We start from the raw sequence: 60,677 nt of genomic DNA, 5'->3' as shown, positions 1-60,677 counted from the left end.
GAATATCATTGCACTCGATCAAATCAGGTAGCTGCAAAGCACAAGAACCATCGATCGATTCCACCACATACCCAGAAGCTCTGCGTCCAGATGTGTTGAATCTACCAGCGCAAGAGGACAAGACATATTCCATCTCACTTCCACATTCTCCGAAGGCGTTGAAGAACTGTGAGACTGCCAGAGATCGGTTACTCTGTTCGTCTATCATGCAATAGAGTTCTCTAGACAAGTTTTTTCTTCATTGAGGGTACACTCTCACTAGTATTATTTTGGCACATGATTTTGATGTGTTTCCACGAGTGTTGCAAATTTTAGTACATTTGCTCATCACATTCACTGCTTGAGTAGAGTTCTCCCCCTCGTGAGCTTTCACAGGTGGAGACATCCTTGAGTCCTGGTGAAGTGCTGATGGGTGCTTTGTAGAGTTACAAATGTCACATTTCACAGTCACTTTACAGTTCGCTTGTATATGTTTCCTTGGTCCGCAGCACTTGAAACAGAGGCCATTTTCTCTGATGAAATCCTTCCTTTCTTGTAGCGGCCTTGTGCGAAATTGCCGACACGCATTGAGTGTGTGGTTGGTGCCATGGACTGGACAGCTCTCTGTGGTCACATCTGTTTTCCTAGATGATATCTGTGTTTTGGTAAAACCTGTCCCTCTGATGCGCTTAAGTCCATCACCCTGCTGTGCACTATTGGTAGTGTCATAAATGAAACTGGGATCATTGCGGATCTTTGCAATATTGTTCACAAACGTAGCAAAGACAGAAAATGGTGGATAAACTACACTGTGTTTCTGTTTATACTTGTTTGCTTCATTCGTCCACTTTTCCTGAATGTTTACAGGTAACTTTTTGACAATCGGGTTTATGCCTACTGACGAATCATAATATGCGAAGAGTTTCGTGTACTTCTCGTCTTGCATAATGGATTCTATCTCCATGATAATATCTGCCAGTTCAAACAGTTCACCCCTGTCTGTATTCTTTAAGGTAGGAAAAGCTGCAACTCTGTTCTTCAGGGAAGATTCAATACTCTCTGGGCTTCCATATCTCGAATCAAGCCGCTCCCATATCAGACCCAATGCTCTAGAGGGATCACGAGGGTTTGCTGAACGAATGTTGAGGGCCTGCTGCTTCGATTTCACTCCAAGATTCTGAATCAAGAGGTCAAGTTTTTCCATTGTGGAAGCACCAAGTTCATCAGTCACATTTTCAAATGTAGACTTCCAGACAAAGTAGTGTCCTGGAACATCATCAAAGGTAGAAAGTCTTGTGGGTATAAGCTGCTTTTTTGCTAACAACTTAGCCAGTTCATTGGTTTCACTTAAAACGTTTCTATCTTGATTAACAGCAACAAACTCTGGAGCGTTTGGGTTCAACAGTGTTTGCGTTTTCTCTGTTGGCGTAGGTAGAGTATGTTCAATATGCTTAGTGCGTGGCTGCGGCAATTCCATCGATGAACGCGGAATATATTCAATATGGTCAGGGCATACACTGGTGTTAAGGTTAACCGGTTCACTTGGTCTGTCTGTAGATTCAAAGTGATTGTGATGTTGAACTGTTCTAGTGTTCAGAAGTTCTCTTGGATTTTCTGTATATTGACCAGTAGTTTCATCATGATCCTGAGGATTGGGCTGCTCAATTGCGCACGCATTGTCTTCCTTCTCACCCAGGTCATCTTCACCTGTGTTCTCTTCACATGGTGGTATGTAGCTTTCTCCAAGAGAGTCATAATCAAGAACCATCTTAATAGCACTTAGACTTGATTTTGCCGCATCAAATTCTTTCTTGACCGAAAGTAAGCACTGGGCTGCCTTTATCTCTGCTTCTTTTCTCATCAACTCTGCTTCTTCCTTAGCGTATTTAAGCTTTGCGCGGGCTTCTTCAACTTTCGCTGTGTGTTGGAGTATCACAGATGTGAGATGTGACGATGCGGAGATGTGGCTGTGTCCGGACATCTGTGATTTCGCCCTAGGAACTGGAAGTATGGAGTTCAACTGTTTCAATAAAGTTGAAACTTTTTCTTGCAGTACATTTGCAATAAGTGCCCTCGAGGTTTCCTCTCTCTTAGCAGCTTCATGCCGCTGACCCTGTAAGTAAGCCGCATATTCTCCCGAAGCTCTTTCATATTGTTTCATAAATTTGGTGAGCGAGGTTTTGTACATCTTGGCCCGTTCGAGGTTCATGACAGGATTTTCAGCAATGTCCATAAAAATGGAATCAATGTCTCTCTTAATGTTTCCCAATTTAGAAACGTGTCTGTTAACTTTCTCATCGAATTCTTCCATCCCTACTGAAGTGATGGTCCTAGATTGTCTTAATGCCGGAGCATCCACCATACTGTCGACGAGTCTGTGTCCGGGTAATGGATTTTTTACTGTACTGTTTAATGTTTTATTTGGGCACAAACCTCTCGGAAGAGGGTAAAAAACTACAAATAAGACAACACACATTTAGACACAATCAATACACAATTTCACAACAAAAATATTGACAAATGACAATGTTGACTAGACTTATTAAAGCTGTAATTAGGACTTGTTGTTAACAGACTTTTAGGATAAAAACAATGAAAAATTACTCTAAACCATTACTGTGTTAATATATAAAAATGACCTAAATTGTCCGCCATATTTACGACGACCCAGTTACAAAGACAGATGATAGAAATGCAGAAATATGCAAATTATACAGAATGTTTACAAACTACACACAGCGTACATAATATTTAAAGAGTATTCGATCATTTAATACACAAAAAGAAGACATGGCAACAGAACTTACTCCATGAGGGGACAAAACACGCAAACAGTGTAAACCACGTTGTGTAAACAAAGACTGGGCGGAAACAAACAATAAAAACTAAAATTAAAACCGGGGACGGATATTTCCGGACACTACAGCGTGCTTTGGCCATGAATTGGCGGTCCTGTAATGGTAGGAAGGTACACTTGCTGAGAAAATGATTATCAGGCCGACCGGCTGTTTTACAAAGGGGACAGGATCTAGAACGATAGGCTGTAGTGTGTTGTTTATTGGTAGGCTTAGACTTATTTACAGCAGTTCTCATGGCCTTAGCATCTTCAGATGTCCTGAGCTCCTCCAACAATGAATCAAGTGCCTGTGAAATCTCTGGCTTGATAGATGCCAGCGTCCTTGCTCGAAGTTCTGTACCGTATCTCTGTTTGACGAGTTTTGGAAGCTCAGGGTGGAGCAATCGTAACCACGTTAATACCACGAAATTTTCCATTGACGGGCTCAGTTCCTCATCGTCCTCAGGTGTTTGGCCATGGTGAGTTATACCAATATCCTTACGCAATAGATTGTCCTCAACAAAAGCTGTTAAACGCTGGAAGAGGTCCTCAGGGCGCTCGCTCGGGTCGTATCGTATGGAGTCAAAATCGATGAAGTGGGTGCCAGTGGTTTGAAAACCATAATGGAGTCGAATTGTCTGCCAAATTTGATCAACTGACGTAGAATTTTTAACGATTGTGTTCCTAGAAATAACAGGGCAGTAGTTTGCAGTCTGGCCCAACATAAGCTCAAGCATTTAACTTTCTGCATGCGAGTGAGGCGGCTGCCTTCGGGTATCGATTCGTCGTCGTCGGCGAATCCACGGAATGGAGTATTTTTGGTCTTTTTCTCCCACCATGTTCCGGTAATGAGGAATGGTGCGAAGTTTTTATCAAGGGACAGTGTATATAACAAGTTCTGTCTCCAATTTTCGAACGTGTTGACAGTCTCAATCTTTGTAAGGCACCAACGTTTTGGCGCGAGAGACGTACTAGCCATGATTTGTAGTAAAGCCAACACAATATCCAATACACACACGTGTCCACGGTAATAGATAATTACGGTGTGATTAAAGTACCTTATGTTCACTGAACGTCACGAAATTTCAACTCCGCACTGAATGCTTTAATACATAAACTTTTTAAAACAATAATTATAAATTTATTTCATTGACAAACTAAGATCAGAGACACTAAAGAAACCAAAAAACTATGTTGTTTGTTATCGTCATTTTACTTAACATATGTTTTAAAAAAAGTTTATGTATTAGAGCATTCAGTGCGGAGTTGAAATTTCGTGACGTCAGCTGATGGCTATCGAGCCTCGGGACGAAACTCAAAGTCTGCATGAATTTTAGTTGATAGCATTATCAATGCGTTATATTTAACCTTTAGGACGAAATGTATAGTGAGAAATATCACATTTGAACTCAATGTTACACGCAAACCGGTAGGCATATCTGATTTATGTGGCAAATTGACGCCGGGATCGACAAGGGGGTCAAAATGGCGTTACACACCTTGTGTATTTATATATAGTAGGGATATAATTTTTCAATATATGACTTATTAAGCGACTGATTGATAAAAATTCAGGTGCCTGTGGACTAATAATATTTATTTTAGTTGACGATTTCCAAAACTTTCTAAAATATGGCGTGTAAAATGTATGCAAGGATTAAGAAATGTGCCCTTTTTTATGATTATTTATTTACTATCTTAACAAGTTTTCAATAGATACCTTTTCTGGTTTTTAGAAACTTCCGGAATAATGGCCTTGACGTCACCTGTCGCATACAGAATCATTTCGTCTGTCATTGGTCGTTTGGCCCACAAATCACCTGGCACTGTCATCCACTCAGTTTTATACATGATTAAATGCAGTTTAAAAATAATTTTGTAATTTATTAATTTAAATTTAATAATTTTTTCTTTCAAACTAACATCTAAAAAAAATATCCATCAATAATCTAATCAGCTTATCTACGTCCTTGGTGCTCTTGAATGACTAAATTGGCCACCTGAAAAACGAATAAGAAATAAGATAATTATACATATAGATTACAACTCTGATATACTTTAATAACTGCATTCACTCAAGAACCTGTATAATGTTCGGCGATTTGGGATTATTTTCTACATCATTACAAATGCTTGGTAGCCAAGTAAAAAGTATGACATACTTGCGAAAAAAATATTCAAGAGTCAAAAAACATGAATTTGTTCAAAGCACCCAATTTCATAGTGTAATTGTAACTTGCTAACGCTACACTTTGGTTTGATTTGTTCTTCTGACACCAGGTACTTTTACTGGCAAGTACCAAACCCAAATATAAGTAAATAAAATAAAGAGTCTGCTGTAAAGTCTCACAATTTATTGATACACTCAAAACAAACATTAATTAAATTCCTGCCCTTTTTATTCACTGAAATACCCTCATAAATTCACAACAACTTTAATGTTTAAATAGTCTGATTCAGACAAATTCTGAATGTGACTTAGGCCTAACTTAAATTACCTATATGATTTAAATATAAACACTGATAAAAATTCCCAAGAAGTTTATAAGATCTGATTCAGATATTAATCTGAAAATATGACCTTAATTAATTATAATTCACTAATTAACTTTAAATTAATTGATCCGATTTCCAAATTATGGAAATATGTGATCAAAACCTAATCTCTTAAACCCAATTAAATTTCCAATAGAATAAATTACTTACATCTTTAAAACCCCTAAAATTGCAGACTAGCGAAAATTTACGGATTCGCGCTATATATACCCCGTTCATATCCGTTAAACCCTATCACTTCTAAAAATCGTCTACTAAAGACAGATTTTGTTAACAGTAAACGGAATACATCCCAAATAACATAGTTCTATGAATAAAAATCACAAACAATTAAAGTTAAATTTTTAAAACACTACTTTTCATTCAACATATCAAGTATCAATATAAAAATATAATTTTGTTTACTTCGATGTCAATTTCAATGAAATTCACCGGGTATGAATATTTATAAGGGTGAACTCTAAAAAAGGAAGTTTGACCCGGAAGTAGAGGTCAACTTCGGAACAGCAAAACAGAAATGCATACATGTGCAAGAAAAACAAGTGAAATACTCAATAAAGAGGAACTACAGAAACAAGAGGATAAAGATACAAATAGATAATGATATTACAACCCCGTAAGTACACAAATAGCCTTTTAAAAACAAACACATAGGCTGTAAACGTATAACATAATATGATTTCGAATTTCCTCTGTTCTGTAAATACGGTTACAATTTATAACAATATGAATAATGCATAAATAACAAGTGATTTTCTACCAACCCTAAATATAGGATTCAACTCTTCCAGATCACATATATGTAATCTAATTATAATCATTTTATAAACATTATTCACATAAATTCACATGGCAAAAGATACAGGGGAAGGGGAAGTGTCAAAACACATATTTTGACCTATTTAAAGATAAGAACCAAAACTCTACATTTATCCCCCTCTTAATTATAAGTTTGCAGTGTCCTCACGGAAACTTAAGAAAATTCATATACACAAAAATCAAAATTTAAATACAACTATAAGTAAATAATTCATTCGAATATATAGTCTTTCACTTTCTCCAACTTCTCCGTCTAGGAGGTGTCCATCTCCTGGGTGGTGTCCTTGGCCTGTTTGGTACTGGTTCCCTTGGTCTTGGTGATCTTGACCTTCTCTTGTTGACAGGTTCTTCTCTGTCCAGTTGTCTAGTATCCTTCATTTCTTGTAGTATTGCTGTCTGGCGTTTCATTTCCCCCATCATGTGGTGCAATACATCATGTATCATAAATAGGTGATTGTTCATGGTATCTACCTTCGATATCAGGATTTCCTTTTACTGTGACTGTTGTGAACCTTTCTTTTCTTTCACTCGGTCTTCCTCCTCCTCACTCTCGCTGTCACTTGTGCCACTGTCAGAGCTGCTGCTACTGCTGGAATCTCGCCTCTTTCTCTTCTTCTGGTCTCTTTTCCCACCTTCCTTTTCTTCAATAATGTTTGCCTCACCTCCTTTCTCTACATTTTTCTCTTTCCTCTCTTGTCTCTTTCCCTTTCCCCTTTCCAGCACCTATTCCTCCTTGGATGCGCAAGTGCCCTGCAGACTTCTGGGAGGAATCATACCCTAAAATCTTGTCAAGAAAATCAAGATTTGGTTCACAGCTGAGGAAGTCATCTATTATAGGAATGGCAGCTGCTCCTATAGACTCAGTAGCTAACAGTGGCTCTGGTGTATTCAGGACATCCTTAGCTGGCTCGACATCGACCACAGGGTATGATGGAGCGGTATTTCTTGGTGGGGATGCTAAGTCAGGGACGACAGTTGTCCGTCTTAACCGGCTGGCCCACAGATCATGTGACTCCTTCCTTCCCATCTTTGCAAAGTGGTTTCCCTCCACCAATAGTATGGGGTCTTTATTTTCATGTAAGTAGCTCCTCCCATTATCTGCCAGACCTTTTGCTGCCTCAGCATGCTTCGCATAGTGTGTAACATGATCTACTAGTTTCTTCTTCTCTGTTGCTATAAAATGGCAGAGGCTACAATAAAAGGGCACACTGTCAAGGGGGATGTGGTACTTGTAGATGTGCGGAATCACATGTCTCTTCTCTCCCTGGTACTGGTCACACAGAAGACATTGGTAGGCCCTTCCTCGTCTAAGGATTTCTTTCTCTAGATCTGCCATCTGTTTGTAAAGTATACACACAAATAATAAGAAACTTAATAAATTCTAAAGAGCCACCCCCCCCCCCCCCCAACCATATAAAACCCTCAAATCTGCCCTGACATCTATCTTAATAAAACTTCTGTTTTTAGGAGACTGTACACCATTCTGGTTTGTCTTCTCCTTCATACTTCTTCAGCTTGTTATGATGAACAACGCGAGACTCGTTCGGACCCAAGTGAATGTTGAATATCAAATCGTTAAATTTCCGCGTAATTACACACGGACCGAGATAAGTTGGTTGTAGTTTCTGACAGACTCCTATCCTTCTGCCAGTAATGACGGATAGTAGGACTTAATTTGCTTACTTCTGAATCCTCTGATTCTGTGTTACCCACTGGTAAATTTTTTTTATATCAGTATCATTTTGCTACAGCTCAGTCACATTGATTTTACCTGACAGTGGAGCAGGGTTATTTCCCCTTGATCTAGTTGTGATCATTCTAATAATGTCAGTTGATACTCCAGGAGTTGACTTCTTACATTCTGTGATTTCTTGTTCAGGCTGGTCCTTTAACAACTGGCTCATCATCTCCTTAGTCTTTTTCCTGCATTTACTGCATGGTCCACACTTTAAAGGGAGTGTCTCCAGATTGTAAATCTCATAATTTTCACAAGTACATTGCTTAGGATTTATACACATTCGAGACAGGGAATCAGCATTCCCATGCTTTTTACCTGGCCGGTACTGGATACTAAAATTGTACTGGGATAATATCTCTATCCAACGTGCAATACGCCTCTTCGGTTCTTTGAGACTAAATAGCCAAACCAAAGCCTGGTGGTCGGTCCTAACAATAAACTCTCTTCCTAGTAAATATTGTTTATAGTACTCAATGAAATATCTCACAGCCAACAACTCTTTATCTGTAACACAATAATTCCGCTCTGATTTTCCTAAAGTGTGGCTTCCATAAGCTACAACCTTTTCCTGTCCATCTTGTTCTTGGCTGAGTACTGCCCCGATGGCATAATCACTGGCGTCAGTATCCAATATGAATCTCCCGTGGTCTTTTGGGTAAGCCATTATATCAGCTCCAGTCAATGCACGTTTTAATTGATTAAAGGACTGCTCACACTCTTCCGTCCAATCAAATTTGGCGTTTTTGCGGGTCAAGTCAACTAGGGATTTTGCTATTTGAGAATAACCTGCAATAAATTTCCTGTAGTAATTATCCAACCCCAAGAATCCCCTTACTTCCCGTACATTCCTAGGAACTTTCATCTGTACCAGTTTTTCAACATTTTCAGGATTAGGTGAAATTCCCAATTCATTTATTACATGACCAAGAAAAGTAACTTCCTTTTGTAACAACTGGCATTTTTCTGGCTTAAGTTTTAATTTTGCTTGCCTGATACATTCAAAGACTTGTGATACTCTTTCCATGTGCTCTTCTACAGATGATCCGAATACTACTACATCATCTAAGTAGATAAGGCAGATTTTCCATTGAAGACCCTGAAGTACCAATTTCATCAGTCTTTGGAATGTTGCGGGTGCACATGAAAGTCATAGGTACTTGATGGTAGCCAGAAGTAAGGTCAACTGTGGAAAAATACTTGGCTCCGGCAACAGCATCTAAGCAATCTTGTACTCTTGTCAGTGGGAAAGCATCTGGATTTGTGACTGCATTTAATTTCCTGTACTCAACGCAAGGTCTAATCTTTCCGTTTTTCCTCAACACCAAACAGAGAGGACTTGCCCAGGGAGATCTAGATTTTCTGATTATACCATTTTCCTCCATTTGAGATATAATTTTTCTTTCTTCCTCTGCATAGGCTAATGGTAATCTCCTTGGAGGTTGCTTAATTGGTTTAGTGTTTCCGGTATCTATAGAATGCTTGACAAGGTCAGTTATTCCTAAATCAGAGTCAGATCTGGAAAAAATATCTGAAAATTTGCATAACACTTTCCTTATCAGTTTTATTTCTTCTGAGCTCTTGCCTTCAGAGGCCTGGTTAAATATGTCTTGTAAATGTTCTGGAATTATACAAGGGGTCTACATAGTATTGACCTGGCGAAGGGTTGACTCATTAGCATCATCTCCCTGTTCTGGTATCAGGATTACCTCCCCTTCTATTTCCTCAGCAAAGCCAATACAAGTATCCTGATAAAGTTGAACAACACTAGAGAATGGATTTAATACCTTACCTTATTTGTTACCTCTTTTTTGTGTCAATCAAACAGTTCGCGAGCATTACTGAATTTTTCTCCAAAAAATTTCTATTAATTTCTATTGGTTCTATTAAACATTGAGATGAATTATCTCCCTCTCCGATACGTTGTACATATGTATCAACCACTTTCTCACTCAGCGGAGGAATACTGTAGTTGTCTGCCAAAAAGAACCTTTAGCACCAATAAGGGTGATCTGACTCTGATGATTGGTATCCTTTCATGCCCTAATTCTAAAGAGGTTGCTTTCAGGTTGATCTCTGCCTCCCCTATATCATTGTACATCAAAAAATCTATTCCAATCAATCCGTCATCTTGGATATCTGCAACAATAAACTCAAAACTCAATTCAACATTGCTAAGTTTGATCTTGAAAAGAGTCTTTCCAAATTCTACAAGTGGATCTCCATTTACAGTCGTTAACATTGAGGACTTTTCTAATGTCTTTGCAGTGTTGTCGTAAATCCTCTTCGAAATCACAGACTTCACTGCCCCTGTATCTTTTGTGAAGAATATCATGATATCCTCAAGTGTGCCGTTCAATACCATCAGCTTTTGGTTGCTGTCTACAAATTAAATATCTGTTAGCTTGAATGAGGTTCGCTGGCTCTGTCACTCTTTCCCTACAGGTGTTATCATCAGACACTAGTCCTTCACCGTGACCCACTTCATCCCCCATCTCTGTCATAATGACTTCCTCTGCATTATGGCCTATGGAAAGGTCTTGGGTCATTGAGTCCTTCACCTCACCTACATCTGTAATATCAAAGCCTCACCCCCCCCCCCCCAAGTAATCCTTGACCCCTTTACTCTGGCCCATTCATCACCCATCTTCTGCATAATGGCTTCCTCTACATTATGTCCCATGGAGTGACCTTGGGTCCTTGAGTCGATCACCTCAATCTCACCTGAACTTAAGTCATTACCTGTACTTTCAAATAAATTATTGTTCTCGTTGTTACGTGATTCACTTGTTAATTTAGATAGGCCCTCTTCATCACCTGGGGCCTACTGAGCCGACCCGCTGCAGTTTAACTGTGACTGTCTGGAAATGAATTCTCTCGCATTGGTGTTGAAAGCGGTACGATTACCTAATGTTCTGTGTCTTTCATTCGTGCTCCTGTTCATCCTCCGCGAACAGTTCCTGGAAATATGGCCAGGCTCCTGGCAGGTAAAACAAATTATTCTCATTGTTAGTACCGGTAGGCTTACCTGAGAACTGGCTTTTGTCATTTGAGTTATGCTCTTTCCCTTTCATATCAGCCAACATGTCTTTGAGCATTCCTTCCAAGTCTTGTTTGCTAATACAAATCATATCTGCCTCCTTTGGCTGTTCAGTTTGGTCAGGTTTTTCATTTTTCTTTCCTCCTCGTCGTGCAGTCACGGTCTTCTTCTTGGTGATTCCCGATGTTGGTATTTCGAGCAGCCTCAAAGTAATGTACTACATGGTGGACGGCTTCCTCAACAGTGTTTGGCTCCTTGTTCAACTCAACATGCATCCGGGCATTGTTGTTATGCAGCTCCATCAAAAATCTCCTCAGCAGATCTTATTGCCTCGTCTCTGCTCCTCGCTTTGGATATGCCTTGTCATAAAGCTGTTTAAGTTCCGCTGCATATTCCTCTGCAGATTCTCTGAGGTTTTGATTACGACGAGAAAATTGTGTCACATATGCTTTAGTTGTTTCAATGACGTCAAACCTCTCCCTCATCTACTGGACCAGAGTTTTATATTGAGATGTTACTGCTGGTTTCAGTTGCCAATAAACAAACTCCGCAGCCTTACCTTGAATCCTTGGTAATAGTTGTTGTAGTTTTTCATGTTCATCCCATTTATTGAGATAAGCAACTGACTCGAACCTGTTGTGCCACACTTTCCATGGCTCCGTGCCTGTAAAGGGGGGTAACTTGGCCCCAAAGGTTTTACTATACCTTCCGTCTTTTATTAGACTGGAGGTGTTTCCTGTTGAAACACAGCTTCCATTAGCATCATCTTCAGTGGACGAGGAGTCTGTACGTACCTCCCTTGTAAGTTTGCTACATGTACTAGAGGTCAACTGACGCTTTACTCTTGAGTTTGTAGTACGGGAATGATGGGTAGAAACAGTAACTAATTTATCATGTAGTTTCTTATTGGTACTAATTTTTCCATTCAGTTTTTGTACCATTGACCTCATCTCTGTCATTGTGGTCGTCACTTCCTCAATGAGAGCTTTGAAAGTACCTACAATCCCTGCTTTCTCCATGTGTTTTCCAACAGCTGTCTCGTCATTCTCTGACTCTGCTCGATAGAATGGTGGTCGTGAACTTACAAGTGGAGATCTTACACGAGTAGAGGTAGGGGTGTTCCTCACAGATGGAACTACGAATCTTACCTCGTCTTGACTACTAAAGTCTGTCTCTGCTTTTGCCCCTCTGTGGGAGTTTGAGCCTACCTTACATGTATTTGAGTTCCCAATGAAGGAGGGTTGTTGAGTAGGTAGACCATTATTGTCTGATGTACATGCTGTATCTCTTGTTCCTGTCATTACCATCTTTGGACTGTTTCCTATATTTCGTTTTACCAATACCTCATCAGCTGACTACCCATCCCTTTGAGGGTCTACATCACTTGACTCTAAATTGTCATCCTGTCTCAAAATTGTTTACCCTTCTCTTGTGTGCTCTTGTCTCATACATTGTATCTGTGAGTCCGTTTCACTGGATCCTAATTACATGTATGTACCAAAAATATGTAACGGACTAACACTACACTTTGGTTTGATTTGTTCTTCTGACACCAGGTGTTTTTACTGGCAAGTACCAAACCCAAATAAAAGTATATAAAATAAAGAGTCTGCTGTAAAGTTTCACAATTTATTGATACACCAACTATTTCTTACAAGACAGAAAATTAATAAATAGATAGCCTCCTCAAAACAACATTAATTAAATTTCTGCCCTTTTTATTCACTGAAATACCCTCATAAATTCACAACAACTTTAATGTTTAAATAGTCTGATTCAGACAAATTCTGAATATGTGACTTAGGCCTAACTTAAATTACCTATATGATTTAAATATAAACACTGATAAAAATTCCCACAAAAGAAGTTTATAAGATCTGATTCAGATATTAATCTGAAAATATGACCTTAATTAATTATAATTCACTAATTAACTTTAAATTAATTGATCTGATTTCCAAATTATAGAAATATGTGATCAAAACCTAATCTCTTAAACCCAATTAAATTTCCAATAGAATAAATTACTTGCATCTTTAAAACCCCCAAAATTGCAGACTAACGAAAATTCACGGATTCGCGCTATATATACCCCGTTCATATCCGTTAAACCCTATCACTTCTAAAATTCGTCTACTAAAGACAGATTTTGTTAACAGTAAACGGAATACATCCCAAATAACATAGTTCTATGAATAAAAATCACAAACAATTAAAGTTAAACTTTTAAAACACTACTTTTCATTCAACATACCAAGTATCAAAATAAAAATACAATTTTGTTTACTTACGATGTCAAATTCAATGAAATTCACCGGGTATGAATATTTATGAGGGTGAACTCTAAAATAGGAAGTTTGACCCGGAAGTAGAGGTCAACTTCGGAACAGCAAAACAGAAATGCATACATGTGCAAGAAAAACAAGTGAAATACACAATAAAGAGGAACTACAGAAACAAGAGGATAAAGATACAAATAGATAATGATATTACAACCCCGTAAGTACACAAATAGCCTTTTAAAAACAAACACATAGGCTGTAAACGTATAACATAATATGATTTCGAATTTCCTCTGTTCTGTAAACACGGTAACAATTTATAACAATATGAATAAATAGATTTTTAATACTAATTCAAGTTATGCAAATTTCACCTACTCGGACAGTTGTGAGTGTTGCAGGAAGTAGAGCTAGTTGTTGATCCACTACAACCGTTTCCTCCGTATGCTGGACTAGGGTTCATACAAGATCGGGATCGAGATTTTGTCCCACTGGCACACGTTTTCGAACAACTTCCATAAGAAGACCAGGCTGTGAAGCCTGCGTGAACTTTTAAATATTGTAAACTTTATTATTGTTGTGAATGTAAAACGTACATGTATAACTTGATAAAATGAAATGAGCAAATACTGTTTTGATAATTATTCATTACGTAAGTTCAAATCACCAAATCATACTTGGGCAATAATGGGTGTTACAGGAAGTGGAACTTGAAGAGGAACCAGAGCAGTACGATCCACCACCAGATGGCGCTGGGTTGTTACAGGAGCGAGACCGACTCTTTGTTCCGCTGGCACAACTCTTGGTACAACAATCCCAGCTGCCCCACCCTCCCCAGTTGCCGTTGACTGCTCGACCTATTTAAAACCAAAGAAGAAAAATTTACAGTTGTTACATGTATCAATTTAAATTTTTTTCGGTAAACAATGTTCAGCATGCAATGCATAATTATACAAACTGATCATTTATTACATTTACTTAATTTGCCGTAAGACAGATCCCTGAGTATCAAAAGTATATCATGTAGGTCGGACTAAAATGTTTATTATTTTTGATTATGATGTTCGAAAACAATTATGGAAACAGATTCTCTCTCTCTCTCTCTCTCTCTCTCTCTCTCTCTCTCTCTCTCTCTCTCTCTCTCTCTCTCTCTTAAGGGGAATATCTTTTGTTCAAATATGTCTATAAAGTTAACATAAATACGGGTATCGCACTATATTTTGCTTTTTATATTTTCTATAATCATATTTGTCAAATCCTATCATATTCGTAAATTGCAGATAAGTTATGACTTTGAAATGTTTACATCTATATATATTTTTTCAATAAATCTATACATAAGAAAAATGATGAATTCGCACTGTTAAGTTACATGTATATGAATGTAATATCTAATATGAATATAATTATATTTATTTACTTTATTTTATTAACTTTATTTTGTAAAAATATAAATGTACCGGTATATGTTTCATTATTTTCTTATTTAATTACCTATCCAGGGGACCCCTGGCACCCCAGGTGAGGTTTATAATGAGGGCCTCTTCGTAGGTTTTGCCTCAAACAAATGTAAGTAATTTCAAATAAACATAAAAAAAATAATAAATAAGGGTATAATACATATAACATAAAAAAATAAATAAATACGAATATAATAAATAGATAAAAAAATAAACCCATACGTCTAACCTATCATATTTAACGTTACAGATCATAAATTAATCGTAATATTTATGATAATAACTAATCTAGGTTATACATGTATATCTAGCAAACGATCATTATTTCATCTCCACTTTTCACAAGGGAATTGGGTTATTAATTATTTTGAATTTTGTTGGTTTCTCATAGTTAATATTAAAATCTACGTCCTATATCGGTATCATCAAAATACAATTTAATAAAGATATCAAAGAAGTGTATTTTCATAAACATTGTTAGAAAAAAATACCATTTGAAGGTTTACGTTCCAAACCCAATACAATTTGTAACAAGAGGTCCATGGGGCCACATCGCTCACCTGAGCAACAATGGGCGTTCAAAAGATATTGTGCCATATGGTCCCTCGGTAGAATAACAAAATATAAATATTGTAAAGTATTCGAATTTTACAGTTCTTTTTGCATACACGTAATCTTTGACATTGTACCTTCATGAAATACTATTTTTTACTAGAATAAGAAAATCCCACGCAAGATATAAAACTAAACATTTGGTAGGGGTACACTGTTAAGTTGTTTACTTCCAATTCCCTATATTTTCGTTCTGCCCCCCCCCCCTCCCCTACTTTGTAAAGCGATCAAAATATATGAGAGCATATAGGTACATTTTTTTCACCAACTACTTATTAGTTATTGTATTTTCAAAAAAGAATAATAGTTATTGTTTCTTATTTAAAAAATCCTACTTGTATAGATATGAAAAAGAAAATTGTACCTCAATGTTATTAATTCCTCAAATTAAAAACATTCAAAAATTTAATTTGTCTTTTCCATTATAAATTAATTGACTGTTATTTACCTCGCGTACAAACCAGGATAATTTTCCGCTGTGATATTTTCTTAGTAATAGCAATAATTACTTTATCCCCGCAACAGAAATGTGTCAGAACTATGGAAACTGTTTTAAAGATGTCGTTTTTATTTACTCGTGTCTGAAAAACTATCAAAATTGATGTAGATTTCACATTATTTATTGTATAAAGAGGGGGCCCCAGAGAGTAGCTATATACAGAATATCATTCTTTTATTTTGTTTGTACAATTATTTAACATCATACTCCAATTCATATAGAATTTCTAATGTTCAACCAAAATTTCAGCGTCAATCATAGAATTATAAGCAAGGTACAGAGCTCACAGTTCGCCTAGGTTTGAGTCATAATTTGTTCACATGAGTTTATTACATTTAGCTTAAGATTTTTAACTTGGTACATGTATTTCCTATTCAGCATTTAAAATGGATAAAAAGAATGGCCTAAGATTTTCAATTCTTTTATTCACTCAAGACCAGTTCACTGGTATTTGAGGTTCAAAATCAGTTTATACAAATGTACACAAACACAGTCCAGTGGCGTAGCGCCCTTTACGCAAAAAAGCAAATGAATACACAACATTATGCAAAGCATAAGTCTCATAAACTCATCGAATTGCCTCTTAGGCTCCATGGAATAATCTGCATATTTGAATCAATATGTGGGCGAAGTTACAGTATACCGCATTGACTTTCATGTTATTAGCTAAAAGAATATCTTACGATAAAATTATTAAAATGAGATGAACAACTTTTTAACTCCTTTTCAGTTTATATATTCATACTAAAACCTGGAAACACAATCAATTTTGAGTTTATGTCTGCCTGTCTGTCTATACTTAATTTAAAGTCGGCGGGTGATTCAAATTTGAACAAGGTCACAAAAATAAACTTGATCAAAAGTAACATTTTGAGACAATATCTCATCATGCATCAAAAAACCTGAAAATCCAAAAGCTAAAACCTTTAATTAGAAATTCGGGAGATTCCGCCCCCTGCACTTCCTACTGATTTTGAATACATTAAAAAAAATCTAGCTACGCCACTGCAGTCAAGTACCACATGTACAGTAGGAGTAATAATGACGAAAAAAGGTTAAGTTTACAATACAATAAGTTGTTAAAGTTGGTTTCTGGAAGAACAGGCTTTGAAAATTTTCTTTAAAAATATTGACAATTTTTTTTTTACTTTTTTAATCTTTAGTTTTTAAGATCTGTGTACAAACATAGAATTGTGAGCAAATCTCTGTATCTTGCTTATCATTCGAAGCTTAACACTCAAATATGGTTAGTAAATAGAAATTGTAAACAATTAAACACAAGAGAGATGCACTATAACAAATAAAGAACAATTTATTTTTTCGAAATGAATCATATATATATATACATGACTTTATACCTACATATTTCCGTCAGCGATATCAAACTCTATTTAAACTGAATTAACTCGAGAAAATGCCGAGCATCTTAACAAAACCTACTGCATTAATCTACCATTACGCAAAAGATAATGCCGAATTACCGATAGAATGAGTTGTATTTCAGTACATTTTTGATACATCAGATTTTGCTTCATTTGCGCAGGTAAACAGTTAACTGTTTGATTTACCGAAGTCTCTGTTTGGTTTGATACGTAAAAATCACGAAATACAGACGATAGTTCCCAGGTTACAAAGCATAAATAATGAAAACGAAACGAAAATCAAAACAAGCTAACACCAACGTCATGTGTGAAAACTGTCAACGCATTGAAATATTTAGCCTCAATTTACTTCACAAAATCGGCACCAATATATTTTGCATGTTTCAAAAATTTCCCTTCATACGCGAACTGTTGCAGAACAAGCAAATTCATCAGAGTCAGATCGACCCTTTTTCGTATAATGTCATGGCTGCTTTAAACAAAGAACCTCGTTTTAGAAGTATGGAATACGAGTCTTGGTAAAATGGGTATGCTAACCCGGGCCGTGGCAAAATAAAAGCCGGGGCAGATCGGCAATTCCAAATACGCATTATTTTGCAGCAATATTTACAGCGAATACAAATATACAGATCCATCAAATATCCTGAAATTTTTAATAAGATTCGCAGATTAATAACTGCCAATCTTTTGTTTTGCCCAGGCCAAGTCTTGCCTACCCATTTTACCGGATGCCGAACCCGAAGCTATTAAACTGATTGAAATACGCCTTTCCTTTATTATTATTTTCGTAATAACTCAGATTTGAAACAGAATTAGCCCTTAATTTTTGCAATTTATATTTTCCTGCTCATAAGGATAATTTATGCTAAACTACGTTGAATTGAACTCAGTAGTTCTTGAGAAGAAGATTTTTAAAAATACACCCCCCTTTTTCTACAGTTTCAAGGTTTTCTCCGCTTTGAATACAGATCGGACTTTTATTTCTGCAATTTATATTCGCCCTCCCATGCTTTGTGCCAAATTTGGTTGAAATTGGATAAGCGGTTTTAGAGAAGAAGTTCAAAATGTAAAAAGTTTACAGACAGACAGACGGACAGACAGACAGATAGGCAGACAGACAGACGGACAGACAGACGGACGACGGACAAAATGTGATCAGAATAGCTCACATGAGCTTTCAGCTCAGGTGAGCTAAAAATAAAATAAAAGTAGTTTTAAATGTTACTTTTTCTATTAAAAAGGGAAAAATATGCAATGATATATTAGTATTCACTTTTTATTACCTGATCGTGTCCTGAATAATCGTTAAATAATTCAACAAATCAACTAGATATTGCGATAAATTTTTTGTACCAAAGATTACGGTATTTAAAAGAATATTAACACGAATCCATTCAATATGATATTTAATTAAAGGACATTATATATTTATGTGCATATAGAACCATTATACAACAAAATTATTGACCCACTTGTGGCGCGTGTCCTGCGTCGTACAGTGTTTTAAAAACACATTTCAAATTTTCTACGCAAATATCAGTTTGTGCATTTGTCGTGTTTAGTAGAAAATCAGAAAATAAGAACTTAGGACGTGCAGCTTACCAAAGCTGAGTGAATTATATGTATTTGACATTTTACGAATCAAACGCCTTGACCTTGCTCGTGGACTACTTAAACTGACATATTTTTTTTTCAGTTCAGCTTATGGATTTTAATTCGACTATCTATTATTTTTGGATTAAATTGCTCAGCGAGTGCTTGTAGGTAAAACGGGTAAAGTCAAATTGACCTTAATGATGAAGCCTTCGTCTATGTAAGGGTTAATTTCACTACATAAATATACAAGCAACTATTGAAACATTGCCAAGAAAAGTCATGATTAACTTGTTGTCTATTACAGGGTGATGTCCCAACGAGTTTGGAACGCTTGATGTTCAATATGTACGAGTTTTAATTATATAAATGTGATCTTAAAAAGATATTCTGGTAAATAATCAACTTGCAGATTTGTGATCTAAATCTACACTAAGTCTTATGATAATCCATCATTTTGTTACCAAAACGCAAGCGGTAGAAACAATTTTATATACACGTATACCGGTAGCTTCAGCAATAGTTCACAAGGCAGGCATATTTTTGTATATTTGACTGTTTCTTCGTTGAAAACAAAACATAACATGGATCTTGTATATAGAAACTCACTCACTTTTATCATCATTTCAAGAAAAACCACTCAATTTATTTTAAAAGATTTTTTAATTCAGGCGTAAACGTGACTGAAAAAAAAAACAACATAAAATGCGTAGTATTGATAGAACAGGACTGTACAAGTAGCAGGTTAATCGTACTAAACATGCTAAAAGTTTTTGTAAATCAAAAGAAAAAAATGACCCATATTAAATGTACATACATGCATGAAAAAAAATTCAAATTTGAAGCTAGTAAACTTGTAGCTTTCGTCATATCATTATAATACATATGATTTTCAATACGCTAAACTAGCATTTTGTTATTTGTACTAATTTTCAACGGCAATTAATTAGTGAAGTTTAAAAAAAAGGAAAATATACCAAATAATAGATAATAATACATAGTACACATCGATTCTCATGAGAGATATCTGTATCAAAAGTCTTAAAACATCCCCAGAGAGAGGAAGAATGCCAAACATATTAGAGTCAGCGAGATAACGTTGGTTCCTGAAATAATGAGAAAAAAATCATATTGAGAACAATTTATCAATACCGCTTTTTTATAACTTTTTCTGGATAATTGAACCTTAGTATGAATGGTTTAAAATGCATAATTATTATAGGGTGATTTCACCATGCATTGGACACGTTTGGATTTTCCTCATGTTCTCGCATCAAATATCGTGCAAATATAAATAAAACTTGTTTTAAAAGTTATAGGTTTTCCCCTTGCTTAATTATTGGAGAAACAATTGTGAAAGCAAATTAATGAAGTGTTAAACTATTTCACCATGGATCAGACAATATTTACCAAGCATCGGACAGCTATACATTAGAGATTAAAAATGACAAAATTTTCTGTTTTAATGCAAAAATACAAAGGTTCGGAAAGAGAGATTTATTCAATTGCTATTCAGATTTCTTTTAATGTAAATCCTCAAATTTACATATAGGAATTTTGTTTAAAGAAATATTTATCATGAGGGCTTCTTTATTGTGTCAGCTCCTACAGGAACTTTAGACTTAAAAAGCTGTGTCCATAATACTCGACTTTTAAGTGGTCTGAAGAGATGTTTGAATCAGTTATTTTTTGAACTTTTATTTTACCTCACATTTAAAGTATATCCTAAGGAATGGGCACATGATCTCCTTATTATTAGAAGCAATCATGCACTGAAAATTATCCGATGCATGGTTAATTTGTGTCCTATCCATGGTGAAATGAACACATAATTTCTTGAACTTATTTTAATCAAATTTTGTCTCAAAACTTACTTCTTTTTAATCATTTTACGCAGAGTGCATTTTCACTAATTCACAATCAAATGTAAATGAAAATTTACAGTTTCCTAAAATCCTCAAAATCCTAATCCGTGGGGGTGGGGGGGGGGGGGGGGGGGGGTGGGTTGCTAGGCCCCCCCCCCCCTCGCCACCCTGATGCTACGTGCCTGTAGAACCGTTATACAACGAAATTATTGACCCACTTGCGGCGCGTGTCCTGCATCGTGCAGTGTTTTAAAAACACATTTCAAATTTTCTACGCAAATATCAATTTGTGCATTTGTCGTGTTTAGTAGAAAAGTCAGAAAATAAGCCATCGGATTAAATCAAGAACTTGGGACATGCAGCTTACCAAAGCTGAGTGAATTATAGGTATTTGACACTTTCCGAATCAAACGCCTTGACCTTGCTCGTGGCCTTTTTAAACTGACATTTTTTTTTTCAGTTCAACTTTAAACGTATTGTGTTCTTATGGATTTATCCGACTATATATTATATATTTTCGCATTAAATTTTTCAGCGAGTGCTTGTAGGTAAAACGGGTAAAGTCAAATTGACCTTAATCATGAAGCCTTCGTCTATGTAAGGGTTAATTTCACTACATAAATATGCTTAATTATTGGAGAAACAATTGTGAAAGCAAATTAATGAAGTGTTAAACTATTTCACCATGGATCAGACAATATTTACCAAGCATCGGACAGCTATAAATTAGAGATTAAAAATGACAAAATGTTCTCGTTTTAATGCAAAAATACAAAGGTTCGGAAAGAGAGATTTATTCAATTGCTATTCAGATTTCTTTTAATGTAAATCCTCAAATTTACATATAGGAATTTTGTTTAAAGAAATATTTATCATGAGGGCTTCTTTATTGTGTCAGCTCCTACAGGAACTTTAGACTTAAAAAGCTGTGTCCATAATACTCGACTTTTAAGTGGTCTGAAGAAATGTTTGAATCAGTTATTTTTCAATTTTTATTTTACCTCACATTTAAAGTATATCCCAAGGAATGGGCACATGATCTCCTTATTATTAGAAGCAATCATGCACTGAAAATTGTCCGATGCATGGTTAATTTGTGTCCTATCCATGGTGAAATGAACACATGGAGCAAAAATGACCTTGACCGTAATTGTTTAAATTTCTTGAACTTATTTTAATCAAATTTTGTTTCAAAACTTCTTTTTAATTATTTTACGCAGAGAGTGCATTTTCACTAATTCACAATCAAATGCAAAAAATTTAATATTAATGCTTCATTGTAAAATCTACTAAATTTTCAATTATGGCGTATTTGACGTCATTTTACGATGCCTATATTGCTATTTCTTTGACAATGTGACTGTCAATTCTTAATATTGAAAAGTTCATTAGTTCTATTTCAGGAATATATGAAACAACACATGAGCAAATGCACATTTATTTGTATATTTATTAATAACCAAAGTTGTCCGACATAAGGTAGGCCTATGTGTCCGATGTATGGTTAACTCACCCTATTTGAATGTAAGCGTTTATTTCATGTATTTTTCATTATCATTATTAATGTGAAAAAAAGTTGATAATAATAACGTTAAAAATATACGATGTGTCGAAATTTTTATGTTAAGTGTTGTTTTTTAAGGAATTTCCTTCAGTGCAACCTACCAGCGCCGGCCTTTGCCAAACATTCAAGAGTATTTGTACATCCGGCATACGTAGCAGCTTCGTCACTTCCGTCGTCACAGTCCGCCGAGCAGTCACATTGGAACTCGTTTTGAATGCAGGACATCGAGCCCGATTGACAGGTGAAATATCCAGAGGGACATAACTATTACAATACAATATCACTTTGTGAAATACAAAATACATGTAGACACAATCGCTGAACACATATTATGAGATGAAATTTCAATCACAATTTAAATATAATGATCTCAATTAATTTTGTGTTTAATAATAATTTTAATCACTTTGTGTTATCATTAATTACATCTTTGTTGGAAAGGATGTTCTAAGTTTTAGAAGTTCTTTTGTTCACACCAGGAAACAGAGAAATATGTAGAAGTCAGTTCAGATTTTAATTACCGGTATCCATTTCATTACTTTCTTGCATGCATTTACTTACAGTCGGTTTGATACTTTAAAATCGAATAAGTATAAAGTTTAAGAACAAAATATAATTGAAACTGACTAAAACAGAACATGTATATATATAAAACATAAATCTGATTTACCAATATCAATAAATTGCAATTACTCATTTTATCTTGTATATCATAAGGATTGTTTTCAACACCCAAAATAAACCATTTCATAATTTGTTTTTTTTACTTTAAAGCTAAATACTAGTAAATGATAGTTGTATCTTTTTTACTTGGCAAAGAGTTGTTTCATTTTACAAATATCTATTATTTTATACAAGGAAAGCAAACTCTTGTAAACTATGATAAGTGGCTATTATGTTGATTATCAATTAAAACATATCACATGATTCACCTGTATATATTGTCCAGGTGCAGCTGTTGGACAAGCCGCAGTGTTGCAGTCCTGGAAATCTGCAGACGACCCTGAACACGTTTTCCCGCCATTTTCTGGCCTAGGGTTATCACAGATTCTGCTTCTAGACTGTCTTCCTCCCCCACACGTGGTCGAACACCCACCCCAAGAAGTCCAAGCCCCCCAAGCTCCGTCAACTACAATGTCAGTAAACCGTGTATTCATGATCATACATGACAAAAAGACATTTTCATTTTTAACACACCTTGGATAACATGACTAGCGCCCTGATTAGTTATGTCGAATAGAAAAACGTACTGATGCAAACTTGAGTATTGCAGTCTTGGGTGTTGTTTGAGGCCCCGGAACAGTCGGCCCCGCCATATTGAGGAGCCGGATTCGAACACGTGCGGAATCGATCCTGGGTACCTCCCCCACAGGTTACTGTACACGTCCCCCAACTTCCCCACGTTGTCCACACGCCATCAACTTCATGTAAAATGTCATTTATATATTTATTAAACTTAACAACTGCTTGTTATAATAGAATACAAGTTTATTATTTGATAAGTTGAACAGCTAACTAAATGATTTCAAGAAAATTTAAACATACTTGGACAATGATGAGTGTTGCAATCTTGTGAGGATCCGTCACTTCCTGGACAGGCGGCACCGAAATACTGTGGGGCCGGATTCGTGCACGTGCGGGACCGTGTCTGTGAGCCTCCACCGCACGTCACTGTGCAGGTGCCCCAGGATCCCCAAGTGGCCCAAACACCGTCAACTGTTTTATGAGAAGTTGATAAAGTTGATTAAGTTGCATTTTTTACATGAGTAAACGATAACATAATCTCAAAACGTGTGGTGTATTTCCCCATCGTCCCTTCCGATTATAAATATCAAGAAGATGGATTTGATATCTATATATTTAAAATATTCAATGTAAAAACTTTTAATAGAAACAGATTTATCATGTTAAATAAACCCCAAGCAGGAGCCGTTGTCCAGCTAGCGAGTAAGAATTTTAAGAAATCTTAAACTCACTGGGACAATTATGGGTGTTACATGTTTGGGAAGACGTCGACATGTCGGGACAGTCAGCACCCCCGTACTGTGGGGCGGGGCTGCTACATGTGCGTGTCCTGGACTGAATACCACCCCCACAGGTCACTGTACAACTTCCCCAGCTACCCCAGGCCGCCCAACTGCCATCAACTGTAAAAAAGAAGCTTACATTTCAATCATTCGTAATAGTAGTATTTTTTTTAAAATACACATATGTAAGTATTGAAGTAAACTATTGTATACATGTAACTAATTCAATAAGGACACAGGGTGATCATAAACTAACTGAATATCTTTAAAACGTACTTGGACAGTTATGGGTGTTGCAGCTAGTTGAAGAGGTTGAAGAGCCAGCACAATCATTGCCTGAGTACTGAGGTGCAGGATTAGTGCACGTGCGGGACCTGGCCTTCGTTCCACCTCCGCACGTGACCGTGCACGATCCCCAGGCTGCCCAAGCGGCCCAGTTACCGTGTACTAAAACGAGAATGCCACGTTTTGATTATACTGCTCTCAAATAATTTTATAATATTGGGTACAGAGATTATTTTTATGAAGAAATTATATGCTTCTTATAAATAATTATGATAATGTAAAAAAACTCACTTGGACAATTGTGTGTGTTACATGAGGTAGAACCGGTTGACGATCCGAGACTACTGCAATCGCTTCCACCATATGCAGGTGATGGGTTTGTACAAGATCGGGATCGAGATTTCGTTCCGCTTCCACATGACTTTGAACAAGTCCCCCACGCGGACCAAGAAGTGTATCCTCCATTAACTATCATAATATGTAAAACGATCGTATTTTTAAGAACAATTTTATGAAGAAGGCTTAAGTCAATATACTATTGATACATACATGTAAATATACATGTACATTATTTTGATTATTTTCCAACATTAATATAGTGGATGAAAAAAAATTAGTATGTTAATTTTTTAATAAACAGTAAACTGAAAGACTTACTTGGGCAGTTATGGGTGTTACAGGAAGTGGAACTCGAAGAGGAACCAGAGCAGTACGATCCACCACCAGATGGCGCTGGGTTGTTACAGGAGCGAGACCGACTCTTTGTTCCGCTGGCACAACTCTTGGTACAACTTCCCCAGCTGCCCCACCCTCCCCAGTTGCCGTTCACGACATTAGCTGCCAAATGAAAAAAATGTGATTCGAATACATTTAAGCTAGAGATTTGAGAACCAATTATGAAAACAAAGTATTTTAATTTTGAAAAGTTGATTTCATTGAATACTAGTATTGTAATGAAAAACTGACAATCTTCATATTGTTTACAGGAGATTAACAAAGAAACTACTTTTAAAAAAAATTGTTCTCTATGACATCATAAAATTCCTCTTGTAAACTCTAATACATGTACTACTCCCCAAGCTATTTATAGCCTTGTTCCCCACTGCCGATTTGCACAAAAATGGTAGAAAACTTACTTTTGCAGTCATAGTTGTACCAAAGATATTTGAAAGTTCCTGAACACGGGTCTCCATACCAGCTGTTGGTGGCACAGATCTGACAGGACTGCTTCCCGTAGCACCTGCTGTCCAGTATCCCTACCTCGTTTGACGCGTCGCACCAATACTGGATCCCGTAAAAAGCGTACGTGATGTCGAGAAACTGATTACTACCACAACTTAACGTCGTACAGGCATGCTCAGCAATCTTCCCTGAAATCAGGACATTCATGTATATCTGTTCATATTAAGGTTTTTGCACCTTTTGATTTTTCATGTTACACATATTGAGCTCTGGCATTCAAATAACATTTCTATACACGCACTTGTTAAACGCATTAATCACTGTTATTTGGTAGTCTTACGATGGATTATGTTAGAGTCAAAGAAAGCATTTTATTGTTATATTTACATCTTTCTTTTTAACAAATTTAAAAAATGTACATCAGTATGTTAGCTAAAAGAAACAGCCAAATCGTCTCCTATGGGAATTTGAGTCTGACATCATCATAATTATTTCGTGCAGTCCGTGATTATTCTTAGTCGCTGTAGGTTTCGACCAATCGATAAACTTTCTGGCGGATTATAGAGATATGAATTAGCTATAATTAAGTTTCCATAAGAAGAGGGGGGAAATATTTACATTTAGTATATCTGTCCCCTTATATATGTTCTCCTTATAAAACGACGTTCAATTTCCTTTGAATACATTTAGCCATTTCATGTACCATGAGCACAAATGACGTCATCATGTGTTTTGAGTATATTATAATTATCATAAGTTTAATTGAAACGTTCAAACTTGCATAACATAAATGAATATTTAAAAAGATGAAATTAAAGGATCTTCGTAAATTTTCATTTATTGATTTAATTCAATGGTACGATAATATAATGATTAATTCTCATGATAAAATGCTGGCGAGGCAATGTATGGATATACATGTATCATTGACTTATATAATTATTTACCGCTTCCAGCCAGAACTCCCGAGACCCATAAAGAAACTACCACCGCTAAGGAAGCAAATGTCTCCATGGTCGATCTAAAACATAGAAATATATAATTGTAACACAAATCTTGTACAATAAAATAATATAATTGTACCCCCCCCCCCCTCCAAAAAAAAAGAAAGAAAGGAAACATACAGAAAAAAAATCTGATCAACACGCCCCAACATATTACCTCGAAAAGCCTACAATAAAATTCTAAATGATAAGAAAACTGTTTTATATTAAAGTACACTTGTTTAAAGTATACTAGACCAGTACATATCTTCATGAGAAAGCGAGTTTATGATGTAAGCCAAAAATATTATAATTAAGCGTCTTCTTTCAAATGAAGACAAATTGTTTGAAAAGTCGAAAAAATATGTACAGATACATCTCAAATTTTTTGTTTGCATATTTGTACACTTAAAAAGTATATACTGAAAAGAAAGAAAAATATCTAGAAATTTAAATGAAAGATATTTTCAGTTTAAATAAGGAGAAAATTTTTATTTATATTTTTTTCATCGACTTTTAAAGTTATTTCCAATTTACACCCCTATTTTTTTTACGTGGATGACCTTAGCAAAGCCTGGATATAATATATAAACCGTGACACATATTCTAGCTTAAGAAATCATTATGAATTATATTAATCAGATTAAACAATTAATAAGATCGATACCTGTACTTACTTTAGGTTCCTGATACTGTTTAATCTGACTAGTCGTGAAATTCCACGCGCCTTTTACTTTTAATATCTAGATCAGTGGAATCAGAGGAATTACGGTCAAGTCTTGTTGTGGTTAAATAAACATTTCGTGAAATCATTGCAGACAATGCCTTTTATTGGCAGATAATTCTGGGTATCAATGTTTTAGTAAAGTATTACTTATAGAATAATGAGTGTCAAATTGATTTTTAAAAATGACCAGCAGGTAACGGATTATATTGAATTGAGGGCAATTATACAATAATTGTTTGAATAAGAGTTTTTTAATAATGCAGATTTTTGTCTTACTTTTTATTTTAGATCAATATGTTTAAGGATAAGAGGTGTTTGTAGTGTTTACAGTACTTACTTACTTTTTTTAAATACTTTACCTCATTGGGAAACCAAACGTGTTCAGTGTTTTTATAGGAACATTTTCTTCCTTTTAAGCGTCTACTCAAATGACAATAATACTCAGATAAAATGGGTCACATATTAATTTGATTTCATGGTACTTTTCAATAGTTATAAAAATGTTAAACTTCATCGTGTAATAACGAATAAACTCCAATCCACAATGTATAAATTTATTTGAAACCAATTAGAATTTCTTTATCATTTTATTAGAGTAATTTTAAAAGATACAGAAGTATATTATAGTACACTTTAATTCAGAGAGATACAAAAGGTATACAAGGATATCGTAGTGCACTCATATTCAGAGTATTACAAAATAACACAAGTACACTGTAGTTCAATCATATTCAGATAAAAAGTTATTGAGACGGGTCAATGCGGATGGTCGAGGCTAGCCCGAAAGTTAAGCTTTTTATTGAACCATCAAGAACAGGCAACACATTCATTAATAACTTTTTTCTTATTTTCCGAAAGAAAAAAAATGAATGCGTACACGATTACTTTATCGAATGCATGCAAGTTAAATTACTTAAATTTTGGGTATTTTATGGAGAGGTGGGACAGTATTTGTAAAAGTGTCTTTCGCGTCCGTTTTCCTCCGGTAACGGACAGGATTCTTAGGTTTTTATCATTTAATCCAGACTGCAATCTTGGTACAAGTAAATATAGTTTACAATTCTCTCTTATCCTTGCAATTGCATATACCTCCAAAAATCCTTTTATATGTAAGAATGAGATATACTAAAAAAAAATTTAGAAATGATTTTGTAAGCCCCAAGTTTTCCTTATTTCAAACATAAAAAATAATAAATTTTAGCTTTTAATTATGAATATTTTCTTACATATTTATCTTAAGGAGATTAGTGTCTCCGGGTTGACAGGTGTGTTACTGTCAGTCAATATATCGGGTTCCAAACGAACAGTGTGGTTAGAGCGCGGGCATGGTACGCCAGATGCCCTCGGTTCGAATTCCGGTTGAAACCTGATGTTTCACCACATATTACATAAATTTATAGTATAAAAAATGCTACAACCATCCATCCCTTTTAACTTTAGGCCACAGCACCTTGACTCTCTAACCAGACCACACGGCTATGTCATCTACGCGCACAATATATGGCGTCTACTTTAAGAAGGGAAAAGCCTAAAAGTTTATTTTTCATTTATCAAACAATTATCAAAATTTTGGATAATGTCAAATGTTGTATACTGTGTATATATACTGTGGGCTTAATCTCAGGTGATTTGTGTTCACGTTTCTGTAACGGTAGAAATGGGAACAATGGAAAACAAAGAAGGCACTGGTGTGCAACATGCAATGATAAAACCCGTGTATATAAAAAAATTCGGAAATTCAGCTGGATAGATCAAACAAAATCAATGATTTTGAAATGTATAAATCCCTGCATCTGAAGGTTGGAGACAATATACACTGTATTCAACTGGAGCGGGATTTATGGAGAGTTTACTTGAAAACCAGAGAATCCAGATCATTGCTTGTAGTAGAGGGGTTTGTATTTAGAAACATATCTGTTCAGGTTTATGATTCGAACCCCTATTCAATTGGAGATACTGGTCCGGGAATCAAAGTCATCAAAGTGACAATATGTGGATTGCCACTGTCCGTAGACGACAGCGCTGTGTTTGAAATGCTAGACAAATTTGAAATCAACAGAAAAAGTGAAATGAAATATGAAAACATAAGACATCCCATCACACATCGTATGACCAACGTCCTGAATGGGTATAGATTTCTATATATTGCTCCGCTTCTCAATGGAAAATCCCTTCCACGAAATGCAGTGTGTGCTAAACTGAAATGCCGAATATATCATCAAAATCGGGCGTTGAATGATACAGCAATGCAGTGCTTCAACTGCTGGGAGACTGGGCATCGTAAACACCAGTGTAAGAATGACAGGAAATGTAGAGTCTGCAGAGAAACGGGACATGATCCAGGATCATCCGAGTGTAAACACTATGTCGATCCCACCAACTCTTTTCAAGGAAAGTCTCATCCGCTATCCAACTTCTATCCATGTCATCTCAACGTGTTTGGCGAGAAGCACAAATCTGCAGAGCATGTGTATCAAATGACCAAAGCAATTCGCGCCGGTGACCTTGAAGCGGCCAAGAAGACGAGAGAGGCAGGCACAGCCTTGGACGCCAAGAGGATAGGACACACTGTAAGGGATCCGCAGGGATGGCACAAGGAGAAGGAGACGGTTATGGAGGAAACCGTAAGAGCGAAGGTTGAACAAATCCCAAAAGTGAAAGCCAAATTGGAGAACTCTAACAGCAGTACCATCTTCGCTGAAGGGACATTCGACATGCAGTGGGGCACTGGATTGGATGTCGACGCTACTTTGCACACTGACCATTAAATGTGGCCCGGCGAAAACAAACTTGGAAAGATCTACCAACGAATTGCTTCCAAACTTACCAGAAAACTCCGAAGTTCTTCCCTCCCGCGTAGAGGAGCAACAAATGAGGGTCAGTCCAATATTGAGGACTTCCTGAAAGATCTCAAAAAAGGCCGCAAGAAAAACGACAAAAGCGATGCCGGATAAGTAAGTAAGCATCCCTCAGCACCTAACAGTTCATGGACAACTCTGCTTTGAAACTTTATTCTCTTAATGTTAGAGGTCTAAATACATATAAAAAATGAACAATACTTTTTGATTGGTTGAAAGATGTTCAGTATGAGATAAAAAAATTTATAATGTCAAATGTTGATTTATTATATCTGACCTAATTCCACCGGCCCTGTATTCAGGAAGAAAGCATTAGTAAAACCCTTCCTATTTTGGAATCAAACATTTTTTTCTTCTGACATGCCTTTGCATATGAGGAAAACTTGTTTTCAAATTAACTAAAATTATATTTTTGAATATATTGATTTAATAACATGTAAGTTAAGCTATCAAATTCTTCTTTAATCCGATGACATGTGTCATGGACTCATTGGCAATAAAAAAAATGATAATTAGTAAAAGACAACAGTGTTAAAACCACAGTGAATTGTAACATGTAATTCAAAATCTAAAGAGATATCCAACAACCCCCCCCCCCCCCCCCCTCTAATCAACTTTTTGAAGACCGGTAATGTGGCTCTGGCGATTGTGTTTTTGGTTTGGGTTTTTTTTATGTCAAGACTTTCAAAACATGCTAGATGTACGTGCTTAGTATTTTTCTTCTAACTCTCTACTAATTTACGACTCTCAGTTTAAAGAAGTATCATTTAAGGAAAACTGCTTTGAAGTATATATTAACAAATATGGTTTAAGATTTGGCTGAACAAAAGATAACCGAATATTTGGTATTATATGCAAAGAAAATGTAAAAATTAAGTTGAATGTGAACGTGCGACTTTCTTTCAAACCATAATTAAATTCTAATGGGAACTATAAGTAGTTTACAGATTGTGAACAATTCTGATTAGATTATTAGGACCCTCTGAATAATACATTTAATTTACATGTTAATGAAAATTTTATAAATGCGATGCACAATTCAAACGAAAGGAAAAAGAACAATAACTCTCTTTTAATTGCATACTTTATAGGTAATAAACATTTCAACGAATCGTCTTTGTCGTTAAAAATAATTCTCCTTTAAATCAATTAAAATCTAAAAGCAAGTTGAATTAATAACAAAATTATATTGTGTGAAAATAAACTAAAACCAAACATATATACACGTAAATATCTGTACCTTAAATTTGAATGAAATTAAATTGAGTTTTGGTCTGTCTAACAATTTATAAAATATAAACTGATATTAATAACTATTCATGCCGTCTTAAACTTGCTTTTAAAAACGATTTACTTCTTTATGATGCCTTGATATTGACATTAGATTCTAAACCATCACGTGACGGTGTAAGTAGTATTTTTTTTTTATCAATTTTCACTCTAAGCATGAGAAAGTAGCAAATTTAAATAACAAGTATCTAATCTGTTGGATATTTTTTTCAAATTCTCTTGTTTGATTCTTATTATGATCATACACAATGTAAGCAGATTAAGATGTTTTCAATAACAGTATATAACTGTATTTATACTTATATTCATTCTATTTTGCTGGAAGTTAACCCGGTTCAAAATATACACGCTGCACTAAATATTCGTGATGCAGGTTTCATGAATTTATGACAATTCAGTGGTTACAAACACCATTATAAAACCAGTACCTAGTTATTGCGACAAGTATATGTTATCTATTTTAGTGATAGGTACAGTGTACTTTTCTTTTAAACAGTTGTAGGCGAAATAATAGGAAAAGGCGCTATATCCTTTTGAGTGTCAGTCGTGGAGTTATAAGCAAGATTCCAGCTCCTTATTCTTTGTTATGTTAAGAAAACTCGTGTCATGTTTTTGTTAGCTGCTAATTCGTTTTGAACATAAACAAACTGTTAACGTTCTGACAGCATTTGACACAATCATTTAAGGTGTAAACCTGAATTTTTTCAACATTCAAAAAGATTTATTTACTTAAGTTTGTTTACAAAATCAAATATTGTTAGCTCTGTATCTCGCTTACAACCCGACTACTGACACTCAAATATTTTGAATAAATATTAAAAATGCCTTACTTGAGCATTGTACACAATAACAACCCCCCCCCCCCCCCCAACAACAAAAAATAGATAATAAAGAAATAAAATTTAGGACAGTGATAAAAATGATAGTAAAATTTGACGTAAAGAACCTTCGAATTGTGACCATGACCCTTAAATATGAATTGGGCTGTAATACAACTAGTCACACCCTGTGTAAAAAAATGAGGATCAGCTAGGATCAGATATTAGATATGTATGTTAGAATGGCCTTGGCCGGATGAAAGTATTGATAGATTTTGATTTTTGTTCCTTTCATAATTGTTGCTCCATTATCTAATAATCTTGCAGGAAACGTGATAAATCATATTTTTGCTTTTATGGGATAAACAGGACTCATTAATATTCTATACTATAAAAGTAGACGATTACAGACGCCGATGGTCTTATCCCTTTTACATCATCTTCTCATTTATCAATGAAAGCAGACGCGCTAGCTGTATTCGTTCTATTTTACAACTTCCGTAAACCTGTGCATAAGGTTATCATTCAACAACTGCCTAATCCCATTGGCGGAGTATACATGTATACCTTCAATGTCAATGCAAATTTCCTTATTTTCATATAATTTTTTACATGCTCCCCCCCCCCCCCCCCCCCGATGCTACGTGCCTGCATCTGACATGAATGTAAAGTCTACAAGTTTGTCGAATTTTGACATGACCTTTAATTATATGGCAACTGCCTTGCTGCGGGAAAAGGCATGCTGTAATCGCCGGAATAGACGAAAAATAAACATAATATTCAGCTAAACTGTTGCAATAAGCTTTTAATGAACGACACCTTTTCAATAGAAATACCGGTATTGTTTTTAGAAAAGAATTTGAGGTATGATTGAAACTGGACCAAACAAGAAGAGGTTTATTTATTTAAAAAAAAATCGTTGCCGATGTGACGAATGCGCTTATTTCCGTAATATAATTCTCTTAGTATTATAAAAGGAAATGCCTAATATCTTATTTCTCTAAAAAAAAATTGACATGTAATTTAAACTGGAATATAAGTTAATGCGTACTCTTCTCTAGAAATGAGACGGATCAAGATATAAGGGGGTAAAATATATTTTGAGCGGCATGGGGTTCGAAGACTGCCTTGAGGTCCCATGTAACTCTATTGCTTCTGAATTCTAAGAATTTTGATAGAGAATTTTTAACCGGGTTTCCGGTTATTGAAATAGTAAAAATGGCGGGCGGGCGAGAGGCTGCCAAAAAGGTACCCTTATTGTACCGCTACTCCTCGAACAGTTTTCAAGATAGGAAGTTGTTCTTTTCAGTTCAATTATACATATATCAGAGGTACAATGTATGCAAACTGCTAGGATTTTGATTTCTGATAATTTATGAAAAAATATCAGCTGATAAATTTAGTTACTTTTGGGCAAAAACAATGCATATAGAGTAACCCATTTATTTGGATAGGTAGTTTTTATCAATTCAGGATTGACAAATGAATTATGGATACTCTTCACACAAAAGAAAACCGGTTTGCTGTCACATTGACAGCTTTACTTTGGTTTTTTTTAAAATAGTTCGAATGAACGAACTGAAAAGATTTGGTAATTTCGCGGAAAAATGTTGTCCCAACTTTGTGGTAGCGATAGGGATGCTTTTGGAGATATTTTCTTAATTCAGCCGAGGCTTATACTTTAACAAATTTTAGCATGATTGTACTCTAATAAAAATGCGTATATATCTTTATACATGTGTGTTCGAACAAAGTCATGAAATGAATTTTTTTCAGTTCTAAGAAGATATCTGAAGCTGATCGAATTCTTCACTCGCATCTTTTATACCTTCTCTTGATAAAATTTACACCAATCTCATAATTTAATTTTCCGAAAAATAATACTTTCTAAGAAATGTTGTTATCTAGAGATAATATGATTATAGGCCTACCTAATATTTTTTTATTTACTCCGTCTCTATTCCGGCGATTACGGCATGCCTTTACCTGCAGCTAGCCTTTTTCTATCAGTGTCGTCACTGTTTCCATATATGGTCATGTCAAAATTCGACAAACTTTTAGACTTTACATTTGTCAATTTGTAACATGTCAGCCGTGATATTTCAGAAAACGGAAATACAAATCAGGGATGGGGTAATTGAAAAAAGTATTTGTAATTGAGTGTAATTAATTACATTTTTCAAAGTAATTGAAAGTAATTTGTAATTGAGTCTGTCTTCAATTACAAGTAATTGAATGTATTTAAATACATTCCAAAAATATTGTGTATTTTCAATTACTTTTCAATTACATCTCAATTACTTTTTTACCAAGTTTAAAATATAAAATAGGTGTCTTATAATGATAAATAGATTTTATACATGTTTGGCATGGACTTTTGTTTATACAATAATTAAATGTCCCATAATGTTTCATATGTTTATACAGCATAACACACTGCCCAGGGCAATAGGCAATGTAAAGATCTAATTTTGTGGAGGTGTGAACTCCTCTAATACCCAAGAATTCCCATTGATTTTAGACTAAAGGGAGTCAAAATATCTCTGTCTTGTGAATTATAGCAATTATTATTTATATACTGATATGCTGTACTGCCGGAAGGTATACTTTCTGAATAAACATAGTTTTAATATGTTAATAAAAATTAATTCACTATAGAGAAAATATTATTCAGAACCAAAAATGAACTCAATGGTACTTAATGAATTTAATGTTTAAAGAAAATTTTTCAAGAAATTTTCAAGAAATCTGATCTGAACTGATCTGTACAACCTTTAAAAACATAACCGTACATAAAGTTCTGTATATCTTAATGCTGTTAATATATGTATATGTTCTCAAGATTTAAAACAAATAAAACTAAACTATTTGAAATGTAATTAATTACATTTATCAAAGTAATTGAAAGTAATTAATTACATTTTTAAAAATCAATGTAATTGTAATTGCAAATAATTGATAAACTAATCGTTTTATAAAGTGATGGGGGGGGGGGGGGGGGGGCTATTATTTTCTTATTTCTATTATGATCTTATTTTCGGTAAAAATGGTATTCCATAAAGGTAAATATGTCAAAGATTAAGTATATGCAGAAATAAGTGAAAATTCGGATATTCATTTTGGTTAATCTACTGAGGGGCCACATGGCACATATCCTTTGAACGCCCATATAAAGTCAGTGTTGCTCAGGTGAGCGATGTGGCCCATTGGGCCTCTTGTGTTAGAATTGAGACAACATAAATGATTCAGTATTTAAAAATAAGTTAAAATCGTTAATGATACTGATTTTTTTTTTCTTCGAGAAATCGTGTCTCTCGTGTAACGTTTATTATGCAGGTTGGTTGGTATGTCGACATTAACACACCTTTATGCATAATATCAATATACTAAATAAATATATGAAAGTGACAATTGTTGTAAAAGGACATCTTGATTTGATTTGGATTGTTTGCGTGGCGCTTGATCGAATCTAGGTCCCCGAAAAGCTTTTAGAGTTGTTGGGGTTTGTTTTTTTTTTTAGAAAGGTAAGCGGGGGAAGCTTTGAACAACCCATATTATTCCTACTCGTCTTCTTCTTACTTCTAGAAAAAGGTGAAAATAATGGAGGCGGTTAAAGCTTCGAAAAAAAAAAGTAATTTAATAATTAATCTGTAAAAATTGCACGCAATAGCTCATTTTGATTAAATCCAATAATGGTATACATCAGGTGGGGAAAAATGGACAACGATTTAGGCACATTTAAAAACTTCACAAAGGATTAACCATGTATATAAAAGGAAATCACGGTAGTTTATTTCCGATGAATGCTGTCAAATGTGTGTAATTATGTATTGTTACATTACGTGTATTAATTATGTTATTTATTACATGTAATAAAGTTTAAACAACACCCCTTAAATAATGCCTATTACTGTTATGTGTTCTAGGTGATCAAGGTTTCAGGTTTTCGTATTTCTGAATTCTTATAATACGAATATTCATGTTGCAGCCTCTAATGATACCATCCCCCCTTTATGGAGATGATTTGTAAAGTTGAACATAATGAAACAATATATTTTAAAAAACTTTGATAGTAGTAACACTGGTTTTCATTAATCTTTTGATTACTATTACTAAGTAAAGAAGACAAGATATTAAATGCTTCGCATTTTGATGGGAAAATCTGATAATTTGGTTGATTGCATTTTGGTTCGTTAGTTTTGTTTTTTCGTTGAAGGGACTGGTCAAAAGCATATAATCTGGAGGAAGGTGGTGAACTATGGAGGGTAATCGTGTTCAAAAATCCAGACATCCGAATATGCAATCGTGTTGTTATTTACATGTAACCTGCTACTATAATACACACTTTCCATCTGTAATCCCTGCATTTGTATCAGAGTTGGGTCAATTACTTTGAAAAGTAATTAATGCGGGTGTCATCACAGAACTTCGATAATACTATCGTTACTATGATTGTAAGTTAACGAGCTTACAGGGTTGATCAAATATGCAATTGAATTTTGACGTGTAATATGATAAATATCAATTGCCATATCATTGCAATACTTTTTAAATATTTTACTTGAGGAGATTAGAATGTTTTATATGTTGGCAAATATATTAAAGATTAGTCAGTTGTTTTTCCAGTTTATTCTGATTTCCTTGATGATGTAATATACATTACTATAATCTATGTATTATCTTCAATCCAAGCAATAAGTCACCACGTTAACTAAGAAGCAAATGTGTAAATGTGGTTACCCAAATGTGCACTAAATATCTAAGGACAGACTATGATTTCATTGCGACCGATTAACACTGAGATGATTTACGTCCACACTGGTGAGACGTCTGCAGCGAATTTTTTTTTAAACCGTTCGAAGGTATGATGCTTATATAGAGGTTGGGATAGCGGTGATAAAAAAGAAAAATGGCAGACAGTGCCTATTTACGCGTAGTGTTCAGCTTTAAACTATCTACGCTGACTGTCATATTTGGCTGAATCTAAATTCGCTTAATGGCTATCAACATGGTTTTCAAAAAATATTATTGCGTAGTTCCATTTCAAATTCAAGCTTTAAAGGAGGACCTTGAGTGTAACAATAACTAGATTAGACCAAATTTTGCGCATAATTTTTCGAAGTACGACTATACCAAAAAATTAAGTGCATAATTTACCTTTTTTAGTATGAAATAATTTCATAAGAGGTGTACTACTGGACACAATACAGAACAGTGAACGCAGTTACAAACCATAGAGGTTCAGTGCAGACCTATTAAGTTTTAAAATTAAAAAAGTCAAAAGAGCTGAAGCTGGATTGCGCTTTTTTACCCAAATTAAATTAAAATCATTACGATACTTTAAGAGTTGAATGTAAATAATCTACTACTAATATGGCCACTTTTAGTGCCGCTACATTTATACCAATACTCGTAAATTTTTTGAAATTACATGTAGTATTAGTCGGATGTTTTCAGGAAAGATATCAAGAGAAAGATGAAATTATAAGTAAATGTCAAAAACAAAACAGACGTAAAATATTTCCGATTTGGTAGGAAGTGAGACAATAGATGTAAAGGTAGCCCTTATTTCTTATGTCTTTATATATATATATATATATATATATATATATATATATATATATATATATATATATATATATATTTATATATATATATATATATATATATATATATATATATATATATATATATGTGTGTGTGTGTGTGTGTGTGTGTGTGTGTGTGAGTAATACACATGCGTTTAAGAAACTTTAGCGATACGACCAGTCAACCAGAATTTTTCTTAAAAATAACTGCTCTGCAGTCACCCTTTGTCAGGGTCTTGGAAAAGACAACGAAAATGTTGAAAAATTGATAGCTTTAATTAATTGTAATGAAATTACAACTATCAGATCCACCACAAATAAAAATTAGTGAATTTTGAGTTTCACAAATAAAAAAACGCGATGAGAAACGCTCTAGGGGTATACTAAGTCTAGTATCTACAATCCAAAGCATATAAAAATATAACAGTTTTAAAAGGGGGAAAGGTGTAAAGAATTGTTAAATAAACCAAAAAGAAAATATCAAATGTGATCCATCATTAAAGAAAAGACATGCATTTGTTTAGACACCAGCATTTCCAGACGGAACAACATCACGTCCAAATGTTCGATCTAATTCATTTTTGAACATCCGTGCCTTTCGTTTTAGGCTTTCGGGTACTCTTGTTCTTCTTGCAATATAAAACTTCATTTTCTTGTAGTAACCTTCTCCCATCTTAAAACTTCTTTGAATTTCTTTAAATTCGTCAAATTTCTTTTGCAAATCTTCCTCCATTAGCAACCAGTAAAGATGAAGAGTTACCTGTGGAAAATCTGGATCGTCGAATCCACTTGGTCTCATCGAGCGAAGGGCTTCCTTCTCAATTTGACTCAAGAAAACAAGCTTGGATTGCATATCATACTTGGTACGCACATCCTTTAAGGCGATGTCATTTAATTTCCTATTGACAATCTTTGCGGTGTCTGCAATAAGCTTATCTGGATGCTTTTCGTAGTCAAAGAGATGGACTTTTGATCTCATTAGAACAAAGTCTTCACCCTCTTGTTCAAGCTTTTCCGAAAGATCAATAAAATCTTTCCTAACAAGTTCGGTTTTCAAACGATCAATAAGAACTGACACATCAGCGGCTTCCCTGAAATGTATTCGCTTCAGAGCGCGGTATTCGTCGCCATCTTCATTGAAGTCAATTATGCTGGCGTTGCTTGAGTACGTAGCATCTATATTTCTTATAATTTCTTTAACATTGGCATCGACTCTGTCTCTCCTTTTTTGTTTGAAGCTATGGTCAATGTAGTAAAAGATTTCTTCTTCAACTCTCTCTTCAAACTTTGCCAATAAATTGTTATCCTCGAGATACCTTCAAATACAGAATTATTTACATTCTTACATAAATGGTTAATAATGTCGTTAATCACCGTAACGCACTAAACAATCTCGGCAATGAATTTATTGTTTATTCATATATAAGTATCAATGAGGAATGAGGTGGAAAAAATAGTACTTGTTAATCATATAATGAGTTATCTTTGATCATTACCCGATCGATACCTTTTCTGGTTTTCATAAACTTCCGGTACAATGGCTGTGACGTCACCCGCCGCATATAATATCATTTCTTCCGTCATTGGCCGTTTGGCCCAAATATCGCCAGTCATTTTCATCCATTCGGTCTGTCAAATAGTGAAAATCAAAAATATATGCATTATGCAATCTTTCAGAAAAATGTTTTCAAGTCAAACATATACATGTAGGTCATTAAATTGCAAATATAATAGGATCGAAAAGTGCATATAGTCATTTAGATATCTTAACTTCTTCGCGTACCTTTATACCATCTTTGAGTTCAGTTGAAAACCCCTTTCCTCCGTATTCTTCACAAATGACAGCAAGTTTGAGAGGTGGTGCTAATCTACGTCCTTTGTGCTCTTGAATCAGAAGATTTGCACACTAGCAAATGTGAAAGATGAAAAAATAAGGTGTTTTTTATGAAATGAGCTAATTTCACACCATATGCAAAGTTATCTCTCTTTGTTTGACTAAAACATATATTTGATGAAAATATACATAAATGTTTACATTATTAATAAAAAAAAATTATTTAGACAATAATCAAAATATGACTTTTAGTTAGGCGGCTGGACAACACTACCGTTCGCAGTTCTTTCAAATGAAGAAAAGATGTTAGAATTCTTATCATAAGTCTTTGTATGATTTTTTTCCTTCCCGAGTTTCTCGTGTTAAAAACAGATGATGCATAATCTTGGATATTTGTTCCGATCATCAATTTTGTACTTTGTAGACAGAAATGTTAATTTTTATTTGAAACGTTAAAATGACGAAAATATTATCTTGTGACATTTCATAGCTCTAAAGTTCATTAACTTTAAATACTCTACCTGTGTATCAAAAACATTCTTGAGAGTCAAATTAAATTGATGATAAAATGCAGCACTGTCGTTGGAACAAGACTGCATTACCTAAAATATGAAATATCATCACAAATGTGCGAGAACATGATAAACGATCTACGTTTTGGTAAAATTAAACAAAGAAAATGTGCTTGATGAATTAAACACCTAAGTTTACAGTAAACATGCAGAAAACTTATATATTAAAGCTACATATATGTTATAAATAGGTGAAAACTTTATCTATCGCATTTTTGCAATTGAAAATCTACAGCCATTGTGTAACAAATATGATTCTTACTTTGACGATATTGCCTGACTCTAAAAGAGTTCCAAGTCTCCCCCGGCCTAGCAGGTCTTTGTTTTTAAGTATGTCGAACAAATAAACCTCTCCTGAATAAATGCCGACCTGTACCAAAGTCAAGGGGCCGTCTACTCCAAGTGAGACCCCCTCACAGTCTACGGCCAAAACCTGCTCACCTTCCAACATTCCCACAACCTGTCTGCATCGAGCAGTATTTTCAATAACTTCTGGTAACTTGCTTGCCATGACCTTTAAGAAAGAGATTAAACCAGGTGTACATGTACCGTAGAATCTTTTTATAAGTCATAAATAATGTGAACAATTAAAACATTTAAATAATTTTTAATTTATTGCTCTGTATTATTGCTTTAATTAGTCATCGTATTTCATCGTATTCTTATCACTGCCATTGTTTTCGGTACAATCCGCTCCCCGCTCTCTGCAAAAAACAAAGGGACACCGATTTGTGTGCTTTTTGTTTAAAAAATTCATCTTTTATTTTCTTATTTACATATTTGTTATCTAGTCCTGTTTTGAGTGCAAATCCACCATACACAGTTTATATGAAAACTACACATAACACCAAACGTTTCAAAAACGTTATGAAAATGACCTTTTTTCTCTTTTTCCTTTCTTAAAACAAACTATTGTTGTGTACCAAACTAGCTGCAGGTCTGTAGTTCCCGGTCTGAAAAAATTCGGATGGACGACCTGGGAGCTACAGTGCTTCCCATAGTAAAAAACTGCAATATACGGTGCACAAAAAATGCGCTGGTTTTGGACTGATTAACCTAATTTCCGAACATATTCTATACAAGTATTAAATTTTTAAAAAATTCCTAGGACATTTTACTACAGACATCATCACTTTACTTGCCTCTGATATTCTTTTAAACTCCATCACCAGCCCTGTAAAGTAAAGTGGTGCAGTTTGTTTACATTTAAAAATGGCGACTCTCGAGCTTGGCGTGAATTTAACATACTTCAATTTCCGAGATCGGTAAGCGTGTTTAAGAGAAAGTTGAGGCAAGTAAAGTACCCATATCAGTAGTAAATTGAACAAGGAATTTAATGGTGTTAATTGTTTTCACAGAATAAGTTTGAAAATAAGGTAAATCAGTCCAAAACAAGCGCAATTGTTTTGTGCGCTGTAAATTGCAGGGGTTTTTTTTACAATGGGAGACACTGTACATGTAGCTCCCAGGTCGTTCATCCAAATTTTTCAGACCGGGAGCTACAGATCTGCAGCTACATGTAGTACCAAACAAGAATGCACTGTAGCAAGTTTAGCAGAAAATTGATCAGTAGCTCTTAAATGCCAGGCAGATGATAACATAAAAAGTCAACAACAATGAAAATGCTGGTAAGAGACTACATTGTATCTTGTTTTAACATAGTGATCGCCTAAGCATTCACATTTTGAAAACTAAGATAAAGCTGCACTGTGTGGGTGTTAAAAATGAAGTAAAAATAAGTTAACTTTTTTCGGTAACAAATATTTCATAATGGAATCCCGGATTTTAGTAGAATCAATTTCTACTAAAAATCTAAAAAAAAAAAAAAAACAAAAAAAAAACCTAGTTATTAATTATTATAACTCAATTAAAAAATATTTATGGTAATCTCTTGTGTATAGTTATGTTTCATGTATAGACTGTCATAACTTAAATCAATACTTTTACATATTTTCTTAATTTTAATGTCACTAGAAATGATCGATAAACTATCGAATATTAAAAACAAGGTTTTGATCATCTCCAGCTGATCTCTGACTGAATGGGAAATCTACTAGAACGGATCAAGGAATCTAGCCTATTTAAAAAAAACTCTATCGACATCTAAAGCGTATTCCCCTTTTAAATGCATTTAATTGTTAACTAGTTAACTAAAATATTAACGATTGAGGGCCATGATATAAAAAGGTCTGAATTTGCATGTGTTTGAAGACATCAAACGTTTGATTTCCCGTGGGGATCATGGGGATTTGTATATGCAACATCTTCTCGGCAAAAGGCATGAGTAAGGTTATCGAAATTAAGGTTATTTTAAAAACCAAATGTCAGAAACAAAATTCTCTTTCAAAGCAAAAATAAATCAACAACTAAAAAATGAAAAGAAAGAAACACAACACATTGTGATTTTAAAACAAAATTATTACAAAGATTAACTTCAAAATCCAACAGTATTATGAACAATTTGCACAAATACATGTATGCATGTACACAAGTAATGTAATATATATATTGATAATTATTACATACTAAGTAATTAATGCAGGTTTTTTTGCATATGTGATACAGATGATATCACAAAACTCGTATCGGCCTCAAGGGCTGAAACAGGTTATCAGCCCTTAAGAGCTGATATGGATCCGTATCACAACCCTTGCGGAACTCCTCTGTCTTTTTTTATTTCGGCATGTTTACAAACGAGAAATTAACATTTGTTACAGTCGACATTTTTAAGTTCAGTCAAAAAACCTCAAATGCTAGCCAACGTTTTGAAGCAGTGAACTTTTAAAACCTGAGAAAATTCCGGTTCTTTAGCTACCTGTTTGATAAAACAATTAGATACCATATCTTTATATAATTATTTAATACATGGACACGTACATACTTCTTTCAAATAATATTCACAATCAATTTATTCAAATTGATGTTTTTTTGTTGTTTTTTTTTAAATATGCTTAGATGCATAAATACACATTAGTGAACCGTGAGGCGGTGGGGGCACAAAAGATCTTCGTTTTAAGACATTATTTAAATTAGACTTGAAGAAAAAAGAAACAACAACCTAAAATCGTCCCTTTGTACATAATTTTCTTTAAAACATGGTGAGCGTAGCGGGACGCCTGAAATTAATTTAGTTTCAAGAAAATTTGTAATATGTCAGCCGTACATTTACACAAATGTTTATTATCGAAATAAATTGATAAGGACATGTAAATGATAACACAACACAATCCCTGTTGATATATCTTGGAATACTTGCCTACATAGAAAGAAAACGAACTTGTTTTTTAAAAAGACCAACTTTTAATGTACTAAGAATTGCTTGTCTAAACAGCGCAAGGATATTAGATTTGAATTCAGGTCCTACATGTACACACTTACCTTAATCACTTTAACCTGAACCTCATATCTTAACGAATACAGATATCCTACAAAATAAAATGCGCAATTCCGAAGAACGTTTTTATAACATATATATCGAAAAGGCATTTCCGAGAATCCAATTATCGAAAATCGAATACAATTATTGGAATTGTGAACAAACGGATTTCCAAAAGACATCAAATTGTATTAAGACTGCAGGGAAAAGCGTATATGTAAATAAATGCTAAGGAATTTATAAAGGATAATGTTTTGCAAGTTAAATGCTAGTACGTAAGTGTGTTCAGATATGTTATCATACATAAATTCCATAAATATGATATTAACAAAACTCACTTAGTGAAACTAACGAATCTTGATATCCTTGCCAATGCGCAATTCCAGAAAACAGGTTCTTATAACTTATTTATAGATTAGGTATTACCAAGAATCCAATTTTTGAAAAATCAATTGCATTAAATGGACTCGTGTACACACAGAGTTCTAAGGGGCCTGATGTTTAATTAATACAACAGGGAAAAGCGTATGTGCAAATGAATGCCGAGCAATATGAATAGAATAATATTTGAAAAGTTAAATAACCGTACGCAGATGCGTCCAGGCATGTTTAATCGTTTTTTAAAATATTTGTAAAGTATTTTTTTATTAGGATTTTCCAGTCCGTTTCGCATTTTACCAACACCCGACCGACATCCGTGGGAGATTCAGTTCCGTTAATGCTAGGCACATATCATCGTTTTCAAGGGGACAGACATACAATGTACCATAAATGTAATGTTAACGAAACCCACTCAGCAAAACTTAAAATTTCCTAAAGAATGGACGATTGGATACATGTTGGTTTTATTTTATTTTATGATTTTTTTTATCTTAATAAAGGCTGAAAAAAACTGCGGTGATTGGCCTATGTGCCTTATGTTTGTGTATACAATTTACAGTGAATAATGAGTCAATCTTAATCTTATTTATGATATAAATGTACCAACATTTTCCAGCATCCACTTCACAATTCAATAGCATTCTCTTTATTTTATTCATATAAATCTCAATATTGGATTGATTTTTCTATTTTTGTCATATCGATTTATTTTATGTGTGTAAGTATGGCAGTAATTTAAAACATAAAAAGCAGTACAACAGGGAAATGTTTGTATGGATGACATTGCTTGAGAGTAGAGATAGGGAATGTCGTAGCGATGTAGGGCCTTCTATTTTGTATCTTTGTCCAAAACAGTTTAGTATTATAGAATGTGGATCAGTCGCATCTAAATAGAATGCATTTCTTTCATTTTAGGCCCCGTTACGATTGGCGTACAAACACTTTACAACACTTTGAGATCGAAATTTCTTAGCTTCGGACGAGCTATTGTGGACATGCACACTGTTCAGACACGCATCCAAAATCTTGCGATGCAATGTACAAACATTAGTATAGATGTTTCACAATGTTTCGTGTACTCGCAAGAGCGATGCGCGATTTTTAAAGGTCGTTATATGAATCGCAGATTTTAATGCGTGTATTGTGCGACCATGAGACTGTTGCTAACATGTCTCATGTTATCTTGCAACGTTTTACTATCATTGCACGACTTATCAGTAATATGCCATGCTTTGCCACTAGTATATATATACCCTGTATAAGCATCTCTGTTTCAGACCACTGTTCAACAACATACGTTTATTGCATGATGGTGAGGGAAATATGAAGATTTATTTAAGATAAATTGCAGCTGTTTTGCGTGTGTTGTGCGACCATGAGACTGTTGCTCAACGTACCTCATGCAATCTTGCAACGTTTTACTATCATTGCAAGATTTATCGGTTTGAGTTTCCATTCTTTGCCACTTGTATACACTGGATACAGTGTTATTTTCGCCCCGTGTTATTTACTCCTCTACTTTCAGTTTTGCCTCGATTTGAAATTGCCCCAACAATGTTGTGGTTAAAAAAAATAATATAAGACATTAAAATTCTCCATGTCTTTATCTGTTGACTAAAATGGGCGAAAATAAAACAAGAGTAAATACTTTCTAAAGTATACATTGTATGAGTATATCTGTTTCATGCCAGAAATGACCTTGATTTTAGCTGTTGCTTTTGTCATCTTCTTGGGCTGTATCTTCTCTTGCATTCAACTATTTCTAGTGATTCTTTACCGTTAAAAAAAGAGCGGCGTATATACCTCATTTGACTCGTACGAGCATTAGTACTATGAAACGCATGACCGGACGAGCGCCGCTCGTCCAATTGCAATCGTCAGATCATCTGATCTTTCGTGCGATCCTATCGCATTATCTTACAACACTCGCTTTCATTGTACAACAGTTGCATATAGACGCAAGATATATCGCAAGATTTAATGCATTTACATCGCACAACGGTCGCTTCGAGTACTTTTTCAAATGCGATTATTTGGCAAAAGTCTCCACACCATATTTGATTTTTTCGGTTGCACGAATTTTTTTTCGCTTCTGTCCGTATACCATTTGTAAAAGGGGCCTTAAGCCCCTTTTACAATTGGCGCACGAGCACTTAGTGGACATGCACACTATTCAGACGCAACCAAATGCGATCCAAATCATCGCAGTGCAACGCATAATCATTAGTACGAACGTTTTACAACGTTTTGTGTACTCGCAAGAGTGATGCACGATTTTTAAAGGTCGTTATATGAATCGCAGATTTTAATGCGTGTATTGTGCGACCATGAGACTGTTGCTAACATGTCTCATGTTATCTTGCAACGTTTTACTATCATTGCACGACTTATCAGTAATATGCCATGCTTTGCCACTAGTATATATATACCCTGTATAAGCATCTCTGTTTCAGACCACTGTTCAACAACATACGTTTATTGCATGATGGTGAGGGAAATATGAAGATTTATTTTCTCAAGAAAAATCATATTTCCCCCAGGGCATCGCCCTAGGGAAATTTGTTTTTTCGGGGGTAATTAAACTTTATATTCCCTGAACATTAGGTTAATGCAATAAACGAACAACATATGATTATACAAAATACGTTGATTTCTTAAAATTGTTTGATTGTTTGATTTCCTCTGTTACTGTCTCACATTTCTTTCATGATTTCATAGATAGTTAAGTTGGTTTTGTGATATATAGAGAATCATAATGATTAAATATTTTTGATTTAACCATACTTGTCTGCATCATATGCTCATATCGGCTTTTTCATTCCTATGAAATCTCCCTGCCATGTGACTTTCTAGACCAATCAAATAAAATAGAATAAACATATTGAGGTATAATAATAAATGCTGCTGCATCTCTGTTTCTTCTTAGGCAGCATGTTCTCTCGCTTTCAACTATGTCTACTGAAGAGTATCGGAAATGGGCGGTATATATATATGACCCCCTCTGACTCGCACGAGCATTCGTGCCATGGAACGCATAATAGCACGTCCAACCGCATTGGCGCACGTTCAATCGTTCAATCGAATACTTTTTTCAAATGCGATTATTTTGGCAACAGTTTACGATTCATATCTACGATACAAACCATTGCGGTGCAACGCACGAACATTAGTACGATCGTTTTACAACGTTTTGTGTACTCGTAAGAGTGTTACACGATTTATAAAGATCGTACGATAAAATCGCTGGTGTTTATTCGTCTGTTTTGCGACCGTGAGACTGTTGCTCAAAGTGTCTCATGTAATCTTGCAACGTTTTGCTATCATTGCACGAATTATCAGCCTCAATATGCCATGCTTTGCTACTAGTATATATACCCTGTTTCATATATTCTCTGTTTAAGAACAGAATTTACAATATACATTTATTCCATGATGGTGAGGGAAATTCATGTATGACGATTTATTTTCTCAAGAAAAATCATATTTCCGGAGGGCTTTGCCCAAAAAAAATTAGTTTTTTCTGGTGATAAATCTTTATATTCCCTGAACATTAATGCAATAAACGTATTATTATACCAAGCAACGTATGATTACACAATATACGTTGATTTCTAATAATGTTTGACTTTTCAACAGTCGCAACATTAACGTCGTGATTGTTTGATTTTCTATGTAATTACTGTCTATTTTTTCTTTCATAAATCATAGATAGTTAAGTTGGTTCTGAGATATAAAGAGAATCATAATGATTAAATATTTTTGATTTAATCATATTTGTCTACACCTTATGCTCATATCGGCTTGTTCATTCTTATGACATTGCCCTGTCACGTGACTTTCTAGACCAATCAGATATAATAGAATAATCATATTGAGGTATAGGGCCTAATAATAAATGCTGCCGCAAATCTGTATTTTTCTCGCTTTCAACTATGTCTACTGAATATGGGCGGTGTATATACCCCCTCTGACTCGCACGATCATTCGTACCATGGAACGCATAATCGAACGTCCAATCACATTGGCGCACGTTCAATCGTCCGATCACCTAGTCTCTCGCGCGTTCCTATCTTATTATCTTTCAACAGTTGCCTTCATTTGAAAACAGTCGAATACAGACGCAAGATATATCGCAAGATTCAATGCGTTTACATCGCGCAACGCTCGCTTAGATCGTGCGAAATTCGTACGAATACTTTATTTATATTTATATTATTTATACTTTATTTTGGCAACAATTAAGAATTCATATCTCATTTTTTCGGTCGCACGAATATTTGGTCGCTTCTGCTCGTGCACCAATTGTGAAAGGGGCTTAAAGGAGACTTGATGGGACCACAAAAGTGCATGCAACGAATGTGAGAGCTCGTGCAACGTAAGTGATAGCTCTTGCGAAGCCAAAGAATTCCGAATGCAAAGTATTCTAAAGTGCACGTGCGTCAATTGTGAAAAGGGCTTTAAGCAACATATAATGCTAACAATTTATTTATTATTTATTTTATGATTTGATAGATTGAATATTAACCAATTCCTTGCAATGTTCAGAAAGCTAACAAATGTAGTTGTTTATATTTTTGGCCGGAACACATGGTATTACTATCACAAGTATTTCTTTCCTTTACACTTCAGTAAAATAAAGCTTAAGGAATTTTAAGTTTACTTAAAAACTTTATATATATTGATTTTACAATTTTTCGCCTTACGAGTTATCACACTTTTTAAAGTATATTATCAAAAAGTAGAGAGTGCTCTTTGTTAGTGTCATCATTTGACCAATGAAATTAAACGCAGGAATTCTAGCGACGCTAATTCATTTTCTTTCAGGACGCCGCACGGGTAAAACCTTTGTATACTGATTCTGTTCCTTCTGATTTTTTCTTTAAAAATCCACCGCTTCCCACCCACCTTTCCAGTGTTAAATGGGTTTTTTTCTTCGTTTTCTTTTTCTTTTCTTTTTTTCATGCATGTATTTTATTGTAGATGTACATGGCGTTTTCAGACCACAAGAAATTTGTTTAACGATATTACGTAACCAATTTTCGATTTCCGTTTCTCAATACAGCCAATCAATAAAATTCATAGTTGTATATTCATAAATTAATTATAGTTACATCATATTAAGATCAAATGCAGAATTGTGACATAATTCAATTAAATTTTAATTGTAGTATTACGTAACATTATTTTACATAATTTTACGCAATATGTTACAGTGTTATGTAACAATTAAAGTCACGATGGTGGCAACATATACCATGTCTTGTTTTGTTTACATACATTGTATTATGTATCGAAAGATGGAGGTGATGGCCATACGTCAAGTAAACTACATAAGTTATAGCCACTTCATAGGGAAATCAATTATGGATAAAAGTAGTTTTTTAACGCCATGTTAGTCCCAGGGATTCACTGTATCTTAAGATATAACAAGTTAAGAAAGAATACAATGGTAATGAAACGAAATCGGGTAATTACATGTATATTTAGAAACCAATATAACGCAAGCTAGGTTTTTTTCAAGCAGTATGGCATGTGCCCTTACATGAGTACATGAGTAACAGATTATTAGTGGACTTTATCCATATGCTAGCACGCGACGTAGATATTTGATGCATTATAGTCAATGATCACTAGATCTGGGTTATATATAAATAAAGTGATAATGCTATTTGTTATCTCTTTTTTAATCAACTCTATCTCAAGTGTCAGTAAGTCTAGATACATGGATATTCGCATTAAATGAATCAAGTTGTAAGTTTTTTTATCTTCTTTTTCGAAGTTTTCCTTATTCTTTTTTTAAAAAAAAGTGGGGTGTTGTAATTTGCAAACATGAACATTGATATTTACAAAATTATCCAGTTTACGTATCTTAAAAATACAATTCAAATTTGTTGATATTTAAATCTTGAATTATATATGGATTATAATTAATAACATGTACTTTTTTTCACCCAAACTTGTAAAATGTTAGAACCATTGTTTGATGAAAAATATTTCGCATTATCTTTATTTGCATTATTATATGTGATATATTATTATTATTATTATTATTATTATTATTATTATTATTACTACTACTACTCATTATTATCATTCAGATTGTAGGTTCGCTTCATAATGTTAAACAAAACGTACAATTACAAAACGAAAGTTCTTTTTTTACCTCGAAACTAAAGTGAAAGCGAAAGTTATAGTTAAAGTAAATTATTATAGTAATTTTTTTGCAAATTACAAGGTTATTTTGTCCATTGTTCCAAATTGCAAGATATTGTAACCTTCTAAAAATTTCTCTTTTTTACCAAAATTGTTGCTGCCTAAATGAATTTTATGGGACAGATACAAGCGTATAATATTGCTTTACCAATTCAAGTTTGATTTGATTGGATTTAATTACATAAATAATTATCTCAGAATGTTTTATTTTACGAAATCCAAATACATTCAATACATGCAATCTCCATTATGACATTAGGTAAAATATACAGTGACTTCATAGCGGGGTCATCTATAGAAAAAAACCATTATCATCATGTTTAATAAATACAATGCATACGATTTTCATTTAGTTTGAATTATCTATCAATATATTTTTGGTACATGAAGATGGCAAATCAAGCGGTTGAAATTATCGTTGAAACAAGTAGATGTCGCCATGTTGTCTCCATCTTGTCACGTGAGTCAGTCTTGGCGGTAGACTGTGAAGGGATTGCCCTTGGGGTCGAAGGTCCGATGACTCTTTTACAAATTTGTTCCTACAGCGGTGACGTGTACCTGTTTGATACCTTGTATGAGTATATCTGTTTCATGCCAGAAATGACCTTGATTTTAGCTGTTGCTTTTGTCATCTTCTTGGGCTGTATTTTCTCTTGCATTCAACTATTTCTAGTGATTCTTTACCGTTAAAAAAAGAGCGGCGTATATACCTCATTTGACTCGTACGAGCATTAGTACTATGAAACGCATGACCGGACGAGCGCCGCTCGTCCAATTGCAATCGTCAGATCATCTGATCTTTCGTGCGATCCTATCGCATTATCTTACAATACTCGCTTTCATTGTACAACAGTTGCATATAGACGCAAGATATATCGCAAGATTTAATGCATTTACATCGCACAACGGTCGCTTCGAGTACTTTTTCAAATGCGATTATTTGGCAAAAGTCTCCACACCATATTTGATTTTTTCGGTTGCACGAATTTTTTTTCGCTTCTGTCCGTATACCATTTGTAAAAGGGGCCTTAAGCCCCTTTTACAATTGGCGCACGAGCACTTAGTGGACATGCACACTATTCAGACGCAACCAAATGCGATCCAAATCATCGCAGTGCAACGCATAATCATTAGTACGAACGTTTTACAACGTTTTGTGTACTCGCAAGAGTGATGCACGATTTTTAAAGGTCGTTATATGAATCGCAGATTTTAATGCGTGTAGCTAACATGTCTCATGTGATCTTGCAACGTTTTACTATCATTGCACGACTTATCAGTAATATGCCATGCTTTGCCACTAGTATATATATACCCTGTATAAGCATCTCTGTTTCAGACCACTGTTCAACAACATACGTTTATTGCATGATGGTGAGGGAAATATGAAGATTTATTTTCTCAAGAAAAATCATATTTCCCCCAGGGCATCGCCCTAGGGAAATTTGTTTTTTCGGGGGTAATTAAACTTTATATTCCCTGAACATTAGGTTAATGCAATAAACGAACAACATATGATTATACAAAATACGTTGATTTCTTAAAATTGTTTGATTGTTTGATTTCCTCTGTTACTGTCTCACATTTCTTTCATGATTTCATAGATAGTTAAGTTGGTTTTGTGATATATAGAGAATCATAATGATTAAATATTTTTGATTTAACCATACTTGTCTGCATCATATGCTCATATCGGCTTTTTCATTCCTATGAAATCTCCCTGCCATGTGACTTTCTAGACCAATCAAATAAAATAGAATAAACATATTGAGGTATAATAATAAATGCTGCTGCATCTCTGTTTCTTCTTAGGCAGCATGTTCTCTCGCTTTCAACTATGTCTACTGAAGAGTATCGGAAATGGGCGGTATATATATATGACCCCCTCTGACTCGCACGAGCATTCGTGCCATGGAACGCATAATAGCACGTCCAACCGCATTGGCGCACGTTCAATCGTTCAATCGAATACTTTTTTCAAATGCGATTATTTTGGCAACAGTTTACGATTCATATCTACGATACAAACCATTGCGGTGCAACGCACGAACATTAGTACGATCGTTTTACAACGTTTTGTGTACTCGTAAGAGTGTAACACGATTTATAAAGATCGTACGATAAAATCGCTGGTGTTTATTCGTCTGTTTTGCGACCGTGAGACTGTTGCTCAAAGTGTCTCATGTAATCTTGCAACGTTTTGCTATCATTGCACGAATTATCAGCCTCAATATGCCATGCTTTGCTACTAGTATATATACCCTGTTTCATATATTCTCTGTTTTAGAACAGAAAAATCATATTTCCGGAGGGCTTTGCCCAAAAAAAATTAGTTTTTTCTGGTGATAAATCTTTATATTCCCTGAACATTAATGCAATAAACGTATTATTATACCAAGCAACGTATGATTACACAATATACGTTGATTTCTAATAATGTTTGACTTTTCAACAGTCGCAACATTAACGTCGTGATTGTTTGATTTTCTATGTAATTACTGTCTATTTTTTCTTTCATAAATCATAGATAGTTAAGTTGGTTCTGAGATATAAAGAGAATCATAATGATTAAATATTTTTGATTTAATCATATTTGTCTACACCTTATGCTCATATCGGCTTGTTCATTCTTATGACATTGCCCTGTCACGTGACTTTCTAGACCAATCAGATATAATAGAATAATCATATTGAGGTATAGGGCCTAATAATAAATGCTGCCGCAAATCTGTATTTTTCTCGCTTTCAACTATGTCTACTGAATATGGGCGGTGTATATACCCCCTCTGACTCGCACGATCATTCGTACCATGGAACGCATAATCGAACGTCCAATCACATTGGCGCACGTTCAATCGTCCGATCACCTAGTCTCTCGCGCGTTCCTATCTTATTATCTTTCAACAGTTGCCTTCATTTGAAAACAGTCGAATACAGACGCAAGATATATCGCAAGATTCAATGCGTTTACATCGCGCAACGCTCGCTTAGATCGTGCGAAATTCGTACGAATACTTTATTTATATTTATATTATTTATACTTTATTTTGGCAACAATTAAGAATTCATATCTCATTTTTTCGGTCGCACGAATATTTGGTCGCTTCTGCTCGTGCACCAATTGTGAAAGGGGCTTAAAGGAGACTTGATGGGACCACAAAAGTGCATGCAACGAATGTGAGAGCTCGTGCAACGTAAGTGATAGCTCTTGCGAAGCCAAAGAATTCCGAATGCAAAGTATTCTAAAGTGCACGTGCGTCAATTGTGAAAAGGGCTTTAAGCAACATATAATGCTAACAATTTATTTATTATTTATTTTATGATTTGATAGATTGAATAACCAATTCCTTGCAATGTTCAGAAAGCTAACAAATGTAGTTGTTTATATTTTTGGCCGGAACACATGGTATTACTATCACAAGTATTTCTTTCCTTTACACTTCAGTAAAATAAAGCTTAAGGAATTTTAAGTTTACTTAAAAACTTTATATATATTGATTTTACAATTTTTCGCCTTACGAGTTATCACACTTTTTAAAGTATATTATCAAAAAGTAGAGAGTGCTCTTTGTTAGTGTCATCATTTGACCAATGAAATTAAACGCAGGAATTCTAGCGACGCTAATTCATTTTCTTTCAGGACGCCGCACGGGTAAAACCTTTGTATACTGATTCTGTTCCTTCTGATTTTTTCTTTAAAAATCCACCGCTTCCCACCCACCTTTCCAGTGTTAAATGGGTTTTTTTCTTCGTTTTCTTTTTCTTTTCTTTTTTTCATGCATGTATTTTATTGTAGATGTACATGGCGTTTTCAGACCACAAGAAATTTGTTTAACGATATTACGTAACCAATTTTCGATTTCCGTTTCTCAATACAGCCAATCAATAAAATTCATAGTTGTATATTCATAAATTAATTATAGTTACATCATATTAAGATCAAATGCAGAATTGTGACATAATTCAATTAAATTTTAATTGTAGTATTACGTAACATTATTTTACATAATTTTACGCAATATGTTACAGTGTTATGTAACAATTAAAGTCACGATGGTGGCAACATATACCATGTCTTGTTTTGTTTACATACATTGTATTATGTATCGAAAGATGGAGGTGATGGCCATACGTCAAGTAAACTACATAAGTTATAGCCACTTCATAGGGAAATCAATTATGGATAAAAGTAGTTTTTTAACGCCATGTTAGTCCCAGGGATTCACTGTATCTTAAGATATAACAAGTTAAGAAAGAATACAATGGTAATGAAACGAAATCGGGTAATTACATGTATATTTAGAAACCAATATAACGCAAGCTGGGTTTTTTTCAAGCAGTATGGCATGTGCCCTTACATGAGTACATGAGTAACAGATTATTAGTGGACTTTATCCATATGCTAGCACGCGACGTAGATATTTGATGCATTATAGTCAATGATCACTAGATCTGGGTTATATATAAATAAAGTGATAATGCTATTTGTTATCTCTTTTTTAATCAACTCTATCTCAAGTGTCAGTAAGTCTAGATACATGGATATTCGCATTAAATGAATCAAGTTGTAAGTTTTTTTATCTTCTTTTTCGAAGTTTTCCTTATTCTTTTTAAAAAAAAAGTGGGGTATTGTAATTTGCAAACATGAACATTGATATTTACAAAATTATCCAGTTTACGTATCTTAAAAATACAATTCAAATTTGTTGATATTTAAATCTTGAATTATATATGGATTATAATTAATAACATGTACTTTTTTTCACCCAAACTTGTAAAATGTTAGAATATTTTAGTTCCAACCATTGTTTGATGAAAAATATTTCGCATTATCGTTATTTGCATTATTATATGTGATATATTATTATTATTATTATTATTATTACTACTACTACTACTCATTAGTATCATTCAGATTGTAGGTTCGCTTCATAATGTTAAACAAAACGTACAATTACAAAACGAAAGTTCTTTTTTTACCTCGAAACTAAAGTGAAAGCGAAAGTTATAGTTAAAGTAAATTATTATAGTAATTTTTTTGCAAATTACAAGGTTATTTTGTCCATTGTTCCAAATTGCAAGATATTGTAACCTTCTAAAAATTTCTCTTTTTTACCAAAATTGTTGCTGCCTAAATGAATTTTATGGGACAGATACAAGCGTATAATATTGCTTTACCAATTCAAGTTTGATTTGATTGGATTTAATTACATAAATAATTATCTCAGAATGTTTTATTTTACGAAATCCAAATACATTCAATACATGCAATCTCCATTATGACATTAGGTAAAATATACAGTGACTTCATAGCGGGGTCATCTATAGAAAAAAACCATTATCATCATGTTTAATAAATACAATGCATACGATTTTCATTTAGTTTGAATTATCTATCAATATATTTTTGGTACATGAAGATGGCAAATCAAGCGGTTGAAATTATCGTTGAAACAAGTAGATGTCGCCATGTTGTCTCCATCTTGTCACGTGAGTCAGTCTTGGCGGTAGACTGTGAAGGGATTGCCCTTGGGGTCGAAGGTCCGATGACTCTTTTACAAATTTGTTCCTACAGCGGTGACGTGTACCTGTTTGATGTACAAGAAAACCGAGAACTGTTTTCTGAAGGGCACCTAAAATTAGTGCTGGAATCCAATGAAATTTTAAAGGTAGGTAATTGTGCATTTTGTAAATATGTAATCAATATAATGGTTTGTAGAGAAAATATATTTACTTAAGATTTATTAACTATGTTGTTGTGACATTTCTATAGTCATATTAAAGCAAATGATGTTTCTTTTTGTTTTATGATTTTTTTGATCAGTTCTTCTCATTTTTCACTGGTAGGTGATACATGCATGTTCATACGACAGCGCTGCTTTATATCACCAGTTCGGAGTAACTCTCCAGAACGTTTTTGACACACAGGTACCAGTATATAACGAAAAAACTCCATGACAGTTGATTAAAATAAATCAAATTTTATTAAAATATAGCTCGGACAAATGGCAATCTTTGCTATCGGGCCAGTTACTTCATTTTAGGAAAATGATTCATATTTGAAATGTGAGTAATTATGATCCACTGGTTTCAAAGATTGACAATACATTCACAAAGATGTTTACTACAATGAAGTGCATTGAAGTGGTAAAAATGTTCGTTTGAATGGAATATTCTAAACTTTGTATCGAACGTCAATTGTTACATAGGACACGTCCATTTATTATATAATTATTTATAATTATATTTTCTCCGTATATGTTTTCCATGCCCCGCGCATATTCCATTCTCCTCAACAACAACAGTTCAAAACACAAAGTTACTAAAAATATTCTTATTTTGAACAATAGTACTGTTTCTGAACATAGTTGGAAAGAAAGAGAAAAAGAAAAGAAAGAAAGTTTTTGTTTTTGTGTATAATGTGCCTTTGTGAAATTCCTGCTTGTGTTGTTTAGAAGAGGGTCGGTTCCGAAAGCATTGTGCCGAATACTGTTTTCCTCGTTTCAAAAGAAATGGGTGTGTCTTATGTAACAATTGACGTTCGATACAAAGTTTAGAATACTCCCTTTAAACAAACATTTTTACCACTTCAATGCGCTTCATTGTATATCATATTTTAAATGCTATGATGATATCGCGATCAACCAAGGAGTATAAAACTGAGAACGTATGTTTAAACTAATTATAACTGTGCTACAAATGTCATTTTGTAAAACATACGAATGAATCTTTATTCATGTCGTCAATTTAATATTATGTACAAAAGCAGACGAAAACATGCCACACAAGATAATTGGTATTGCGTTCATCCATTCTATATGCAAAACATTGCTAAAGGGTTTGGGAACCATTCATTTCAAAACATTCCTTGGTGAAAACCATGCAAAATATTTTATACTATATATACTCAGTTTTTTTTGTTTTCTACATAGGTTGCTGATACTGTCTTAGAAGAGCATAACGGACGCTTGCTTGTTTCATCATTGGATTTACTTGGACTCTGCCAAAAATATTCGTCTAGCAAAAAAGTGTCAGATTACAAAGAACAGCTCAAGGTTTATTATTTCTTATGGTAACAATAAACCAATATTTGTTGAAACGCGTTTCTAATATATAATACATTTTTTCTTGTAGATACAGTACAGTAAAACAGACGGTGAGTTTTGGGCAAAACGTCCTTTAACAGACGAAATGAAGTCCGTTGCAGAAGGTGACGTCAAAGCTCTGATACCGGAGGTCTTTGAGAAACAAAAACGGTAAGTAAAGAAGGTTCAAAAACATATTTTGATAACAGACTGGACAAACATTTACTGTAAAGAAATGTTTTGCAATGTTTTCAGAATCATCTTGAATAGTGGACTACAGGAAAAATTTCGAGAACGGGTATCAGAAATAATCAAGTATTACATTGACGATGAAGTCAGAAAACATAGATATAAACGAAGGTTCATCATAGTGAATCAAATTATTGATTCCATAAACGAAAAACGGGATACACGTACAGTTTGTTCAGACTTTCCAGAGGACAGCGATGAATATGAGGCTTTAAAATGGATTGATTATAGAGAGGCATGTATAAAGTCACCATTTATAGATCGGCTTAAAACAGAGAGCATCTTGTCTGATTTGAAAGAACTTGATGATAAACTTTCTAGAGATGAAAAAGAGTACGAAGTTAAATGGATTCCATTTTCGTTACTTTCCAGTATCATTTACCATCCAAATAAAACGGTATCAAAACTGGCAAAAGATGTCAAACAAAAGTTCAAAAATGTTGTTCTACAAGAAATTGATGACAAATACACCATTGAAGCTACTTTAAAACACTTAACAAAGTGCGAGAGGGATGTTATAAGGTCTTTGAATCTAAACGGTACCAATAATCAGCGGTGTCCAAAACACGTTGTTAGATTGTATTGGCTTTTAACGGAAGATGATATAAACAAAAACTGTAAGAAGTTAATAGAAATGGGAAATGGGTTCCAAATGCATGGTGCAGAGTGGTATTACGATAAAATAAAGTATTACGTGCAAAGAGGAGCAGATGTACCAGTATCCTTGAAACAAAGCGCCTTGATATTTAAGAGAAAGCTTGATGAAACATTTGGACGAGATGTTGTTCCTCCTACCTTAGGTAGAACAATTAATTTAATTGATTGAATCCAACTTAAATGATTGGATGATTGTGTGTTTCCAATGTATATATAAATAAAGGCATGCATGCTTTATCGCTTTATACATCACCACTGGCACAAAGCAAATATAATAGATTTTTGAGAATATGGAGGGATTAAATACTTTCAATATAAGATAACATGTAGACATAACAGCTATTGAAATAATTTAAATGTGCGAAATACTTTTGACGCGCTTCAGAAATACTTTGGAGTATCCAAAATGGATTTCCGTTGTTGCCAAGTATATTGGCGAGTGCACTGCAGAATTCTAAAGTACAATACCATTTTCAAACATTGTGTATGAACAGAGGGACCGACAACTCAAAAATGGACATTTTTCCGGGGTTGGGTACCTTTTTCCAGACAAGGAAGCATTATAAGTTTACTACAAAACTGTGTGGTTTTTGAAAAGAAAAATGAACATTTTAGATAGTTTTTGAGAAATTTGATCTTAATAGTTCCATCCAAAAGGGATTTAATATTCGGTTATTTACCCCACATAAAATCCTATTAGGATTTTAAAAAGTATTTCATATCTTTACTTATAAATTAAGACATTTTCAAATAAACTACAAAATGCCTGCACCAGAGTACTTGCTTACATCTTTGGTATTTCATCACATGCGTTATCATGTCCGTAAGGTATAATTGAATTTTAGCTGATAAGTTATTATTGTGAAAGTAATAAAAAAACCTACTTTCATTTTCGATTAACAAGTCCAAAATAGCAAAAATGAGAGTAAGGTGGCGGACACGCTTTGGCGGATCCAAGTTGGAGATAGTTTGCACTAAAATATATACATGCAATGAAATAATATTGAATGATTACGTAAAGATTGAATATATTTACTATGAGCCTATTTAGAGAATACATAGAAGTTAAGATATGACAAATGTTGTATAAATAAAATAAGAAAATTAGTTTCTTTATTTATTATAATTATTTTTTTTTAATTATTATTCAAATTTTATGATACAAACATATTAATCAGCCAACTGCTTCTGCATACATCACAAATTTTCAAGGATCGATGCAAAGTGTGTTTAACAGTGCAACGAAACAATTGCATCAACATTGCGTATTTGTTATACACCTGTAAAACAGTTACTATATAACTATATACGAAAAATGTCCAGCATTTTGACTGTTGGGCTGGAACTGTTAGATTGGAACTGTTAAAATCGACTGTTAAAAAAGATTGATGACCGGTGATGTCACATTCCGCAAAAACGTGTTATTGATTAGAAGGGGTATAACAAAACAGTTGTTGATTGGGGTAGAGGGAAACAGTTGATCTGTCGGACCGGCTCGCAAACTGTTGTCCGCGGCCCTTGGTCTTGGGAAACAGTTTGCGAGCCGGTCCTACAGACTAACTGTTGCCCTCTACCACAATCAACAACTGTATGATAATGAACATTTACTAAGAAAAAAAAACAAATAGCATATAAGAGCACATTTTTTATTGAGAGAGAGAGAGAGAGAAAGAGAGAGAAAGAGAGAGCACTCTAGAGTGAGTTAATAACAGAGGTCCAAATTTCCCAGTCTGCATTGAACTTATCCATCTCACTTCTTTCTTTTGCACAGAATTAGAATACTTTATATAACTGTTTTAAATCATTCATATGGGCATTAACTGTTAATTGCTTTTTCCGACATCTAATTCTGTATGTGTATATTTTTTTTAATCATGATGAGTACAATATTGAACACTTCTGACGTCACATCATCTAAGTCACAAAAAAGCTTTATTATTAAAGTCTATTCTAGTTCCTTTACATTTGCAAACTCTAACAAATTATGCTAGTAAATGTTGTACCCTTGGCAATAACAAAATGTTTACTCCTTTTTTCCTTTCCGCTGGTGTTACATTTGTCTCATTTAACAGAACATACATTGGTTTTAAACATCTTTGTTAAAGCTGACATGAACTCATAAAAGCGTTTGGTTGCCATATTAGTTTTGATCGCTCCTCTACTGACACTGGGGTATATATACCGGTCGAAAAGGTTACGGTCGGTTACTTTCCGATCGAGGCATTCAGGTTACACGGACTTCAAAATGCATGAACTATATTTTGTAGTAAAATATTTGTAGTTAAAAATAAAAGAAACAGCAATCAATAAAATACAAAAGAGCATAACGG

The 60,677-nt window shown here is 34.4% G+C and overlaps 4 protein-coding genes across 7 annotated transcripts; 1 reads left to right on the top strand and 3 right to left on the bottom strand.

The window, feature by feature from the left end:
- Positions 1–238: 238 nt before the first annotated feature.
- LOC117688575 (uncharacterized) lies at positions 239–2,900 on the bottom strand. The gene is made up of 2 exons (XM_034466696.2): positions 2,787–2,900; positions 239–2,433 (listed from the first exon to the last, which is right to left on the bottom strand). The coding sequence occupies exon 2, from the start codon at positions 2,339–2,341 to the stop codon at positions 239–241; it is 2,103 nt and encodes a 700-aa protein (XP_034322587.2). The 5' UTR covers positions 2,342–2,433; positions 2,787–2,900.
- A 16,576-nt stretch (positions 2,901–19,476) lies between these two features.
- Positions 19,477–26,735, bottom strand: LOC105320378 (coadhesin). The gene is made up of 11 exons (XM_011418298.4): positions 26,664–26,735; positions 25,671–25,904; positions 25,192–25,371; positions 24,826–25,002; positions 24,526–24,696; positions 24,199–24,369; positions 23,768–23,938; positions 23,473–23,643; positions 23,155–23,351; positions 22,324–22,486; positions 19,477–19,899 (listed from the first exon to the last, which is right to left on the bottom strand). The coding sequence occupies exons 1-11, from the start codon at positions 26,728–26,730 to the stop codon at positions 19,835–19,837; spliced, it is 1,767 nt and encodes a 588-aa protein (XP_011416600.3). The 5' UTR covers positions 26,731–26,735; the 3' UTR covers positions 19,477–19,834.
- Positions 26,736–38,237: 11,502 nt separating this feature from the next.
- On the bottom strand, positions 38,238–44,236 carry LOC105320376 (uncharacterized). 2 transcript variants are annotated; one of them, XM_011418297.4, is made up of 7 exons: positions 44,101–44,195; positions 43,765–43,811; positions 40,649–40,900; positions 40,336–40,416; positions 39,764–39,886; positions 39,488–39,609; positions 38,238–39,296 (listed from the first exon to the last, which is right to left on the bottom strand). In XM_011418297.4, exons 3-7 carry the CDS (start codon positions 40,895–40,897, stop codon positions 38,501–38,503), a joined length of 1,371 nt encoding a protein of 456 aa, XP_011416599.3. In that variant the 5' UTR covers positions 40,898–40,900; positions 43,765–43,811; positions 44,101–44,195; the 3' UTR covers positions 38,238–38,500. The 2 variants fall into 2 exon arrangements, with proteins under 2 accessions (XP_011416599.3, XP_019919676.3); XM_020064117.3 differs by lacking the exon at positions 43,765–43,811 and having other exon boundaries at positions 44,101–44,236.
- An 8,771-nt stretch (positions 44,237–53,007) lies between these two features.
- On the top strand, positions 53,008–59,047 carry LOC105320375 (uncharacterized). 3 transcript variants are annotated; one of them, XM_066076029.1, is made up of 6 exons: positions 53,008–53,550; positions 55,777–56,025; positions 56,204–56,284; positions 57,289–57,411; positions 57,491–57,612; positions 57,697–59,047. In XM_066076029.1, the coding sequence occupies exons 2-6, from the start codon at positions 55,777–55,779 to the stop codon at positions 58,514–58,516; spliced, it is 1,395 nt and encodes a 464-aa protein (XP_065932101.1). In that variant the 5' UTR covers positions 53,008–53,550; the 3' UTR covers positions 58,517–59,047. The 3 variants fall into 3 exon arrangements, with proteins under 3 accessions (XP_065932101.1, XP_065932100.1, XP_011416597.3); XM_066076028.1 differs by lacking the exon at positions 53,008–53,550 and adding an exon at positions 54,683–54,923 and having other exon boundaries at positions 57,497–57,612; XM_011418295.4 differs by lacking the exon at positions 53,008–53,550 and adding an exon at positions 54,773–54,923.
- The last annotated feature ends 1,630 nt before the right edge of the window (positions 59,048–60,677 follow it).

This window comes from Magallana gigas, chromosome 2 (genome assembly GCF_963853765.1).
Source record: "Magallana gigas chromosome 2, xbMagGiga1.1, whole genome shotgun sequence".
NCBI lineage: Eukaryota > Metazoa > Mollusca > Bivalvia > Ostreida > Ostreidae > Magallana > Magallana gigas.
This window is presented reverse-complemented; position numbering and strand designations above follow the sequence as displayed.

Excerpts from the sequence above, each read along its gene's own strand:
- LOC105320375 (XM_011418295.4), top strand. Across the intron at positions 56,285-57,288 it reads AGAACGTTTTTGACACACAG|GTTGCTGATACTGTCTTAGA; the intron begins GTACCAGTATAT and ends TTTTCTACATAG. Across the intron at positions 57,613-57,696 it reads GTCTTTGAGAAACAAAAACG|AATCATCTTGAATAGTGGAC; the intron begins GTAAGTAAAGAA and ends CAATGTTTTCAG.
- LOC117688575 (XM_034466696.2), bottom strand. The coding sequence starts at position 2,341 with ATGGTGGATGCTCCGGCATTAAGACAATCTAGGACCATCACTTCAGTA.
- LOC105320378 (XM_011418298.4), bottom strand. The coding sequence starts at position 26,730 with ATGGAGACATTTGCTTCCTTAGCGGTGGTAGTTTCTTTATGGGTCTCG. Across the intron at positions 23,352-23,472 it reads CAATACTCAAGTTTGCATCA|TTGACGGAGCTTGGGGGGCT; the intron begins GTACGTTTTTCT and ends CTGACATTGTAG. Across the intron at positions 19,900-22,323 it reads TTTGGCAAAGGCCGGCGCTG|GAACCAACGTTATCTCGCTG; the intron begins GTAGGTTGCACT and ends TCATTATTTCAG.
- LOC105320376 (XM_020064117.3), bottom strand. The coding sequence starts at position 40,897 with ATGGCAAGCAAGTTACCAGAAGTTATTGAAAATACTGCTCGATGCAGA. Across the intron at positions 40,417-40,648 it reads AGTCAGGCAATATCGTCAAA|GTAATGCAGTCTTGTTCCAA; the intron begins GTAAGAATCATA and ends TTCATATTTTAG. Across the intron at positions 39,887-40,335 it reads AGAATGTTTTTGATACACAG|TGTGCAAATCTTCTGATTCA; the intron begins GTAGAGTATTTA and ends CACATTTGCTAG.